This window comes from Branchiostoma belcheri, unplaced genomic scaffold (genome assembly GCF_001625305.1).
Source record: "Branchiostoma belcheri isolate BF01 breed outbred unplaced genomic scaffold, Haploidv18h27 scaffold83, whole genome shotgun sequence".
Taxonomy (NCBI): Eukaryota; Metazoa; Chordata; class Leptocardii; order Amphioxiformes; family Branchiostomatidae; genus Branchiostoma; species Branchiostoma belcheri.
The window spans coordinates 1,301,599-1,370,487 of NW_017804498.1; the positions used below are offsets into that span (position 1 = coordinate 1,301,599).

Below are 68,889 nucleotides of genomic sequence, written 5' to 3' on the forward strand. Positions count from 1 at the left end.
TGTGATTCTACAACACTGCAACAGAACCCACAGGTCTTTCACACACCCCTACAGTAGTGTAACGGTCAGTGGACAAGTCTTCAGACTTGTACAGGAACTGGACACTCCCCCTCCACAGGTCCTACTGGAGACCACCTCATGTGTACGTTCCTCCACACTCCAGTCCTACTCAGGGTTACATGACACAGTCTGTCATAGATGGCTCACATGAGATGATCTCACTCCAACTACACCAGACCACACAGTACAGTTCCACTACAGCTGGGGTGGGGGAGGGGACGTCAGGACCAACTCCACAGATAGGAGGCACAAGTTCCTGACGGACTAGTCCAACCCCCCATCACCGCTAACAATCTGACATGGTTTGTGGTGTCCAGTAAGGATGGGGCCCGACATCCCGACTGGCAGGTCGGGTGCAGGGCAGCCATCAATCTCTCACTGAACCTCACAGAGACATGCCAGACAGATGGGGCAGTGTGAGCAAGCTGAACAGTCTGAAAGAGACAAGTGTCTCCTATCTGTGGAGTTGGTCCTGACGTCCCCTCCCCCACCCCAGCTGCAGTGGAACTGTACTGTGTGGTCTGGTGTAGTTGGAGTGGGATCATCTCGTGTGAGCCATCTATGACAGACTGTGTCATGTAACCCTGAGTAGAACTGGAGTGTGGAGGAACGTACACATGAGATGGTCTGCAGTAGGACCTGTGGAGGGGGAGTGTCCAGTTCCTGTACAAGTCTGAAGACTTGTCCACTGACCGTTACACTACTGTAGGGGTGTGTGGAAGACCCGTAGGATCTGTTGCAGTGTTGGAAAATCACATGGACTGTCTCCAACAACCTATAACAGTGATTGAAATGAAAAATAATTTGTAACACTAACAATCTTGGGCTGTACAAAAAGGTGCAGATAATCAAATACAATTTTTTCTCTCCCCAGCATAAACATCAAAATTGTGCTATATCATACATGTACTAAAAATTACCCCGGTCATTATACATAACCACATGTCAGGATACCAAACTTCATGTCAGGATGCAAAACTTCATCATGTCATTATACAAATCTTTGTGTCAGTATACAAAAAGCAATTGCACAGAGTCTGACATAATTTGGGACTATAAATTAGTACATTGTAAACTCTGTCTCTCCAGCATAATTTGTGCCTAAACAACCTAAATGTGTATTTTGGACTGTACAATAAGGATTGCAGAAAGGTATGTAACATTCTCCAGCATAATTTCTATCTGAACATTATGACAGGTGCTGTACATTCAACAACTGGGAGTTTATATACTATTAGGTATAATGTACAATACAGTTTTACATATGATTATATACACACAGTTTCAGGTGCTGTACATTAAACTACTGAAAGATTGCACAGGAATCATTGAATGTCGATTAAACAACAAAGTTTTACATAATATTTACATATACACACAGTTTCAGGTGCTGTTGTTGAAAGTGATAATATATATTACACACAGTTTTGGGTGCTGTTGTTGAAAATTATAATATATACACAGTTTCAGGTGCTGTTGATGAAAAGGATTGATGATATATGCACACAGATTCAGGTGCTGTTGTTGAAAGTGATAAATATATACACAGTTTCAGGTGCTGTTGTTGAGAATAATATATACTCACAGTTTCAGGTTCTATTGTTGAACATGATGATATATACACACAGCAGTTTCAGGGGCTGTTGTTCAAAATGAAATATATTCACAGTTTCAGGTGCTGTTGTTGAGAATAATATATACTCACAGTTTCAGGTTCTATTGTTGAACATGATGATATATACACACAGCAGTTTCAGGGGCTGTTGTTCAAAATGAAATATATTCACAGTTTCTGGTGCTGTTGTTGAAAATAATTATGCACACAGTATCAGGTGCGGTTGTTGAAAATGATTATATATACACACTGTTTAGATACTGAAAATTCAACAACAGAGATTGACAATGGCAACACAGTTTTACACATAGTTATATAAATACACACATGAATCATTGCCAATAAATATTCTGGGCATGATGGTAAGGCATCCACTGTTCCACCAAACTTACAAGTCAGGTGATGAGGGGTCGGGGCTTTTATGGCGCCGTTTCTGGGACTTTTTGTCCTTCAGCGAGGCGCGGTCGGTCTTCTGGCGCCGCTTGGTGCTGCGGACTTTGGACTTGTCGCTGGGCTGTTTGAAGGTCACAGTTTCTGATGTCGTCTTCCCGACTTGCTTGGTGCCAAACTGCAGCTGGTGTGGATCATGGAGAAAAGAAATGGTTAGAAACAGGACAAGACAGCTGCAGCTGGCATCATGGAGAGAAGAAACGGTTAGAAAGAAGACAGGAGCTGCTACAGTTTCCTCCAGTCAGCCATTCTGTCTCAGGGAAGGACTTTATACTACCTTATCACTCAGTCCTCCTTCAGTCATGGAACAGGAAAAAAATCATCTCTTTCTTCCCAAGGCTCTTACATGGTACACAGTGCTTATGTTGATTGTTATGGGCAGAATGTAAGTACAAGACTCACCGGTGGCAACTGTGTTCCCATGTCCTCATCAGGGATGTTGGGTCTGGCAGCAGTGGAGAGAACACCATCTCCTATGGAGGGAAGGCTCACACCTGGATAAAACAGGACAAATGGAAGATTAACTCATTGGTGTGCAATGTGCAATTTAATATACTAGATCAGACATCTGATACTTGCAGTGACTAAACATACACCACAAAAAAGGTGTTTGAAGTTTGGTTCCTACACTACAAAACTCACCAGGTGTGTGAAGTTTGGTTCCTACACTACAAAACTCACCAGGTGTGTGAAGTTTGGTTCCTACACTACAAAACTCACCAGGTGTGTGAAGTTTGGTTCCTACACTACAAAACTCACCAGGTGTGTGAAGTTTGGTTCCTACACTACAAAACTCACCAGGTGTGTGAAGTTTGGTTCCCTGCAGCATCAATCCTGGATCTGAAGTCAGGCTGGGTAGGACAAGCCTCTCCTTCCTTGCCTTGTGCTTGTTCTTGGTGGTTTTGCCCTGGACCGGTGTCCTCCTGTCCTCGTCTCTGGTAGGGTCTGACTCCATCATCTCCTCAAGCCCAGCTTTCCTGATGAAGTACATCCAGTCCTTTGTCTTGTCCTGGATGGTGGGTGAGTCAGCCTCCCTGCTCAGGTGTCCAGGCTGTGGGGACGTCTTGTAACAGCTCCGTACTCGACCCTCATCCTGCCAGTCAAGGTCACGTGCTTCAAGAGACGTCATGCTCACGTTGTCGAGCCCGACATTTGCCGTGTAGTCGGGTGGTGTCTCCACACGAGTTTTCTGCTTCTTCTTGTTCTTCTTTTTCTTCTTCTTAGCCTCGTGGTTTGTGTCTGGTTCCATCACCTGCTCCACCACAGCTGCTCCGCAGTCTGCCTGCTTGTCCATCGTGGGGGTGGGAGCTCCAGCAGGGTCGGTAGAGTTGAACTCCTCTTTGAGATGATCCATCCAGTCGTTGAGCACTGCTTTTGTTGGGACTCTCTCCTCATAACGTCCGAGTGAGAATACCTGTTGCTCTTCCACAGACTTCAATGTGGGAGCTTTTGCAGCGTGCTTGCGGGCTGTTCTGGCCCTTGTTTTGTCAGCTCCCATGGGCTCGCGTACCTTCTTCTTGGAATCCATCGTTGCCACGTAGCAATCCATTTCTGTCATGTTCTCATCATTCCTAGAGCCCATCATCATGGAGACAAGAGCTGGGGTCTGCGGACGTCTGGAGGGTTTCCTCGGTCGCTTGCCCTCTCCCATGTTGTTCTGCTTTTGTTGGATATCATTCATCCTTTCTGCATACTCTTCAAACACCTTGGCATTTTCGTCCGGGTGTGTTGGAGTCTTGACATACCTGTTCACAGAGAAAAACAATGAACTATATTACTAAATACTTATCTTACTTCTGATGAGCAGGTCCTGTTCAAAGCAAACCCTTACCCCAGGACAGGTGTACATGAAACTTAATGCCTTATCTATTAACCAGGACAGGTGTACACAAAACTTGACACCTTATCTAATTAACCAGGACAGGTGTACATGAAACTTAATAATTACCTGTTAGCTGCCGTGAATCCACCCTGAGGAGCTGGTTGTTTCCTGTTTAGGTTGGTGACCAGTCTTGGCGGGTCGTCCCACTCAGGTATACGCTCCCTGGGGGGTGAAGGCAGTGGTACAGGAGACAGTGGGGGGGCGTCCAGGAGAGAGGACGGTGGAACGGCTTCAGGGGTGGGGACGTGTCGACGGCCCCGGATGATAGCGTTACTGTATTTCTGCTGGCGCAGAGCATAGCTTTCCTTCTTAGACTTAGAGTTGCTCATGTTGATTTTTGTTGATTAACTACTGAAAGACGAAAAGGAAAAAAATTGTCAAGAATGGCTGAAGAAATCTGTAGGGTCTGACTGCTAAAAATTACATGTTACATGCATGAGCATGCATTTCATCCCTACTGTTGACATAATGTATCATGTGACACAGTATCATGGCTCAAACCTTGCATGAAGGCACCAAAACCAATTAATTCAATCTTATCAGAATAATTGAAATGATATTTCATACACATTAGTTTATAAAGATTTTTTTCATTCTATTTTATACCAAGTAACATCATTGGTGTGTGGCATCCATGCGTACATAATGTTACCACGCGTGAAGATACCTTTAAGATCTACCTAGCACATCAATTCAACAGAACACGAGTGAGCTGGCTATCAAACCGCTGAAACACACGTCCTGGTCAAATTGTGGCTCGGAATAGAACCATGAACAATAGCGCCACAGTCAGCCACTGGACCATGTTACGACCAGACAGTTAACATACGGTCCCGAGTCATGAATTGTACCCATCGTTCCTCGATATGTGTGGGGAGGGGGGCTGTAAAACCGCTGAAACACGTCCTGGTCAATCCAGTTGTCACCTCTGGACCAGAACCATGAACAATTTAGCGCTACAGCCAGGCATCCGATCATGGTACGGTCAGACAGTTAACACATGGCCCTAAGTCATGAAATTCTATGTAAAAAAAAACACAACACACAACCCTTCCACTTCCAGAAACTTCATACCATAACAAACTTTACGCACTCTTACCTTGAATGTTCGATTCTTGAACACGTGTAGAGTCGACGTAAACTGGTCACAACGAAGAATATAGTTCATAAAGTCCGTGATTAACAAGAAAAATAATCAGTTCTTCTCTATGACAGAGTCTTTGGCCCCCAAGTGCCCCTGAAGGCACTCAGGACCGGCGGAGTCGTGACTTGAGTCTAACCCATCTTGCTCGGTGCGACTGCAGTGTAGAAATGGAGAAGGTGGAGCTCAGATTTCCCAGGAGACTTTGGGGTGTAACGCGGAACGCCCTCTAGCGGAGATTAGTGGTGCTGCAGGATGTCGTCAGGTGAATTCTCCAGATATTCTCTGATGATGGGCAACTATTCAGCTGCCTCTAACTTTTTAGCCTCGGTGTTTACGGCGCCATTATTTCACCTCAGTGTGCAGGCAAGATTAATGAACACTTTCCCGGAGTGTGTGGCTCTAACGCGAGCGCTGGTCAAAACGGGAAGCAAGTATTTGGCAGAGAAGCGGCGCGCACGTCCGTTCGTCTCGGAGGTTGCAGTGGTCTGGTGGCGTTACCAAGGTGTTCGATTGTGGTCGTCAGGGCTTCTCGCCTTACATTGTTCCAGAACAGACGTGATAAAGCATTGTTAGGGGTGTACTATGAAGGTTTAGGGGTTACTTCATGACTGATATATTTTCAATTTCGGATAACTCTCATCCGAGAAGAAAACACGGCTCATTACAATGACGTTAAGGTTCTGTACGAACAATAACAAAGGATTCTCGAACGAAATGAGAGAAAAACTACTTTGAGCGGTGCTAATAGTTGTTAACACCCCTATCCTAATCACAGTCGTCTGTCCATATATGGCAAACTTTCTTGTACATTGTACCTGTCTTTTACCTGAAACATGACACGACAAAAAATATATATATAAAGTTCTGCAGAGTCCATACCCATAGCTATGCACATATAGGCATGGATTCGAAGGGACGCCAAGACCTACTGTCTCAAATTGAATACATCCATGACAATAACATAAATCAAACTATTAAATATCCTATATAATGACAGTTCTTTACTATAGTATAAGAGGGATGACATGACACTAAAGCCTCGAGCACAAGAGAACGAAAATACGATACAGTATTAGAGAGCTGTTTGTATTGAACGAGACTGATTTTCTCCGTTCGTGTCTGTCTCTTCAATCCTCTGAACCCCTGGCATGGTTCGTATCCCATACTTGGACAAAAACGTTTGAGCCCGGTGCCCAGAATGTCCCATTTTTGCCTTGGCCGAAGAGTGCTTCCACTAAAAACCACAGTTCATATTTCGACGGTTTTATCAATTTCATGTTTCAACTGTAGCTCTTTGACTTCTTGACAGAGAATTACCGTTTCCTTGCATAGCGAGAAATTGTAAAGTTGTAGCATCGGCACCCAAGATACGTACTTTCAGTGGTTACACAGAGTAATACGACAGGACTACTATCAGAAGACAGTTTAGCACAATTTAGCATATTGTAAAAAAAAACGTCAATATGACGGCCTTGGTGTATTTATTCATCACGACCCACCAAATAAAAGTCTCATTAATTATAAAGTGTAGTTTGGTTTGACGAATCTTCATCATAACAAACTCCGTGCGTCAGTGAGGCGTGATATGGTTCAGTAAAACTAGGCGCGGTTGAACATACACACACAGTCACAGTCATACCTGTGCTCTGACGTATGTGGCTTGTATATTGCCTGGAGGTATACACGTAAACAGTAATGAGTCTCACTACTATTAAATAAGGTGGAGTACGCACACAAATGACCAAACCAACCGGTTCCTTCTGACGCAGGCGAGGTCAACAGAAACGGATTACATGTAAGAGCTCTTGGACGAATTTGTACAGTACGAGCCTCGGAGAGCGTCAATATGGCTTTTCTACAACTAATAGCGGTTACCTTACTGGCTGTGGCGTTTTGTGAAGATGTCCCTCAAGGACAAGCATCGGACGGTCCTACGTTTTTGCAGAGGGAAAATTATCGTGAGTATCAACAGTAGATCTAAAACTCGACTACTAGTATCTTGTCGTATTATCGGCAAATTAATTAAGTCAACCCCGTGTTTTCAAGGGGAACGCACCCGAATTTTATGTTGTATCTCACGGGGACGCATTCTTCTACAGTACACTGAATATACTTTTACCCCTCTCCTCTGACAGCGCCCCTTCCCCCACTTGCATCTGTTTACTATTACATGTACACGTACATTCTACTCAGTTCTGAAGTTACTTCTTGGGCACAAGGATCTGAAATGGAATGGAAACGAGGTGAACGGAGTGCGTACAGTCATCGAGGACATCCGAGCTGGGAAGGACCCAAAAGCCGAAGGTACAGTTTCTGATATTACCGAATATTTCAAAACTCCTGAGTTCAAGGGCATTAATTAATTAAGCGATAGCAGAGCCAATGAACTCCATGTTGTGCGGTAAACATAGGAAAATGCACTTATCCGTAAACTGGACTTTGCTATTTATCAGACGTTAAATAATTGACACATAGCTTTGCCACCATCCCTTGTCTTGTTCATAGTCCTTTGTTTTGACTTACGTCAGAGAAGCGATAAGTAAAATGACCTGCACATTTTCCAAATACAGTATTGATATCTATGAGAACATAACTTTATTAATAAAATACTCCATTTTGTTTGGTGTAGACCCAGCTACAAAAATGGAACTGGCGTTGGCATACCGGAATCTTCTGAAAGAAAACCCATTCCGTGAGGAACAAAGTAAGAAATTTGAACATTTGGTTGGGCTATACACACATCACGGTAACTTACTCTTGAGGCGGCACATCCCAGTTTATTTTGGTCTCAATTCGATTCTGCATACCCTCAACTCTAGCGACCGTCTCTTTCAGGAAATAGCTCTTAAGCCAAAATACTGTGTTTGCAAATGAAGGATATCTCTCTAGCTACGAGAACAATAGAATTTCAATTTCTTTCACCTCCCACATTTTAGTAAGTTTTAGGGGGAAAAGAATTTTTTCGATGAAAAATTATGCCAAAAAGTGGCCATTTGCACGTGGAATTAGACCCATCACCCAGAATTTAGCCACCAATATGACTTATATGGCCGGAAAGAGAATTCAGCTGTCTTAAAAGATACATGTCGGGGTTGTAAATTGGTTCTGTCACAGCAGCATGTTTGAAAATCCCACGACATGAAAATTTTTCGACGACCTACGACGAATGTCAACGATCCGTAAGACTTGATGTTTCATGGACATCTGACAGAAAAGTAATGTTTTGCACTTGATGGCTAACAGCAATTAATTGTTTCGCCTATATACCACATGTACGTGTATTATTGATAGTACTACTGCAGGGACGTTTTTGTTTATATAAATTTGTGTTAAATGCTTGGTGTTTTTGTCTTTAGTAAAAGAAGAATTCCGCCAAAACCTCGGATCAGACATTGCTCAACAACTCTTTGATGTGGGCGAACAAATCATGGAGGCTGAATTGGAAGGTAAATAATTTGTTTTACTACCGGAAAATGTTTAGACATACATGTATGCCCCCACACCCATGTTTGTATCTATTGTGCATACGCAAATTCTATCTTCATAATATATATAATTACAGCAAAGGACCAATTTCAACGTGATTTCAACATGAACTACCACGAGAAAAATGCTCTCCAAAAACTTGAGAAGGACGTTGTTGCCGGAAAGGATCCACTCCATGAAAGTAAGAAGTCAATTTTGTTTTCATACTTCGTTCAGAGGTTGACTTACTTTACCCCCTGTGCTGTGTATGGTCCTATGGTGAATTTATCGAACACGTACCCAAATGTTGAACGTAGTGCCCTAAAGTTGATTAGACAGTATGTTTTCTATTACTTCATATTTGCTCTGGCAATGTGCATGAAATTAGCCTTCGGGCATGATTTTGCAAGTTAAAGTTTATCATACCTTACTTCCTAAGTTAAACAACCATATGCATGGTAAGGGTTCCATACCAGTCTGATCAGGTACAAGCAATACTCCCGGGGATTCCAGTCCCGTAGCTGAGATACCGACGAGTCTGCGATAGTCTGTTGCGGCCACCAGACTACACATTCCGTGCAAAGTACAGTAGTACTAGCGCAGATACGCAGTCGAAAAATTGGATGAATGTAAAGGTTATTTCGTGTTAGAAGTCGAAGTTAAGAATTTTCTTCCTACTGACTGATTCTGTCGCTCTATCTCACCAGGCCCTAAGATCATGAGGAGAATCAACAAGGACGGGAGGAAGCTGTTTAATTTAACACCAGAGGACCAGGACACAGGTCGGTACCTGTGCTCAGATCCGCATTCTGTCAATATAACATCTAGTTTTAACAACATTTGCATATTAGCTTCCGAGTATGGAAGAATTGGTTTGCGTGGCTGAGATGTGGGTTTGTGTCTCGGTCTGTCCAGACAGAGTAGGTTGCAGCACGTGGGTAGATGAAGATTGATCACAGACTGAATGAAAGGGGATCAAATGTCTCAGAATCTAACCAGAGCTTTGATATGGTTGGAATTCAGGAGGTGGAAGCTTGCATACTTCCCGGGAGTTTGAAACCTGTCATTTCTTATTCCACATCGAAATAGATGAAAAATTAATTCGAATCATTTCATTTATATTCCTTTCTAGCGTGTGGTCTTCTCACAGTTAGCGATAACGTGCATGTTTTATATGTTTACATGACGATGTGGCTTCTACTTCTTTATAGAGAAAGCACTACTTACAGCGACCTACGGAGAAGAAACTGCACAGCAGATCCTTGACGCCATCAAGGTTATTCGCGAGGAAGTCCAGGCAAAAGGTAGGCTATCCTGAAACTATATATCGTGTATCATTAAAACACATCAATAGAAAACCCGCATTCTTTCAGCTGGTCATGAGGGAGACTATTACTCTCTATTGTACATCTATTAGCCATTTGAATACTTGAGGGTACAGAAGTATTGTTTTGAGTGGCTGAGATATGAGTTTGTGTGTCTGTTAACGTTTGTCCAGATACAGTAGATTTACAACAATAAAAAATGGGATGGAGAAAATTGACAGGCATAGTGACAGGAGTCCAAAAGGTCAGACTCAGGAAACGTGATCATGATATTGCGAGTAGGTTGACAGCACGTGGGTTGACAGAAGGTCAAAATGTCATGCACAGGAAATGGGGTAAACTTGAGGCTCACAAAAGTCAAATATATATTAGCCATAAGAAAATCTCCAATTTCTTGTTTTGAATGAATAGTTTCAAGCTTTTTTGTTGCTCAATGCCCTTAAAACATTTTGGTAATGACATGAGTGTAAGAAATTAAAGATTCTAGCTAACTCTGTATTCCACTCATCTAGCAAGTGCTGACGCAGACGCGGAAGAGGCTATGAAGGCGGAAATCGGGGGCTAGGCAAGGCTGAACATGTCTGTCCACAAACGCTTCTACACCTTCAAGAATTGCTTTGAATTCGAAAAATTCGAATACACAAATCTTTTGTAAGCAAAACCTCGTGGTTACAATGCAATGCTTGTAAAACATATATTGTACTTGTGCCATGAAAATAGTAAATGTATTTTGTAGATATGTAATTTGGTATCGACGCTGCATAACAGTTGTAGACAAATCAATCACCTAACTCCGTGGCGCTTTGTATCACTACGTTCTTGCTTCACATCATTAGACTATTAGTAATAGCATGTATACAACAGATCTGTCTAACTGAACACTGCAGAGCTACATAAAATGGACAGTAAATTCGTCCTACCTTCTACCTATTCCAGCTTGTTTCTCTTATACATATAGAAATGTATTCTGTCTTGCTACACTGCTGCTAGATATAAGAATTATATCCAGACTTATGTGTTTCTTACATTGTATAATCAAGCATTGCCTTCCAGTGTAGATTTCGTTGTTACATTCATTCCCTTGATGTTATTCTATTAAAAGATCTGTGAAATGCAGGCTGAAATTGCATCTTTTCGATTTTCCTCATCCGCATTAGATACATGCATGTACATGTATAACGTACTGAATCTGTGAATTGTAGGCATGTAGGTATGTAACTAGTGTGCAGCAACTATAAGAATACAAAGTAATCGATCTTCCTGCCATGTTTTCACAAGTTTATTCACAGCATATTAATGCTCCGTTGTGTCGTGAATACGTCCTGAAATTCATTTGCGTACTTCCGTGGATGATTCTGTGGACTTCTGTGGAAAACGAGGGGACCCACGGCGTTTTGCTTTCGAGCCGTCTAGATACGTGGGAAATGTGAAAAAAATGAAACTAAGTAAATGTCAAGCTAAATTGGGATTTTTAGATTCAGAATGAGTTTTGGTCTCCAAATTCTACAAGACCCACATTTAACATTTTCCCTTTTGGAGACTGTGAGCAAGATAAACGATGATTAAGATTCCTCTCGTACAGTTGTCCTCGTTTTTGTAAGAGCCACAGCCTGGTGACTGAACTGTCATCGCCTAAGGCTGTGTCACGCTGACAAAATGGCGTCTGGTTGACACCGAGATCAATTTGCATCTTCAATAGTTTCCTGAGTGACGTGTCAAACCGGTTTTTTAATCCATTCAACCGGTAACGTTAACCCACTGGGCCTTCCAAGTTATCTTGCAGTGTCTTCATTTATAAATATGGCGTCAGTTTTGTATCTTTTTCTGTTCCTGGTGGTTTTGGGCGAAATTAAGAGTTTTCCGGCCGACGTGAACGAAGATGATGACTTATCAAAGAAGGAAAAGACACGTAAGTGTGACTTGTCTATCTACCTTTAACGTAGCTAGCATAGCAATACCGCGAGTGAATAATCATGATGGCTTGTCAACAATACTCAATAGTATTGGATAGTTTTCTATTTGAGATAACACTTACAATATCCGATGTAGATTTCTTGAATCAGCACTAGTAAGACAGTGCATTGAAGGGTAACAAGTTAGTGCGCGTGATTAAATAGATAAAGGTGAATACTACTCGCAGGTTCACAGGTCGGTTCGCCCCATGTCACTTTCGCCCCACTTATTTACGACCAGTTCGCCCCAGGTTATGTAGGTGAAATTCTAGGCGGATGAGAAAGTACACGTGCACACTGTAGACTTTCGTACAATTGTTTGGAGACCTATGGACACCCTTATCTTGTAGTGATTAATCCCTGACCTGACGTCATCATACAACTTTAAATGTTTACCTGTTGTTTGTTCAGTCAGTCAGTGTTCAAATGGGGGGCCGGGGGATCTGGCAAATACGACGTTCTCGTTTGTTACCAGAAGTTTGCCATGTAATGTAATTTTCCTTTCTATGATATATAACAAGTTACACCCTTATAACTCTGACTTTCACAGACTCTCAGAACTAGTACCGCTCTAACTAGGGCCAAGTATGCTAATCCAGGGAGGGAGGTATAGTATTATGATTATGTATACAGAATGAAACATTTAGTGTTATCCTTTATTTTTCATCGATATCAAACAGTGCTGAAAGTGCTAGAGAAAAAGTATAAATTCAACAAGGAGGAAGTGGAAGCAACAAAGGAGCTGATTGAAGACGAAAAGAACGGCATTGATCCTGAACAGGACAGTAAGTTCAAGGGCAATCAGTGATGCTTACCAGTACTACTATTTGTTGAGTCCTTCAAACAAAATATCAGCTCTGTCGATATGTTACAAAGTTGCATATTGTGTATATTGATAATTCAGAATCACAGAAACCCTGGAGCCATGTTATTTACAATCACCCCCGTGTGATGAGCGTAATTGACAGAAGTACAGTGACTTTCACAAGGCCTTGTACAGCGATAGATACACAAAGGTAGATACAAAGATTTTAGCAATACAATACGCGTAACAAGGTACATGTGCCATATCACCTTAACGACCGTTCGCATGACAGTGTAATATCTAAAGATTCTGTAATGTGTTTACCTATTTGCATTGACCAGGAATCGTCTGCCAGTAAATTATGTGGAATCAATTCCTTTGAGCAAGCAGGGAGATGGTAGATAACTTTAGATAACACTAGACTAGCACCATGATGCAATTACTTCCGGAAGAATTGCATTTTGGTTTGGGCGACTGAGCTCTGGGTTTGTGTATCTACCTGTTCGGACAGTGTAGGTTGACAGCACGTGGGTAGGGAAGATTGACATGCATGACAAGAGGATGAAAGGTCAGACATGGTACACGGAATACAAGGTCACGAAAACCCACAAATAATTTCTGAAAGTTTGAAACACACGATTTTTGGTGGAAATATGCAGATAGACACAAGATACTTTGACTGTGTAACACTTCTATAACTCTAACGTATTTCATCATGTCGCGCAGAAATTATTTTCCGGCTTCAGGTTGAAGAAATCGTGAGAAAACTAAGAACGATGAACGACGAGGAAATGATACAAAGTAAGTGTTATACTATTGTACGTAACAGTACAAGTCCTAACATATTCAAACTGTATAAATACAATATTGTACAAATTTGCTATCCACAAGTATGTCAAAGGAAAGTCCGTTGCATGTGTACTCTGTACATGGAAATTACAGGCCCTGAAGTTAATTGAAAACAATATTTCAGTATTTCCATAATGTTTAAGCTGATCTGTCAAAATTTTGATTGTGGTAATTCTTGTTATCTTGTTAACATTTATCATCGATGGTGATTTTTTTTCCAGTAAAAAAACTTTTCGGTCGTAAAATGGGGGTCGAAAGAGCAGAGCAGGTTTTCCAGGAGGCGGAAGAATTGTACGAGAGCGAAAAAGCAGGTGAGCCAAGTATCCAGGTAATGTTATGCTCTTCATTAGGTTCCATTTAAAACTAATCAAAGGCACACCAAATTCAATTTCTTGGTTTTCGTACTTTTAAAAAAAAATGAATCATCTGATTGACATGAAATAATCTCAATTCAACTGATTTATAGGGAACAAGTTATATGTTTCTTCCTCTTTTAAACTCATTGAATTCTGTATCCATTCCTAGTTTTTACCTCTGGTTAGAGACGTATTGTTTTGGGTAGCTGAACTGTGGGTTTTCATATGTTTGTTTGGCTGGATAAGAGTAGGTTGACAGTACGTGGGTGGGGGGAAATTGACGAGCAGAATGACAGGAGGTCAATGGTCTTTGAATTTTGCTGGAGAGCAAGCATGAATTAGAAATGGATGTGGGGGATTCAGGAAAGACTGCATAATTTCAGGATGTCTGAAATTTCCGATTCCTTGCTAATATTTGGATTCATGCCTATAAATGCTTTCCTCAGCAAATGAAGAGTTGGAAAAATCGTTCCAACTAAACAAAGGAGAAGAGGAGGCCTTTGAGGAACTTGTTGAAGACGCTGCAGATGGGAGGGATCCAGAAACGGAAGGTTAGTACTTACCATTTCATCTACTCTAAATGTTTGTGTTTCTTTATTCTATACGGAGAATGTATGACTTTGTATGTTTTAAGTCCACTTTGTAAACTTAACCCATTCAGCCTCATTCAGTAAATGCCAGCCCTTTTAGCATAGTCGCTTCCCTGCCAAAGTTGAAGACTAAGTTGACCTGCTCATATTCTATCCCTCTGCTGATGGCGTTACATAATGAGCTAATTCAACCCCATACCGCCGCTCAGGCCTGCCTGTTGAAAAATTCTGACCAAATATGCAGATGCAGACGGATGCATAGTCCACATGGCAGGGAAATAGCGAAGACAGCGCACTGCAGCTACGATACTCGTAAAATAGCCTGTATCCAGGCTACCAGATACAATATGACTGTACCCTCAGCTATCACTAACCTTCAATTGATTCTGACAGATATGGAGTTCAAGCTCGGACTTTCGGAACTGGCAGACAGCTATGCCAAACTGACCCCAGAGCAAGAAGAAAGATGTACGTAGCTTGTATTTACCTTATATGTACATGTACATCGTACATAAGTATATGTACGTAAACTCACTTCGAATTCATGGTTTTGTCTCTGCAGACATTACTATGCAGTACAAACTACTATTATGAAGACCTACTGTTTTAGATATTTTTGATAACAGACGAAACTAAATCAGTAATGGAAGTTCCTACCAAATGCGGTTGTTCAATTCACTTTATGTACATATCAGTGTTGTACACGTATGCAGTTGGGTACAGTTACAAAAAGATGAAAATGTTGTAACACCATATGGCGAAAACACTTATAGTTACATAATCATTGTTTACAGTTAAAGACCTGGTTGAAGAAGAATTTGGATCGGAGGAGGCAGCGAAGATATTCCAAGAAATCCAGGAGATTCACGACGAACTGGAGGCATTAAAAGGTAAGAAAATGCGTTACATTAAGTATGCATTAAGAACAGCAGAATTGGTTCAGATCTTTCCATAGCAGAATAAGACATTTTGGATCATTCTAACAATGTATGACCAGATTTTGTGTACTGCCTGTTTTAGGGAGCGCCAATGAAGATGATGCTATCCGTTTAGCCGCGGGGAAAATCAACACAGTTGCTGACGATCAGGACAACAGGAAGTTTTGGGATGAGCTAGATGTGGAGGTGCCTGACGACGTTACCCCCAGTGATAACATTGATAATGGCATGGGCCAAGCACAAGCGCAGTATGCGGGTGCAAACTCTGACCAAACGCAGAATGCGGGTGCAAATCCTGACCAAACGCAGAATGCAAGTGCAAACCCTGACCAAACGCAGCTGCAGGTGCAAACCCTGACCAAGCACAATATGCAGGTGCAAACCCTGACCAAGCACAGTATGCAGGTGCAAACCCTGACCAAGCACAGTCTGCAGGTGCAAACCCTGACCAAGCACAGTATGCAGGTGCAAACCCTGACCAAGCACAATATGCAGGTGCAAACCCTGACCAAGCACAAGCTGCAGGTGCAAACCCTGACCAAGCACAATATGCAGGTGCAAACCCTGACCAAGTGCAATATGCAGGTGCAAACCCTGACCAAGCACTGTATGCAGGTGCAAACCCTGACCAAGTCCAATATGCAGGTGCAAACCCTGACCAAGCACAGTATGCAGGTGCAAACCCTGACCAAGCACAATATGCAGGTGCAAACCCTGACCAAGCACAGCATGCAGTTGCAAACACTGACCAAGCACAATATGCAGGTGCAAACCCTGACCAAGCACGGTATGCAGTTGCAAACACTGACCAAGCACAGTATGCAGATGCAAACCCTGACCAAGTACAAGCTGCAGGGGCAAACCCTGACCAAGTGCAATATGCGGTGCAAACCCTGACCAAGCACAGTATGCAGGTGCAAACCCTGACCAAGCACAGTATACGAGGTGGAAACCCTGACCAAGCACAGTATACAGGTGCCAACCCTGACCAAGTACAATATGCAGGTGCAAACCCTGACCAAGCACAATATGCAGGTGCAAACCCTGACCAAGCACAATATGCAGGTGCAAACCCTGACCAAGCACAGTATGCAGGTGCAACCCTGACCAAGCACAATATGCAGGTACAAATCCTGACCAAACGCAGTCTGCAGGGTCAAACCCTGACCAAACGCAATATGCAGGTGCAAACACTGATCAAGCGCAGTATGCAGGTACAAACCCTGACCAAATGCAGTCTGCAGGTGCAAACCCTGACCAAATGCAGTCTGAAGGTGCAAACCCTGACCAAACGCAATATGCAGGTGCAAACACTGATCAAGCGCAGTATGCAGGTGCAAACCCTGACCAAGCACAGTATGCAGGTACAAACCCTGACCAAGCACAGTATGCAGGTGCAAACCCTGACCAAGCACAATATGCAGGTGCAAACCCAGAGCACGCACAGCAGCATGCAGGTGCAAACCCTGACCAAGCACAGTATGCAGGTACAAACCCTGACCAAGCACAGTATGCAGGTACAAAACCTGACCAAGCACAGTATGCAGGTGCAAACCCTGACCAAGCACAGTATGCAGGTGCAAACCCTGACCAAGCACAGTATGCAGGTGCAAACCCTAATCAAGCACAGTATGCAGGTGCAAACCCTGACCAAGCGCAGTATGCAGGTGCAAATCCAGAGCACGTAGAGAATGCAGGTGTAAACCCTGTTCAAGTACTGTCTGCAGGTGCAGACTCTGTTCGAGGGCAGGCCTCAGGTGCAAACAATACTCAAGGAGAGACGCCAGGTGTAAATCTTTCCCAAGTACAAGCTGCAGGGGCCAACCCCAGTCAAGTACAGGCTGCAGATACATACCCTTTAGATACATCCACTGCTTCTACAAAATGGACGAAGACAAAAACAACGATAGTGAGCAACGATGACAGAAAAGTCCCTGAAATTGGCAGCGAGGGAAACCAAACTGAAGCAAACGTCACGCCAAGTGATGTGGAAAATATTCCTACAGCTTCAGCTCCAGTTATCGGAACCGTCGCCGCCACCACAGTAAGCAACGATATTAATTCAGTGGCATCTGTCAAAAACGTCGCAAATAACTCTGAGAACATTTTAACTACACAAATTCCTGCAAACAAGGTCAATACTTCTCAGGCATCAAGTGACTCCGATCGTTTAGAAGAATCACCGATCAACGACGCATCCAGTAACGCAACAGGACCCTTCATTACAACAACGACTGAGGCCAAAGAGAGCACTCAAACGACACAAAGAAACGTCAGTATCTCAGAAGAGCCATCAGTTGAGGGATTTGAAAGCAAGTTAAGAAATATTTCGGGTACACCGACCGCAGCTCCGTATGCGAACAACGTTACTACAGCGGGCAGTGGCGATTCAAATGGACTAAACAACATCACAACTCAGAGCGTGATCACAACTGAAGTCAACACGTCTGGACAGAATAACGATGATAATTCGTCAGACGGAGACTTATTAGGTGATGTCCCAGTCACAGCACCGGTACCACCAACTGTAAATGCTAGTTCAGTCCCTTCTACTTCAGTGGAAAACAGCAATGGCAAAGACCAAACAACTTCAGCAGCCACACTAACTAATGGTACAGTGAGTGCACAGGAGACAGAGGACAATAGCACCGAAAAAGGCTATGTCTCAGCAACTAATGTTACAAAAGGTAAGTTAGAGGTTGTCTCGTTATTACGTCTGGGTAAGGAAGTATTGTCCTGGGTGGCTGAGTCGCGTGTTTGTCTGTCTGTGTCTGTCTATGTACCTCCGTTTCATGACAGCACGTGGGTGGACAGGAGGTCAAAATGTCAGGCATAGAAAATGGGGGTAAACTTGAGGCTCACGGAAGCCAAAAATAGCCATAAGACTGAAATCTCCAATTTCTTGTTTTGGATGAATAGTTAAAAGCTTTTTTTTGTTGCTCAATGTCCTTGAAACATTTTGAAAATCACATGAATGTAAGAATGTTCTTGAAACATTTTGAAAATCACATGAATGTAAGAATTTAAAGTTTCTAGCTAACTCTTTATTCCAATCATCTAGCTCGTGCAGACACAGACGCGGAAGAGGCTATGAAGGCGGAAATCGAAGGGTAGCCAAGGCTGAACATGTCTGCCCACAAACGCTTCTACACCTATACGAATAGCTTTGAATTCGTATTTCTCAAATATAAGTAATACACAAATCTTTTGTAAACAAAACCTGCTCGTGGTTACAATGCAATGCTTGTAAACGTCTATTGTACTTGTGTCATGAAAATAGTAAAATGTATTTTGTTGATAATATGTAATTTGGTATCGACGCTGTATAACAGTCGTAGACAGATTACTCACTTAATTACATGACGCTTTGCATCATTACATTCTTGCTTGACATCAATCCAATTGTATAAGCAGAGCTACACGAAAACAGTTTTCTGCACGTCTTGATGTTATTCTATTAAAAGATTTGTGAAATGCAGGCTGAAATTTTATCTTTTCTATTTTCTTTATCCGCATTAGATATATGTATGACGCATCGCATCTGTGAATTGTATGTATATGTGTGAATTGTATACATATGTGTATGTAACTATTGAGCTGCAACTATAAGAATACAAATGATTATTGCAACAGTTGAACAAAGTAATCGATCTTGGCCATGTTTTCTTTTCACAAGTTTATTCACAGCGTATTGATGCTACTCTGTTGTGTCGTGAATACGTCCTGAAATTTGCGTACTTCTGTGGATGACTACCGCTAACCAGGGGTCCACGGCGTTTTGCTTTCGAGCCGTCAAGATACATGGGAAATGTGAAAAAAATGTTGCAACTGTGTCGAGAATTAGTAGTAAATGTCAATCTAAATTGGAATATTTGCTGAACGGTTCAGAATGAGTTTTGGTTTCTAAATTCTACAAGACCCACATTTAACATTTTCCCTTTTGCAGACTGTGAGCAAGATAAAACGATGATAAAGATTCCTCTCGTACAGTTGTCCTCGTTTTTGTAAGAGCCACAGCCTCGTGACTGAACTGTCATCGCCTAAGGCTGTGTCTCGCTGACAAAATGGCGTCTGGTCGACACCGGGATCAATTTGCATCTTAGTTTCCTGAGTAACATGTCAAACCGGTTTTTTATCCATTCAACACGGTAACCCACTGGGCCTTCCAAGATATCTTCCAGTGTCTTCATTCATAAATATGGCGTCAGTTGTATATCTTTTTCTATTCTTGGTGGTTTTGGGCGAAGTTAAGAGTTTTCCGGCCGATGTGAACGAAGTTGGCTTATCAAAGAAGGAAAAGACACGTAAGTGTGACTTGTCTATCTACCTTTAACGTAGCTAGCATAGCAACACCGTGAGAGTGAATAATCATGATGGCTTGTCAACAATACGCATCTCAACTCAATAGCATTAGATAGTTTTCGACTTGAGATTTGGTATAGAATAACACTGACACAAACGGATGTAGATTTGTAGAATCAGCACTAGTAAGACAGTATATCGAAGGGTAACAAGTTTTGCACGCGATTAATCACCTGATTAAATAGATAAAGGTGAATACTACTCGCAGGTGCACAGGTTTCATTTTGAGTCGCCCATACAACGTTATAGCTTTGAGAAACGTTATAGGTTTGAGGCATATAGAAAAAATATAGATGAAATTTTAGGTGGATGAGAAAGTACATGTGCCCAGTATAGACTCTCGGATTGAAGTTGATGAAAAAAATTTGAACAAATGTTTGGAGACCTATGGACACCCCTATTTTGCAGTGATCAACCCCTGACCTGACGTCATCAGACAACTTTACATAGGGCCAAGTATGCAAGCCCGTTCAGTTAAAGAGCGGAAGATATTGTATAATACTAGTAGTACATGTATACAGAATGAGGCATTTAGTGCCATTCACCTATTTTTCATGTACCTCCAACAGTGCTGAAAGTGCTAAACAAAAAATACAAATTCAACGAGGAGGAAGTGGAAGCAACAAAGGAGCTGATTGAAGACGAAAAGAACGACATTGATCCTGAACAGGACAGTAAGTTCAAGGGCAATCAGTGATGCTTATCTGTCATGCGAGTACTACTTTGTTCTAGTCCTTCAAACAAAATATCGGAGCCATGTTATTTACAACTACCCCCGTAAAATGAACGTAACTGACACTACAGAAGTATATACAGTGACTATCCCAAGGCCTTGTACAGCTGTACATTTGTAGATATACTAAGGTAGATACAAAGATTTTAACAACATAATAACAAGGTACATGTGCAATATGACCTTGACTACCGTTCCAATGAAAGTAGCTAAAGTATCTAAAGATTCTGTAATGTATCTACCTATTTGCATACTTTAAGAATTGTCTGCTCGTAAATCATGTGGAATGAAGTGTGGAATCAAATTCCTTTGAGCAAGCAGGGAGATGGTAGATAACTTTGGATAAAACTAGACTAGCATCATGATGCAATTACTTCCGAAAGAATTAGTGTGGGCGACTGAGCTGCGGGTTTGTGTATCTGCCTGTCCGGACAGCGTAGGTTGACAGCACGTGGGTAGGGAAGATTGACATGCATGACAATAGGATGAAAGGTCAGACATGGTACACGGAATACAAGGTCACGAACACCCACAAATACGTACTTTCTGGAAGTTTGAAATACCCGATTTTTTGGTGGAAATATGCAGATAGACACGAGATACTTTGACTGTGTAACACTTCTATAACTCTAACGTATTTTATCATGTCGCGCAGAAATTATTTTCCGGCTTCAGGTTGAAGAAATCGTGAGAAAACTAAGAACGATGAACGACGAGGAAATGATACAAAGTAAGTGACATTCACTGTTATATTGTACGTAATACGGTAATAGTAGTAAGTCCAAACATATTCACACTGTATAAATACAATATTGTACAGACAAATTTGCTATCCCCAAGTATGTCAAAGAAAAGTCTATGTGTATATGTTGTATATGTACATTACAAGCCCTGAAGTTAATTGAAAACAATATTTCAGTATTTCTATATATTATCTTTAAGCCGATCTTTTAAAATTTCGATTGTGGTGATTCTTGTTATCTTGTGAAAATTTATCATCCATTGTAACTTTTTTTTCCAGTAAAAAGCCTTTTCGTTCGTAAAATGGGGGTCGAAAGAGCAGAGCAGGTTTTCCAGGAGGCGGAAGAACTGTATGAGAGCGAAAAAGCAGGTAAGCCAAGAACTTTACCCAGGTAATGTTATGCTTTTCATTAGAGGTACACCTTTAAAGGTACACCTTATTCTCTTCATTAGGTTCCCTTTAAGGTACACCAAATTCATTTTCTTGGTTCTAGGGATTTTTGCAAAAAAAGACTAATGAACCAGTAATGTGATAGATGCTTTCATTCTACTATGCATAAATCTTTTCGCAAAAAAAAATGTTCAATTCGATTTACTTGGAAGCCATGTTCCTTCCTCTCTTAAACGCATTGAAACCTGGGCCCGTTCCAAGTTTTTACCTCTTAACTTCTGGTTACAGAAGTATCATTTTTGGGTAGCTGAGTTGTGGGCTGGTGGCCTGTTTGTCTGGACAAGAGTAGATTGACAGCACGTAGGTGGGCAGAATGACAGGAGATCAATGGTCTTCGAATTTTGCTGAAGAGCAAGCATGAATTAGAAATAAATATAGGGGATTCAGAAAGCCAAGAACAGCATAATTCCAGGATGTCTGAAATCTCCGATTTCTTGTTAACAGTTAGATTGATACATATGAATACTTTCCTCAGCAAATGAAGAGTTGGAAAAATCGTTCCAACTAAACAAAGGAGAAGAGGAGGCTTTCGAGGAGCTTGTTGAAGACACCGCAGATGGGAAGGATCCAGAAACGGAAGGTTAGTATTAACAATTTCTACTCTAAATGTTTGTGTTTCCTAACTCTGTACGGAGAATATTCTGTGTATGTTTTAAGTCCACTTTGTAAACTTAACCCATTCAGTCCCATTGCAAATGCCAGCCCTTTTTTAGCATCGTCACTTCCCAGCCAAACTTGAAGACTAAGTTGACCTGCTCATATTCCAGCCGTCTGCTGATGGCGTTACATAATGAGCTAATTCAACCCCATACCGCCGCTCAGGCCTGCCTGTTGAAATTCTGGCCAAATATGCAGATGCAGCACACGGACAGGGCCTAGTTCACTTGGCAGGGAAATAGCGAAGATAGCGCACTGCAGTAATACAATAACATAGCTTGTATCCAGGCTACCAGATACACTACGGCTGTACCTTCAGCTATCACTGACCTTCAATTGATTCTGACAGATATGGAGTTCAAGCTCGGACTTTCGGAACTGGCAGACAGCTATGCCAAACTGACCCCAGAGCAAGAAGAAAGATGTACGTAGCTTGTATTTACACATATATTTTTATGTATTTCGCACATAAGTATTTTCGCACATAAGTATATGCATGTAATTCATGGTTTTGTCTCTGCAGACATTAAAAGAAATGCATGGACGCCGACTACATCTTACTTACACAAACTACTATCATGAAGACCTACTGTTTTACTTTTGATACGATAACAGACGAAAGTAAATCAGTAATAACATCGAAGTCACTACCAGATGCCGCAGTTCCATTCACTTTATTTACAAATCAGCGTTGTACACTTATTCAGTTGAGTACACATATTATACATACAGATGAAAATGTTGAAAAATATATATGTAACACCATATGGTGAAAACACTAATAGTTACATAATCATTATTTACAGTTAAAGACCTGGTTGAAGAAGAATTTGGATCGGAGGAGGTAGCCAAGATATTCCAAGAAATTCAGAAGATTCACGACGAATTGGAGGCATTAAAAGGTAAGAAAATGCGTTATATTAAGTATGCATTAACAACAGTAGAATTGGTTCAGATCTTTCCATGCAGAACAAGACATTTTGGATCATTCTAACAATGTGTGACCAGATTTTATGTACTGTCTCTTTTAGGGAGCGCCAATGAAGATGATGCTATCCGTTTAGCCGCGGGAAAAATCAACACAGTTGCTGACGATCAGGACAACAGGAAGTTTTGGGATGAGCTAGATGTGGAGGTGGATGACGACGGAAGTGAAATTGGCGTTACCCCCGGTGATAACGTTGACAATGGCATGGGCCAAGCACAATATGCAGGTGCAAACCCTGACCAAGCACAATATGCAGGTGCAAACCCTGACCAAGCACAATATGCAGGTGCAAACCCTGACCAAGCACAATATGCAGGTGCGGACTCTGATCCAGGGCAGGCCTCAGGTGAAAACAATACTCAAGGAGAGACGCTAGGTGTAAATCTTTCCCAAGTGCAAGCTGCAGAGGCAAACTCCAGTCAAGTACAGACTGCAGATACATACCCTTTAGATACATCCACTGCTTCTACAAAATGGACGAAGAAAAACACAACTGTAGTTAGCAGCGATGACAGGAAAGTCCCTGAAATTGGCAGCGAGGGAAACAAAACTGAACCAAACGTCACGCCAAGTAACGTGGAAAATATTCCTACAGCTTCAGCTCCAGTTACCGGAACCGTCGCCACCACCACAGTAAGCAATGATAATAGTTCTGTGACGTCTGTCGAAAACGTCGCAAATAACTCTGAATACATTTTAACTACACAAATTCCTGTAAACAAGGTCAATACTTCTCAGCCATCAAGTGACTCCGATCGTTTTGAAGAATCGCCGATCAACGACGCATCCAGTAACGCAACAGGAACCTTCATTACAACAACGACTGGGACCAAAGAGAGCACTCAAACGACACAAAGTAACGTCAGTATCTCAGAAGAGCCGTCAGTTGAGGGATCTGAAGGCAAGTTAGGAAATATTTCGGGTACACCGACCGCATCTCCGTATGCGGCGAACAACGTTACTACTGCGGGTAGTGGCGATTCAAATGGACTAAACAACATCACAACTCAGAGCGTGATCTCAACTGAAGTCAACACGTCTGGACAGAATAACGATGATAATTCGTCAGACAGAGACTTATTAGGTGATGTCCCAGTCACAGCACCGCCAACTGCAGATGCTGGTTTAGTCCCTTCTACTCCAGTGGAAAACAGCAATGGCAAACATGAAACAACTTCAGCAGCCACGGTTCCAACTTATGATACAGTGAGTGCACGGAAGACAGTGGATAATAGCATCGAGACAGACCATGCCTCAGCAACTAATGATACAACAGGTAAGTTAGAGGTTGTCTCATTATTACGCACGGGTACGGAAGTATTGTCCTGGGTGGCTGAGTCGCGTGTCCGTATTGTCTGTCCATATATCTCTGTTGCATGGTAGTTGGGACGTGATGTATAGGGTAGGGGTCAAGTCTGAAGGTGACCCAGTGCGCCCAAGTGGTGAAGTGGTGTAATATTTGACCGAATGACATCAGACAAACGGGGTATATGGACGGAAAAGCCACGAAAACCCCTAAAATACTGGAGGTTTTAAATCTCCGTTTTCTTCCTGGCATTTATATTAATGACGGATCTATGTTATGTTGTGATTGTTAATCACGTAACAAGCACACTCACCTCACTGTGCCATAGAAGAACCTTACAAAATATCACTCAAAATATACAGCCAACAAGATTTTTGTCTCATGCCATGATTGGAAGTAACATCTAGACTTTCTCCCTACAGTTACTGGGGACTTTACAGATGAAGAACTTGAGAAGCTTGAGCAATATGATGACTGGTTCGATGTTGACTATGAGGATTGGACGACCATACCCTGGACCGTCGGGACTACAGTAGCCAACGATGAAACTTCAGTGAAGTCTTCAAACAACACAGCAAGTGACTCTGAAGTCATATCCAGCACAACGACTCCTGCTAACAATATCCGCACACCTCAGACAATAAGTGTCTACGATCGCTTAGAAGAATCACAAAACAACGACACATCCAGTAACGGAACGTGAACCTTCATGACAACAAAAACTGTGGCCAAAGTGAGAACTTTCACGGCACAAACTAACGTCAGTATCTCCTAACAACTGACTTATATAACATAATGACATAATAACATAATGGTTAGAATGTTATCGTTTGCTTGCATTTTTAAAATGGCGTGGTACTTCTCACACTAGGCTTGAATAGACTACGCTTCTTATGTTTTCACGAATATTCTATCATTATGCTCTGTCACGAGTTATATACGTGAAACAAACAAACAAACAAACAAACAATCAAACATGCAAACAAAACATTTATTACTAGTGCTGATTGTGATGTTACTATCGTACCAGCAGTATCGTGTGAAATAAAGAAGTTCACGATCTCATACCTTCGTCAAATGACGTTAACTGTTCGAACTGACGAATTATCGTCATTTTCATTGATTATGTGAACAATTGCCTCATTATATATATCTGGTATATAATTGCCCCATTATATATCTATCGGTTGATCATATTCCCCACCAGTCTTATCTTAGCAAAGAAGGCAATTTTAGCATTTCCTTGTGAATTATGCTATTGAGGTATTGATTTGAATCAATTATGTTTAATGGTGTTCATCTTTACTGAACTTTTTAATGCGGCAAGTATTGATATCCTCGCAGTTACCACTATAAATATAGCAACATGCAAGGCGATGTTCAGCTTTAACCAACTTAGTTCTATCTTCAACATATAATCAAGAAGAATATAATTCCTATCACCCACAGTCTAACTAAAAATGCATACAAGTACGTTTAGAAAATTGTTTTAAAAAGGAACAGTATACAGTGTACCATGCAATAATTAGTCTTCTCGCATTGCTAATATATGATCCATATTGGAAAAGAGGAAATGTATATGTGTTTGTAGGGGAGCTAGATTTCAATCAAAGACCATATCATTTTATTCAAATAAAAGAACACATTTGTCGCATACGATTTTGTTGGGCAAAAAGTGGAAAATAGCACGGCGGCAAACGACACTTGTTTTACTGTACCAGGAAGGCTTGGTGGAGGCAAAAACTTCCAGCTCTATTTGCTCTATTTGGCAGGCAAATGGAGCTTCTCTGGCCGGCTACCTTCTCTCGCCAATTAATACCCATTTTAGGGCGATTTCTACGATTTATTATTCAGCCTGCAAAAGAAGTCTGGTCGAGACTAGCAAAAACTAAGCCCCGCCCACTGCAATAGCTCACGCCGCCAGACATGGGTCACGTGGCAAGATAAGTTCTACCGCGCATCTTCACACTTCTGACGGAATTCCGACAAGCTTCTTCAGTTCTTGATCACACGCAAGCTGTGCCCACCACAACAGCGGTCCTAAAGAAATGGCGGAAAAGGCGAACGAAGCTCTGCTGGACGCTGCTGACAGGGGCTGCCTTCAAGGCGTGAAAGCAGCTCTGAAAGCTGGTAAGCACATATATTGGTCGCTAGTCTCCACAAAATAGGGCGAGTATGGGAGCCCCAGCATACAAATAGGATTGCACCGAGGCAAGAAATATTATGTACTCCTCTGTAAATTAGACACTGATCTCCAAGCAACGAGGTTGAATCAATTTTATATTTACCTCCTTGTCCCGGATTCCTTCGACTCTGCTTCGAGCAAGGAGGTTCCTTGCATGGAGTCGGGTAGAGATAATTCCCTTTGAACTGTGCATAATCTAGTTTTCTTGGCAACACCCTTGGCAATCTTTTTGCATGATAATGCAGGATACTAGTAGTATCATGCAAAAACGATTACTCGAGTCGTCCACGGCTATGCTACAAGTAGAAAGACCCCCTTTGTTGATGGTGTTGTTGCCCCTCCCCCCTTCCGAACTGATCATAATCTAAAGCAGATGTCCCATACGGTGCATCGCGTAACACCAGCAACAAGGAAGCTCCTTGCTCTGTTTCCATTTTCAGTTCACAGCAGAAATTATGTTGTATTACTATTAAACGTTTTCTCTAAGGATTGAGTTATAAAATGAATAAACTTAATTGCTCACAGTTACACAGGGTACCCAGGTGTATAAAATGGACCCCCACTGGCCAATAGATACTGTGGCCAAATTTGATACTGTCTTTTGCCACCCTAGGATCTGCTTCGATACATCAAGGAGGTTAAATAGAAATTGAATTTAACCTCCTTGGATACATTTGTAGTCTATTCTGCTCTTTTCGGGAAGTGTGGTTGGCCCATTTTTGTAATGTAATCTCTAGCAGATGCTAGGGTCACAAAAATATCAAGTCAGTGAACCACTCACGATTGGCGAGGCAGTACTCCAATTGGTCAGAGAGGGTCCAACCCAAGGTTGGTGGGGGTATTGGCAAAAAAAAGGGCCATATATAAAAAGCTAACGATTATTCCCCCACAACCTCTGCTTGGAGAGTACCGTTTTCGAGGGAGGTGTGGCTCTCCTCAAACATAGGGCCTCAAGCTTTACATCCCATCTGAGAGGACCTCAATGACTCCACCAGACTCCTTTGCAGGTTGAATGAATAATATTATACTAGAAGCCTAAAAAGAATGTAGCTGGCCAGGGGAGTTAGCCAGCAATAGAGGGTCCAGTTTCCTTGCATACAAGTATCATGCTAGTATTATTCAGCCTGCAAATGAGTCTGGTGGAGACTATCCCTGACCCACAGGTACTCATAGAAATCTCTCTAGTGTAATTCAGTTTTACTTTTAAAGTAGACTGTAACCACATGTAGGTGCAGACATTGACTACATCCAGCCGGGTGTTGGACTGACCGGCACTGGAACAGCTCTGTACATCGCTTCCTTCATGGGGCATGTCAACGTAGTGAGACTGCTGATCCGCAAGGGGGCGTCTGTAACGAAGAAATCCATTGGGATATCATGTGCCCCCCTCCATGGAGCAGCGATCCGAGGTAGGTTGTCCATAAAAAAATCAATAGTTCCACCGCCTGATACCATTGCCAAATTATGTTGTATGTGTATATGTTTGTCCAGACAGAATAGGTTGACAGCACATGGGTTCACCGTTGCGGAAGATTGTGTGTGTGTGTGTGTGTGTCAGTGTATGTGAGTGTGTGTGTGTCTGCATACGCATGTTTGGGTGTGTCAGTGTGTGTGTGTGTGTGTGTGTGGCTGGTCTTGGACTGACGAATTGTAAATGTTTGTCATTGATTGTAATGAGAAACAAAATGCAATGTTGCTTGATGTATACAGTTTTGTACATCGCAATTCCAACCCAGGGAGTACAGAAGTGGTGGAGTTGCTGGTACATCATGGTGCAACAGTAGACACACGGGACGCTTTCCAGAGGACGCCCATCATGATGGCCTGTCTATTCAAACACGTGGACACAGTTCGGCGACTGATTGAGTTCGGAGCAAGGGTTGATTTGAGGGACTGTGGTCCCGTATCAGTCCTGGGGTAAGTGTCACGTCACTGCAGAATGAATTACTTGTTTTTAAGTTAAAACCTTAAGTCTTATGATCCAACACAAAGAAGTTCTCTCACCTAGAGCATTCGACCAGTCACTCTGGTCTTCCTCAGTAGACTGACCCAGTGAGGCTTGTCACGTAGCTTCATGTGTGACGTCAACACTGGGTCAAAGAAGCCACGTGGCCCTGCTGGGTCAGTCTATTGAGAAAGACCAGAGTGACTCTTTGGAAGCTCTATGTGAGAGAATTTCTTTGTGTTGGATCAAAAGTTTTAACTTTAAGTTTAACATGTAACTACCAACACAGATGAGCCTTCATGATTATACAGATAGAATGAATTACTGTTACTCTAAAATATTGTTGAGCTGTGGTTTTGTGTATATGTATGTCCGGACGGAGTAGCAGCATGTGGGTTTGGGGAAGATTGACAGGTCTAAAGGCCAGACACAGGAAATGGGGTACCAATAAACTTGAGAGTAGGTTGACAGCATGTTGCCTCTACCAGGCTTCAGGAGGCAGCTGAAAAGAGTAGACATTGGCCAAAAAGAGAGATAACATGACGAGGGAGTTGGCCCACTGGAGAGTACATTTTGCCGCACCCCTGGCATGTCATCTCTCTATTTGGTCAATTTCTACTCTTTCTAGCCACCTTCCGAAGCATGGTAGAGGCTAGACAGCACATGGGTGGGGTGAAGATGGTCAGACACGGGAAATGGGGGTGTAGGTCACCAACACCTATTCTCTAAACCATCCACATCTTCCTGTAGGTACTGCGAGGTGGACGCGGGTGCATAAGTCTGTGTGTGCGCTCATGACAGGACAATGAAGCTGATACAAGAGGCAATGGAGACCAAGCTGTTGAGATGCTGCAATCCTACGTGTGGTAAACTGGGCTACAGGTAGGTACTTGGTGTTGTTTTGTGTATTGTTTTTGGTGTATGTCTCCCTCTGCCAGTGTGTGTGTGTGTGTGTGTGTGTGTGTGTGTGTATGTTTGTGTGTGTGTCTGTGTGTTTGGTTGTGTGTCTGCAGTTGAAAACCATTTCTGAATTCTACCCTAGTCCTAAACAGCTTCAGTGTAATTGTTATCTCCTCTCTCCAGGTCCACCCTGAAGCTGTGTGGCCAGTGCAAGCTGACCCGGTACTGCAGCCGAGACTGTCAGAAACAACACTGGTCTGTTGGACACAAGAAGAGCTGTGGACATGACACTTACACTGGCGACGAACCAACCGTTTTCGAAAGAGCGGTCATGACAGCAAAATGGGGAAATCTAGTCAAGCCTCTTCCAACAAATTGTACATGTTGATTGCATGACAGGGCGTATCCAGATCGGGAAACTTAGAACTAGTTCATCTATAACAAGTTTGTTTGCCATGCCAGTTCTTGCCCAAAGGCTACATGTAAGTGCAACATGAAACAATAATATATAGAAAGTATATACAAACAGTGCATGCTTAAAAACAATGGTGACAAGTGGAACAAGAGACTATTCTAAGACTATTCACGGAATACAATCTAGCTCTGTTTTTTTGCTTTCGACTCTGGAGACTGTGCTTCTTGCCTCTTTTTTCAAAAGTGTCAAACTGGGAGTTGGGTTTAACAAAGCAGTGATCACATTTCTTTTCCTATCTATTGTTAGGTCAGTGAGGAGTAGATTGCCATGTAATACTTTCATGGTTGTGTTTTATATTCTCGCTTTATCTGTTTTCATTTGCTAATTAAAACTTTCTACTGACCTGACTCTCGAGTGTTGAATAGAGCAACTACGGTCTATACTACAATGTTTCCTCTAATGTGTGTGTAACAGTTAAAAGTGTACAGTGTCCGTTGTGGGTACAGTTGCTTGAGCACATTCTAGAAATGCCATAGAACAGTTGTTCTACAACAGGCACTGTTTTACATAATGCATGTGGGCATAGATGAGACCAGTCTGATATATTAGCCCTCATGATAAGTATGCCAACTCTAATGCAATAGTGTACCAACTTATCATTGTGCTACAGTGCAACAATCTACATGGTAGATTCAACTATGCAACATTTCGCCCGAAACCGACTACGTGGAAATCTACCAAGGCTTCGCCGAAACGCCAGTTTCACCTGTTGACGTCACTCCATATGTGAGTCAGGGTAATGCCTGCGCCCGGAGGATCCGATTGGTCCACTAAAAGCACGTGACCTGGTGACAAGTAAACGACAAAGTCCGCTTCCCTGCTGTACATGTCAGGGCGACAGGTGGATATCTGTAGAAAACTTGAACTTCACCTGTGCACTTAAAGAGAATGCTGACAACGTCCGCGGCCAACAAATTCACGTGAAGAAAGGAGCAAGCCTACAAGACAGCCTAGCGGTGTGAATTTCAGGTCAGTATACACTACTATATAGCGCGACAGCTACGCAGTTTGCATTATACCCAGTAAGCCACATTACGGGTCACAAAAAGCCAGATGTACGAGTGATTGCCCGACATAAAAGAGCAAGAAGCTTTCTTAGCTACACCTCATGTTGTCATTTATACAAGTGTCTTCAATAGTGCTCTAAACTGGTCATGAGATTTCTGGATGCGAATTTAAGATACCCCAAAAAACAGTCAAGAAATGCGTACTAGTCGCCGTGCGGACAGTTTCGCTTCCTGGTCGATGTTGATCGGTCATAAGACGTCACCTGATCAGACGGCGTTTGAGTCAGGGGAACCCCCGACTCAGGAGGCATTTCTATTGGACATTTTTCCATCACGTGATACAGTGCCTGAACGGTAGGGACACGAAAACACTTTCACTCCTGAGGGTCGACTGGCAGTTCGGTTCTGGTCCACTCTGGTTCTTGTCTTACAGAGAGCGCGAGAGGCGGGGACAAGAACAGTTTCATTTCACGAACACATGAAAAGCATGCGCAGTCTGTAGATTTATCGCCCAGAACGTGCGAAACTAGTGTATATAAACTAAAGGTAAGTGAAACTTTCAGTACGACGCAATAGGCACATAGTTCCTCTTTTCTGTTTTCATGTAGGCTGAGTGGTATACAGTCATGTACATGAGAAGGTTCTTAAAACTAATGGAAGCAAACCATATAGGGAATCAAAAGATATATCTAAGGTCAGTATACACAGCTATACAGCACGGAGCACGGCAGCTACGCAATCGAAATGTGAGTAAGGGTAATGTCTGCAAACGATATAGGGAATCAGGGATTTCAGTCTTCCTTGAAGTATTTTGTGTGTTGGTGACCTACACAATACTACATTAATCCCGTCACGATTTAATCCCCCAAGAGCTATTATAAGAACAGCCCTTGAACCGTTCCCACCTTATGTACATGAGTCTCTGTGTACGTTACACTAAGTCTAAGATCATGTGATGTACATATTGCACATGTCCTGCCGCATGATGAGTGGCACACCTACGGTGGGGGAAGGGGGTGGTAAAGGGAAAAGACCAACAAACTACTATATTAGCAGTCCTATCTATTTTGTCGGAGGAAAGGAGGAAATAAACATCTTTCAACCACCAAGTGCCATTAACAGGAATGTGTTGTTGACTGCGAAGTTTTCCCCTTTGTGACTAAATCTCTTTTTACAACATATAGCTTTTCTCTGCAAAGATGTTTACTTACGGTGGATTACTTACACCATATCACACTTCACAGGTCATAATGTACATAATGTCGTCTATACACTCAGTCTAATTATCATACCTTTACCTTTACTGTTTGCACTGTATCTGTTAGAATTGTCTGATGAGCACGCTGTAACACAATGAGCGAATGAAAATAGGAAATGTACCATAGATATATCTTACGTTCTGTAGTGACTAAGTCAGGCCTGGACTAAGTATTGAAAATTATGTCTATGTCAAAGTCGCCTTTTTTCTGGTTTTCCCAGTAATCATTTCCCATTATTAATTTGTGCATACGTACGGACGGGGTGGGGGTATGCATGAACCTTGAACATTTAAAAGGCAAAACCATAAGTGAAGCAGGCTTGAACACCGTGACCTTTTTGTACCTATTGGCTAATCAGAAACATTGATGTGACAGGGCATTGTTTCGCGGTGCTTGTGACAACATGGACGACGTCACGGGGGAGGTCACTGACCGCCCAATGGACGACAGGGGCAACAGAAACCCGGCCAGGAGGTAGGGACTGTTACATACTATGAATATCTTTTATATTTGACAGAACATTGCTAATATAAGATATTGTTGGGGTTGCCTGTTCAACAGTCTACCAGGAATGTGTTGAATGTTGATACAATTGTCAGCAATACCTATACCATTTCATTAGATCATTATGGGTTCACCACACCACGAAGTGGTGTGGTGAAACCATATTGCTTTTTCTGATGTTTCTTCTCCTTCTCCTTCTCCTCCTCCTCCTCCTCCTGCCATATCTTTAAATGGATTCAGCTTCTTCATTTTAGGGCCTAAGGTCCTGAAATTTGGTATGGAGGTACAGTGGGCAAATACCCCTAGGCGTTTTTTAAATTATTGTGATACAGGCTTTTAGAATGGTTTTATTTGAGTTTTTTGGCTGTGTTATAGCAAATGTATTACTGTGTTAGTCTGCCTTGTTTACCACGTTTGGGCATGAGTCATCAGAATGGAATGCAGGGCATCAACCAATAGGCATGCAGCTTTCCTCTATACTTCTTGCTGATTGGCTGTTGGGATTTAACTTGATTAACACCTGCACAGAAGCATTTCCATACTGACAGTATGTCTGTATTCAAGTGTTTTGGTAGGTATTTCAAGCTTTCCTGCTCCAGCATTGGAATGCCGGGCATGGACGTTTTTTTTTATTTTGAAAATCAACAGTTTGCATTATGCAATTAAAAATCCTAACCAATAAAGTAGGGAATAGCTATCCAACTGTTGTTTTAGTTGTATTTTACTTCATATTATAGTTATATCAATGTAAATCATTGTTTTCCCTTGTGTTTCCCATTCTTTCCCTGCCATGTCGTAAAATGTGGTGAACCCATCGCTGTATTTGCTCCAAAGCAAATATTGGCCTTTCTAGTTCACCGTGCATTCTCAAGGTGCCATGTTGTGATGATTGAAAATAAGATAGGGAAGGAAATGTAAACAAAGGTGTGCTCGCTGACCCGCACGCAGGGTCTATACAGGGGTAGTGAGGGGTGGTGATACTGACATCGTTTTACACCGCACACAAGTGGAAATCTGCAAAATGTCTGCTGCTTTTGTGTAGTCATTGATAATCTATTAGAAAACAACACCCACCTTCAGTGCTCTTAACTTCTTTCTCATTTGATTGTGTTAACTAAGAGTGCCACCCTAAACCACTACTAAAACAGTTTACCCTCAGTTCTCACTCTAAAAACAGTCTTCACAATGTTCACATTTTAGTGGAGACGCCCCTGGTGCTGAAGGGCCTTTCGTGCATACTGACAGACGGTCAATCCTAGTCTCCCACATCCCAGAGGGAATCAACCGGGACAAACTGGAGATCCACTTCATGCGGAAGACTAACGGTGGAGGCGACATCGAGAACGTCACCCTGATGGAGTCTTCCACGGCCAAAATCACATATTCGGAGGAGTCTTGTTAGTTTATATTTCACCCGAACCGAAAAGCATACGGAGCACGTTTGCGTATTTGTGTTATAATGTTGTTCTATAATTCCAACAAAACGTTTTGATAGTTAAATTATCTTCATCTGTAAATATCACCACGCATGAATAGGTAGACAGTTTAATTTAAGGTTTACGCATAAATGCGAAGACACATGATCATATTACTCTCGGGTACGGGAGTATTGTTTTGGGTGGCTGAGCTGTGGGTATGTGTGTCTGTTTCTCCGGACAGAGTAGACTGACAACACGTGAGTAGAAGCAGATTGACAGAAGGACAGGAAATGGTCAAACACGGGAAATGGAAGTGAACTTGAAGGTTACAAAAATCCAGAATACTTCCCGGAAGTCTGAAATGTACGATTGCTAGTTTGCAGTTGAGTTATCGTTACACAATACGTAGTTCAACTAGAAAGGCCGACATTTGCTTTGGAGCAAATACAGCAATGGCTTCACCACATTTTACGACATGGCAGGGAAAGAATGAGAAACACAAGGGAAAACAATGCTTTACATTGATATAACTATAGTATGAAGTAACATACAACTAAGACTACAACAGTTGGATAGCTATTCCCTACATTATTGGTTAGGATTTTTAATTGCATAATGCAAACTGTTGATTTTCAAGAAAAAAAGAAGTGTTCATGCCCCGCATTCCAATGCTGGAGCAGGAAAGCTTGAAATACCTACCAAAACACTTGAATACAGACATACTGTCAGTATGGAATGGATCTGAGCAGGTATTAATTAAGTTAAGCCTGTTAAATTCCAACAGCCAATCAGCAAGGAGAATAGAGGAAAGCTGCATGCCTATTGGTTGATGCCCTGCATTCCATTGTGATGAGTCATGCCCAAATGTGGTAACACTGCACACTAACTCAGTAATACATTTGCTATAACACAGCCAAAATACTCAAATAAAACCATTCTAAAAGCCTGTATCACAAAAATTTAAAAAACGCCTAGGGGTATTTGCCCACTGTACCTCCATACCAAATTTCAGGACCTTAGGCCCTAAAATGAAGAAGCTGAATCCATTTAAAAAATGGCAGGAGAAGAAGAAGGAGAAGGAGAAGAAACACCAGAAAAAGCAATATGGTTTCACCTCACCACTTCGTGGTGTGGTGAACCCATAATTAATGAACTGGGAGCAGTAAAACAGTAATTGCAGTATTATAAAGTACCTGCAAATGATATTGAAGTATGTTACGTTAATTGTATTATAGTTTTATATCATATAATAAAGGCTTTAATATTATCTTTCTTTCTTTCTAAACAGTCGTCCAGGGTGTGCTTGAGAGAGAGCAATACGTTTTGGGCAAAAAGGTTGAAGTGCAGAAGTGGCGGCCCAAGCCTGATGATACCGTCAAACGCTCAGGTGACCCAGAACAACAGAAGGACTCCCATGAACTCGTGCAGGTAAGCGCCCGGACGGAGTCAAGATCATCTACTACCATGGGGGTGGGTGGGGTTTTGTGGGGTTGTGTAGCAGACTTACGAGTTGTTTCTGTTTTTGAGGGGGCGCTTCTTTTCTCATTGTATGTCTGTTTGTACACGGTTTCTTGGTAGCCGACAGTAATTTATCGAACTAGTAAGCTTGCTAAGTAGAAGGCTGTGCTGCTCATTTCCTCGAATGGAATTTTTCAAAGTTGCACTATGTTGACATGTACATCAGCGTATTTATATGGATGTACCTATGTGTACAACTTTGCAGGTTTTCGGCAGCGTCCGTGCATTTGTTAGGCCGGAGAAATCTCGCTACATCACCAAGTCGTGGAAAAATACAGTAAAAAGGGGAATAGACGGCATAGTATTTAAGAAAGGCGAAGAGGGAAGAAACGAAGTAGTGGAGGTAGTCGGCAACTGGAGCGAGGTAACAAGAGTCCGCAGCCTATTGCAGATAGAGGTTTGGAGTGCTCAAGGCATAATCCCTGGAACCGATGCCCATGGTGGGTCTGGCTCGAAAGATGTGGACACCTCAAGCGCAGGGACAGGACAAGGTAGGGGGCGCGGTACCCCCGACACACCGGTACCAGCGATCACCGCAACCCAACAACCAGGAAGCGGGCTGGCAACTGCAGTACGTCCGAAAAAGCGCCCCCACGTTACGCATCAACACGGGAGGGAGCAACCAGGCCCGCCAGACGAAGCCGATGGTCCGGACACACACCATCCAGGAACAACCCAGCCTCAAAGACACTCAGACAGGAAACGTAGAACACCGGGCCAGCCTACACAAATTCATGACGGCCCGGATGGTGGTCTAGGCGCATCCACAACAAGCCACGGTTACAAGACAGTGAATCGCAAAACACAGACAAGCCATGACGACATCGATCCATCCAAGATCGTCATAGTTCCGGATATCAAGTCTTACCTGTGCCAAGTTAACGGCTCGGAAGTGTTAAAGATCATGCTGAAGAACAAAGCAGTGATCGTCATGAACGATGTCGACGGACAAACAGAAGTGGAGTTCTTTGGAAGCCATGCAGCCGACAGCGATCCAGAGAATGCTAAAGAAGAGTTCACCACCCTCTACCAGAAAATTCACCACAGTATTGTGTGCAAGCCGTTTGAGCTACAGTCCAGGCACATCCCACCAGATCAAGTCTCCACGGCAGTCGCGAAGATCAAGGAAGACTTCCCCCGAGTGATGCTGAAGCCTTGTCCGGAGAAAGACGTGATGTTTTACGGGACAGAGAAGGAGGTCCAGGAGGCGAAGACGGCGATGTGTGAACATCTCGGCATATCAACCGCACGAGGTCGAAGGAGGAGGGGTGCGACTGGGACAACAGGACAGCCCGACAAGTTTGGCCAGACTGGGACTGGGAGCTCGTCAACTACAGAATGGTTTAACCACACCACAAGGGAGGGGATACAGATTGTAGTCGCCCAAGGAGACATCACAAAACAGCGGGTAGATGTCATCGCGAACGCCGCAAACGAGTCCCTCAGTCACGGGAGCGGTGTAGCCGGAGCGATCTCCAAGGCAGGCGGCCCGTCTATCCAGAAGGAGAGCAATGCCTATGTCAAAAAACACGGGCCTCTATGGGTGACAGGGACGGCAGTGACTGGGGGAGGACAGCTACCCTGTAAACACATCATTCATGCCGTGGGGCCGAGATGGACCCCGGGCTACGAGGGAGCAAATGAACGTGAACTACGGCAGACATGCTGCAACGTCCTCACCAAAGCTTCGGTAACGCTTCAGGCAGAATCGGTGGCTATTCCGGCCATAAGTTCAGGTGAGCAAATAAATTTCACACTCATAACATTCATGGCAGCCAACTGAAGTGAATGATGACAATATTGCTATATTACTTGAATATGTGCGTGTGAGCGTGCAACACTGAATCTTGTTCACTTAACAGCATAAAGCATTACTCATGATGGGTACTAATTGTATAACACTTAAATCCATCATTTCAACATTCCTTCCTGTAGGAATCTTTGGCATGCCAAAGGACAGGTGTGCAGAATCCCTACTCTCCGGCCTACAACAGTTCCTCCAGAGGGCGTCTCATTCCTGCACGCTAAGAAAAATCCTCTTCATCGACATGGACCAGGCAACAGTTAAGGTACTTGCTGACACCTTTGGCAAGGAGCTCTCACCAACCACGACAGACGCAGCAGCGCCGCCTGGAGATGTCATCCAACCCCCGTCCGACCAATATTCATCGGCTCGGACAACGTCACGTAAGTCCCTCACAGCTCCGGGAGACACAGGGAAAGGTATGACATCAGATGGAGCTGATTGTTCCATATGCATGTCAGGCATTACTGATCCCAAGTCTCTCCCATGTAAACACACGTTCTGTAGAGAGTGCATAGATACAGCTCTGTCCTACAAGTCCCAGTGCCCCATCTGCAACGCCATTGTCGGCGAGCTGATAGGAAACCAGCCTCCAGGACGCATGGAGTGGTGCACAAGCCATGGAACACGGCTTCCTGGGTACGAGAACTTCAGCGCCATCGTGATCAGCTACGACTTCCCGGATGGAATACAAGGGGTAAGTTACCCCGCACGTTCTCTTCATCTTTTTTTGGAAGGACTAATGTTCCAGGAATGAATACACATTGGACAGAAAATTGCAATAATTTATGTCCACAGAAAACGGGTCTAGTCTACTCTGTGTATTCTATCACTATCGCTATTTGCCAAAGACTCGGATTTTCATCTCACACGTGTGCTTCATGTCGTTTCATGCAGCCTGAGCACACAAGCCCCGGTCGTCCCTTCAGCGGTACCTCCAGACGTGCCTATCTACCCAACAACGACGAGGGAAGGGAGCTGGTCCAGCTCCTGAAGAAGGCCTTTGACAAACGCCTGGTCTTCACCATTGGAACCTCCGTCACAACCGGCGCTACAGACACGGTGGTCTGGAACGACATTCACCACAAAACCAACCCCTACGCAGGAGCCTCTGAGTATGTTTCTTTCTCCTTTCCTATTTTCATGTATACATCTGTCTCTTATTCATACAGTTACATTGATTTACATGTACTTCTTATATCACCTATTGTTTCAGCTGATAGCCCCCTGGCTAATGAACTTGGGAAGGAAGAAATGGGTTCTCGGAGTAGCCAGAGCATTAGTAAAGTTGGTAAATTGGTATGCAATTGACCTATGTCTGTGTACTTTTCCAGTTACGGCTATCCGGACCCAGGCTACCTGAACAGACTGAGGCAGGAACTCGCAGCTAAAGGCATCAAGTAAGACCAGAGACACGGTAGACGCGCTAGACCCCAGCTGAGGAGTGTTGCTCAGTAGTATAAGATCAAAGAACAAGATAAAGAACACGAGCGCTCGACAAATTACTGTAAGGATAGTTTCTTTCATCATAGACCCCATATCCAACCAGAAATGTACAACAAAATATAAGCATATGTTATTTGTTTCTACTATTCTAGCCTAATAAATAAATGACTAATGAATGTTAATTTCTGCATAATAAGTACATTCTAAGTTGGTAATTATTTCCAATACAGTGTGCAGTAATCTTCTGTTGTTGTATTGATGAACTCGTACAGAATATAGATTCTTAACAATCCAAGTTTAAAAACTATATCGTTAGCATTTTGAGTATTTGATTTACGAACAGGCACAACGAATTTCAAATAACAATTGTGAAACTTGAAAATTAACTTTGAAGTATGAAAAATAGAATTGTAATTATAGCATTGCAGATGAATAAACGGAAGCCAAGAATCATGCCTGGGTATTGCGCATTACTTCCGGAAGTATTGTTTTGGGTGACTGAGCTAGGGGGTTGGAGGAGGACAGAGGAGGTTGACAGCACATGGTAGGTGGGAGGAAAAGATCAGACCCTGACAACAGGAAGAACTTGATGAAAGTCGCAATCGAAAATACTTTTCTGAAGTCTGAAATCTCCGAATTCGTGTTTTACAGTGTTAAGTTTACATAATGCCATGGATATCATTATCTTCCGACGTAATGACTAGATAGGATGGCGATACAAGTTAGTTCAGATTACATATAACGTTACATTTATCAATTACACACAGACAGGATTTTTCATCGCACTTTGAACGAAATAAGGTACTCTGGATACGCCTCCGCTCCGTTGCACGCTACATAAAGGCCCGGGTTGACTTTGTCGATGGATTCGTGACATTGTGGATTCCCCTCGTCCAAATGAAAAGATTCTCGCTTCGCGGTTCTACTTGTACCAACTCGCTCTTCCATACGAACTTTGGCCAGAATGATACTTTTACGACCACAGTAGTCAGGGGTGCAGATGTTCTTTGTGACGTATGCTGCATTACGGGAAAAGATAGTCCCTCCGTCTGCAACGAGATGAGAAAAGTGTATTTCTTGTTTATATGGAGTAAAACATCCGCACCACGTGGTAGTAGCCAGAATATGCGTCTGCACAGTTAGTAATCATGTGGCCCCAGCCTAGGCGACAATACAAATAAACATTTGGCGAAGGTATAAGGTAGTGGAGATATAGTACTAGTTTGTAGTGTCATTGATACTAGTATTTAAAAACCAACTTACCGTAGTGCTGAGTGACGTGACCGTTGAACCCATGAAGGGCAATCATCTGACAGGCTTCAGCTGAGGTACCGTGCCACAGATCTGTCTCCTCCATCCTGTAACAGCAAGTCCGATTTTAAAGTACAAGTTCAAGTCAACGTTACACAAAATTCAGTGCAAAATGATTAAATCTATACAAGGATTTTGTCTGATGTAGCTAGGTTTTCTTTACAAAAAACGAGGCATTTGGGAACTATTAATACGTATCAGTAAAGTCTCGTGTGAATACGGTCACGTGTTTGTAACCGTAACTCTCACGAGATCACGTTGTGAAGTGATTGGTCATTAATTATCCTGGTGGATGAAGGCGACAGTTTGATCTCTGTATAATGTGTGTGTTGGAATAAAGTTCAACGTTTTACTGTGATAACTACCAACACAAGATTAACTTTCATGATAATTCAGGAAGTTGCACAATGTCATGTACCTGTTGCCGTTTGTCGTGTCCTTCTGCACGCAGTACTCCCTCCACAGCAGCCGGTTCTGTACCCGTTCTACCCGCAGGACGATCGCTCTCGTGTCGCCCAGGCTGGAGAAGAACCGCTCTTGGACGGTGAAGAATTCTGTTGAGAGCGGATCCAGCTTCACGATATGGCAGAGCTTAGGCTTACCCGTCCTAGGGTCCTTCGGTTGAGGGTCCCATCTGCCAGGCAAGTTGGTGCCTAACCGAAGACATTAAAAGTATACCCGTTCGGCGCTGTACGTTAACGTTAGGAGCGCTATGCTTACTTGCCTACAGCTACATGGAATTATTTGATACATCAACTATAACCTGCTAAGATACATCATGACGGGATAATGTTTCGACTGAGATGTCCAAGTATTATTGAAATATGAAACACATGGTTTTAAAAATACAAAAGAAAAAAAGACAAAAGTAAAAAGCCGTATCAACATTACGCCAGGAGGCGTTATTTGCTATGTTAAGTTTTCACAAGTGACAAAAAGGTGATGATTATTCATACCTGAATAGATAGCCAAGTCTTCTCTGCGGACCTTGCCAACAGCTGTAGATGTTTGCACGGTCAGCGTCATGGCAGAGAAGTCAACAACAAACGGCCTACTGTCCTCCACACAGAAACACTTTGCGGCTTTTGCCTGAAAGGCTGTTTCTACCCGACCGTTGGACGTTGTTTCAAAAGGACGACAGGGTTCATCTGGTAGCTCATAGTACCTGTACATAAAATAATAGCAGGAAAGAATAGACATTAAGCCTGTATACATGTACCACCAACCACGGTACACCAATAAAGTTGTCTAAGTAAATCGCTATTCCAACAACGTGCTGTCTTTTGTACGGGTGCTAGTTGGGCCGAAAAATTTACTATAATGAATGCAACGCGAAACACAAAAGAAAATTAACATTTTACGGAGCTAGGTATGACATCCCCAATGTCTTGTTAGACCTCGTGTAGAATACATAAGGCATGGTACTTACCACTGGTAGTTCTCTGATGACATCATTCTTGCAAACCGACCGCGTTTCTCCACGATGGTCTTCAGGATCAGGCGAACTTTAGCAGCAATAGCCGTCACGTTCCGACTTCCCTCGATACGGATACAGTTTTCCTGTTCTGAATACATCGAAATTGTTGTTATAGATAATAACGCATGGATACTGTTGTGATTTTCCTATAAAAAACTCTCACCGGCGTCAAATAGGTAAGAGCGCCGTAAGATCTTGACGCCGCAAGCAGTATTTTCAAGCAGGTTGTGACAGAACCGACGGCCGACAAGGATCTATTAATAAAGACAGCCTTTTCGAATACAAGAAAGTTGAATTTCGTAAGACCACATGCAAGACTATCTCAAAAATGAAAGAATGGTACAAGAATGAATGACGATTGCACGACGAATGTGACCGCGCCCTCAAATGATGCTGCTATAATGTTCAGAAATATTATCTTTCTCTCCCTATCTTTCTTTTTATTGATCAATGCCAATAACAGATCATTCGTCCCCAACGTAAACAAGTGCCCATAATTCCCTGAAGACGACCAAGTACTCCTCGCAGAAATGATGGGGGATAAACACAAGTTTTAATATAAAAACTCACCGACTGAGATGGACACGTTTTCTTCACGTCCCAGAAACCGAAGCCATTTGATCTCCTCCTTGACGAGTTGAGAAATTCCCGTCTCCCTGTCGTCGTTGATCACCACAACAGTTGTATACTGCTGCAGAAATCCCTCCACGGTTTCTCGGGCGTTCTGTAACTTTGTCTCATCGAGGCAGAAGATGTGAAGCAGGACTTCGTCTGGCTGCAGAGCGTCTTCAAACTTGCCAGGCGAGTCTGGCCTCGGGAGACGCAATGATGTGGAGGAGAGTGTTTCCTCCTTTGGACGCCTTCGCATACGCTTCATCTTGTCTGCGGCAATGTCTGTTTGTCAGGAAATATTAATATTGGAATTTTGTAATCACATCAGAAAATGTAGGTTACATGAACGATTTACGTGGACTAGTATGAACGCAACTCAACCGGTTTTTAGGGGTTTAAATCCGAACCATTAATCGTCAAAGATGATGCTACTCAACCTGTTTTTGACCCCCTTACTAGGAGGTGACTCAGACATGCATATGTACAGTAGAACAGCGTCTATTCACTATTGATTCTCCAAAACTCAGAACGAACAGAGCAGAAGTACGCGCGGGAGTACAATAACGATAGATCTAAAAGGCTCGTAAGTAACCGAGCAGAATGCCTTCATGTGATATAAGTGACGACATAACCTAATATAAAATGTTCATAACGCATTGAATCTCATAAATCGCAGCACACTATGTAACAGATACTTACTTTTTAGCCTGTTGAGACGGTTTGCGTGTTTCGACGGGGTGACTTTCCCCCTGTCCTCCGATGCCTTCCCGTGGACGGCCGTGTGGAAGGTTTGTAACATGCGCTCCTGGAAGATGACAATCCTGATGATTGACAGGGTGGTGGGGCTCCAGTCCTCCACAAACTCCGCGATACCGTCCATCATGCACCGCGCCGACCGCTCGGGCTTGATGTGGAAGCCTCCTGTATAGGAGGCCGACGAAGGCAATAGGGTTTTAGATTTTCAACTCATATAGTGCATCTCAAACATGAACGATCTCTCAAGACAATGTTCTTAGAAAACAGACGGCCCCGTTCAGTGAGATCATGGGTCTTCCAGGATAGTCAATTCCAAGGGCAGACAGCGTTTTAAATCGTCATTATTTAAGTGTATCTGACTGTTGAACCAAAATAGTATCTCTAAACCTTGAACAGACCAACTTATACCACTAAAGACTTTGAAGCCGTGTTCTGTTGTTTGTCGTTTTATGGAAAAAAATGGGAGTCAGCTGTTCTTACCTGTTCCCACCGCAGGAAAGGTGATTGAGCGAAGGTTCATCTGGTGAGCAACTAGCAGGCAGTTCTTAATGTCCGACCGCAGATACTTGGCCGAGGGCTGCACCAGATGGATAACCTTTCCACACGGCAGGTCGCCAGCACCTGTGGAATCATCAACACCGATCCTGTCACAATTAGCAGTTCAACCAATGATAGCACGGCAATTGACGGTTCGTCCAATGGCAGAGTAGCTGGACGCCCGTCATAAATTTGCTTTTTTCCATTACGAACCTGTTGCGACAACATCGCCTGCCTTGGGAGACCAGTTGTCCCTGATGTACTGTCTACACTCCCTCTGGACACCGGGGCCGGCTGCCATCGATATGGCCCTGCTTACACCCTTGTCCATGTCTGTTACGGTACAAAATAGTACATGTAGGTTTAGTTTTACGACAAAGTTTTTTTTACAGTGTGATGTAAAGGCATTGATTTCCATTTTCACAGGTTCCTTATAAATACAAACAATGGCCTAGTGCCAAACAACATATCCATTCCAACTTGGAATAAGTTGTCCCTATCATAAACAGGAAATTGGAGATTTCAGACTTCCAAGTATGCAATCCTCGGCTTCATGAAGTCCCTCCATGTCGACCTCCTATTCCCGTTGGCTATCGGACAGATTCAGTCTAGCCACCCGAAACAATACGTCCTAGTCTGAAATTAATCACGGAAAAAATTACAATCCCTTGGCTGATTTGATAGGACCTACCTAGATTATTTTGTGAAGGGTTGACGATGGCACCAACTTGCTCCATGGTGATGTCTCCCATCTGAACTTGTACTATGACGTCACGAATGTGAAGTTCAGTCTGACCGGGCTGAGATGTACAAGAGTACATCACAGGAACCGTGTGACCTGAGGCCTGATACAAGATATAATTAGCATGTGTTATACAATCTCTATCTGTCAGGGGCCTATATGGTGTCCTTCTTGATAGAACAAAATCCAATCCCAGAACTACCAATAGGAGCTCAGAGTTCTTTATCAGCATGAAAATCAGTCCAATAGAAGCTCAGGATTTTGTCACTATGAAAACCAGTCACCACAGCCTCCAGCATTATGATCAGTCTGGCAATAACTTGTCCATGTTAGCACATATGCATAAATCAACAGGATTAAAATGTTCTCAATTCTTCTGATTTAGACTAGAGATGTTGGCTGTCGGGCTTCTAGTAGCCTGACCAATGGATGGGCTGCTTCAAAGTTGTTTTTAAAGATATATAGCTGGTTCACTAAGACAAATCTGGAAAAGATCATACCCCCAGCTACACCGTACCTCTACATCCGAAGCCGCTGATTCGCCTACACTTCCATCCGATGACTCGTTCCCAGACACACTCTCCACAAGGATGACACACCGGAAGTCCTGTTCTACAGACTGTAACACATCACGGCCTTCCCCCTCCGCCAGGTATTCGTATATCCCTGGATGTTTTGTTGGAGAAAAAAGAGCTCTCTCGATATGTACTAAAGTTACGATCAGCACTGGCCTGCTGTAATTTTAATTCTAATTGTTTCTATGATGATAGTACCACAATTGATACCTATTCTATATAGATACACAAAGAGATGCATAAATGCTGTTGAAAGCCATCCATACAGGCTAATATGGCGGTAGCCGCTTGTGCTGTGTACCTGTCCTTGGTGCTGAAATCATAATCACAATAACACGCTATCAGACAACGAGTCACACTACGCACTCTTAAACGTAGCCCACAGGTTACCCGTTCTGTCCGCATACATCGTGCACGGTATAATTAACGGTACTGAAATTCTACTGGTCAAATTGTTCAGCCTGGAGGTATTTTTGAACTAAAAGTGGCCCAATATCTATGATTTCTATTTGCTCTTTAAACCATTATCAGCGATGACAGTGACAGCTCCTAAAGGGCAAGAACGTTAACGTTGCAAGAAACTTCATTTTCAAACCAGGAAATAAAAAAAAAATATTTTGCGATGGTTTTAAAATGGCTATATTCTCGATTTTTTCAAACTTACCTCCAGATCAGAAATGTTTGCTACTTGATACAATGTAGACAAATGATGTTAATAGCTGGAGGTATAATTGTAAAACAAAATATAGAGCAGGTATTTAGTAAATCTATCAATTACTAACCTGGCTTGAAACTCTGCAGCACATCAGTCTTTACGGACGCTGCTACATTCTCCAAGAAGACCTTCGCTTCACTCACACCTTCGCTGGTTCCGCTGACAGAGAACCCTGCGCTGTCTGGCTTGACTCTCACGGAGAAGGACTGTTCAACTTCCCGCATGACATCACCATGGTACTGTAGCAGTAACTTGGCACACCCTTCAACAATGTCTACTCTCATAACGGTCGTCTCGGTGGGTGGAAGGCTGCTTTCCCGCTGTTGTGTTGCTGGTTTCGCCGCCTTTGGACGGCTAACAGCCCCCACCAAACCCGATGACCGCGGTAACCGGTCGTCGCCATGACGTGAGCGGGTCGACGCGACTCGTATGACTACGCTGTTGGTGGCGACCGCTTGCTTTAAGTCTCCATATTGGTCTGCGTCTGCCTGTCCACCGGGTACGAGGTTCTCCGAAACGTCATCTAAACAAAAAATTAAAAAGATAAGATATTGCCATGGCTGTTTTTTTTAGAACATCCAATTCGATATCCCCTGAGGAAATGGCAAATATGCATTGTAGACATACTCTCAGACAGACGGTAAAATCAGGTGAAATATCTAGTCTGCCGACACGATCTATGGACATAAATGAATACGTCTAGAATAGGATTCTAACAAAGTTTCGTTGTATTCAGTACTGTATGCCACACGAGAAGACATATCCTTACTGACCTGTTTGTACTAAACCCCCTTCGTCCTCCTCAATTTCATCGTCAGAGAGGTGACGTGACCACGGCCCAACTTGTAATCTGGAGCCGTGGAACAGGTGCTGAGGGTGGGCCAACACGTTCTGGGCCACTGTGGTCGTAAAAGTGTAAAAATGACTATTGGGATTCTGAGACAATACTACATACACAAAGCATGAGCTGATATTAAATTTTGAGGCCAGCGATTTCCTTTTTGCCACCGTATACAGAGCCAGAGGTTTTGTTTTGGTGTATACATGTTTGTTCGTGTTTGAAAGTTTTTGTATGTCTGTAGTTATATGAATGCAGTAGGGTCACATGAAGTTTAACTGAAAAGGTCAAATTAGAAGTCAAAATGTCACCCCACAGGCTGGGAGGAAGTGAGGTCAAATTGGAGGAGGAAGTGAATGGTATGGTGGTGGAACTCAGGAACTCGAAGAATACATATGCGCAACAGTGGGAGATGCACACAATAATGAATAAAGCAAGAACTTAAAAAACTGTAGGTAGTTCACGGAGGTATGAAATCCCCAATTGCGTGTTGAGCTTTGTCTTCGACTTCCTCTTTTACATCATACTGTATAACGCAACCAAGAAAAGGAAGTGACATTTATCCGACATACAAACAAAGGAAACGAGACTTATTATACAAGCTATCTATGATATATGTACAAGCGTTGGTAAGCTTATGAATATTCGTCTCTTTTAGTCTTAGAAAAATTATTGGTTTCACGTAAACATTACTGGCGCCCCATATATGCTTTGGGGAGGCAAAAACGTAAGATAATTTACGTCGAAGGTACTGTGTTGTTCGATGGTGGAGGCTAGCATTCGGCATAAGCAAACAGCCGGGCGACGTGGTCGACTCATACGGAAGTCTTACCTGACTCATTCACAAAGGTCACCACAGCCTGTCCGGGCCCCAGTAGACTCACATGACTGACAGGTCCGCCACACGACTCGTTTTGGAAATACTGGACGATAAAGTCCTGTAGAGACGGCAGCTCAGGGAGCCCGCGTACGAAAACCTCACGGGCAGACATGTTCCTGTGTGCCGGTAGCGTTCATAGAGCCTCAGGGAGCAAAGTACCTCTTAAACAAACAGACAAAGGTCAGTCCAAATATAGGTAAACGGACTTCCTCAAAGCCGGGTTCATCAAACACATATTTTTGCAGCCAAGGGGCCGGTCACCTCGTCGAGCGATTGTCGCACGATCGCAAACTAAATGCCATTCTTGGGATGCTCATGCATGTGTCGCACAAAATTAAACTGTCTTCGTACGAAAAAGGCTGTTTCAGTGGTTGTTTCTGTCACAGCCGGCTTGAAAATCCCACGATATTAAAACACGAATGTGACCACGCCGTAAACTACTAAATACAAATGATTGGCCACGAAAGAAATTTCTGTGAAGCAAAATGAAACAAGATTTGAAATGGTTGAAAAATCAGCAATAGAGTGAGGTTGTGGCTAAACTGTAAAATTACACAACTTGAGTAGCTTCCCGTTTCCATCAATGCATGGTCATGGTTCGGGGATTGGCCTCTTAGATACCCCAGTAAGAAAGAGGAACTAAATGACGGCATGAGTCCCGGAGAATGTGGGAAGCAGAACAAGAAGTAGAAAAAGGGAAGTGCAACTATGACGATACGGAATGTTGTTTTATAAAGGGAATGCGAAAGAAAGCGAGAAAGCATCGACTCGCCATGATGTATTGAAACGATGTTTATTTGTCTCCCAGCATTAAAATTCCAGTTTTCTTGGCAGGACACGGATATGGAAATTACGAGACATAGTCTATTTCAGCATGTACCACAAGGTTCCTCTTTTGTTCCAGGTAACATACAATGTGTCGTGGATTCTACCACAGTCAAATCATAATGCCGGGGATCTACGACCAAGGTTTGCAAAACTGCACAGGAAAGTCTATTTATTGACTACAAAATAATGCCCGGGCATCTTTTACTCTCTGTCCCAAACTTCAATAAATGAATGAATGAATGAATGAATATTTTCGTGTCATATGGGCTTATAAGACACCGGAACATAAACATACGTACAGAAATCATAGAAACATAAATCCAAGTCCAAATCAAAGGTCAAACTAAAGACATGAGATAAAGGACTCATTACAACGTTGTACATAACATAATTGGTACATAAAAGTCAAAAGTACATAAAGTCAACATAAAAGTACATAAAGTCAACTGAACTTTAACATATGAACGAGACAATTTCAATTTTCAACTTTATTCATTCATTCAATCAACTTTGCCGAATGTCCATGATGGTAACCTTCTGAATTGCACTGATTTTACAAATCTTCAAGTAGACAATATATAATACACAGCAATGACACAAGTAGATAGACGGAACATGAACATGGGCACACAAGGCCACTTATGAATCAGTCTGGATTTTGCTATTGTACAATACAGGCAGAATTGTTTCGTCTACGAGTTCATGCCTTTGGACCAGTAAATTAAATGCTTCCTGGGTTTGAATTGACCTTAACGTCGCATCTGAACCGATCAAGAGCTGAACCAATCCGTTTTACTTCGTAAACGTTATGAGATACTGCGGGTAAGCCTGTGCGTCATGAAAGACGACAAATGTTGTCGGCTTGTTCGTGGCATCCACGGTGGAGTCGTAAAGCAGTCCGCTGGAGTCCTGCCTGCGCGGCGGAACTGGCATGTTCCGGGTGCCCCTGGTGCATTCTCCCGTCAGTACTTTCGCCAGGTACATTTTTTTCCGTCCCTGTGAGTCCGGGCTGGAGTACCTGTCGTGCGCGGAGTAGGACGCGTTCACCGCGAAGTACGTCCCCTTCCCGTACGCTGTCCCTGGATGGAACAAAGAAGCATGCAGGAGTGTCACGGAAACCGCAAGGACAGAATTGTGAAACATTGAAGTACTAGTACTGTTATGTAAATGTTTATAGTGCTGAAATCGGTAAAATAAATCTAGTGTGCACCATGCAGCATCAACGGTAGTGTTTTATCACCTATAGCTACGTACATGTACATGCACTGAAGTCTCAGGGTATTGAAATCTCTCAGAGATTTCAGTGTATGTACCCATGATAGTGCCTGCATGAATACACTATGCAGTAACGTTATAGCTAATATAAGATGACATTCCTAAAACAAAGTTTCGTCAGTTCTTTCATTCAAACGATGATTTCTTAGTCATCTTGAAGTGTTGAGATGTTCCCATACCGTGCTGCCCGCTGTAGCGTCTGTTGAAGCCGTTGAGGTTGATTTCCCGGCATGCCTCTGCGTTGGTGCCGTGCCAGAGCTCCTTCTCGATGGGTCTGGAAAATGATGTCGTCATTTAATTTCTTCATACACATCGTTTAAACTTGAAATACCACACTCTCATTACGATGTAAAACATGGTAACTTCAATCATATACAGCCCTATTTACCTCTGTTTACGGAGGTTTTGGGTTTTTTTTTTGTCTATGCGTGTATTTCCTTGTGTGTAGATGTTTGAATGCGGTAATATGGCAGGAAAAGGGAGGGGAAATTTTGTAAACGCAGATTGACCTTAAGGTCAAGTTGGCAGTCTAAATGATCTCCCCTCGGGCCAGAAAGACGTGAGTCTGCCCATGCAGCTACAATCTCCTTGGTTCATAAAAAAACTCCGAAATATGATCATCAAATATGCTCTCCGGGAAATACGGTGTATCCAAATTCCTCTCCCTTTGGACCTATCATCCACATGTAAATACATCCCCTAATATGGAAATAGGGTTAGAAGCCAGGAAGGACCATACAGATATATAAGATACAAGATAGAATTTGATACATACGTGGTTGAGTTCCGAGATAACATGTTCCTCTTCTTCACCGAGAACTGTTCCCACAGTGCCGGGGCCTGCACTCTCTCGATAGAGAGGATCCTAACAGAACCACAGCTGGACCGGAACTTGCTCCGAACCTGGCTGTACTCTGGAGAGCCAGGGTTCAGCTTCACCATGTGACACACTTTAGGCCTGTTGGTGTTCCGGTCGTGAGGCTGAGGGTCCCATGTTTCTGGTACTGATCCAACTGAATAGGCAAGAAAAGAGTGCTGTGGTTTATTGTGGTTTACCTCTCATTATAGCTGCCTACCCATGAGTGAACGCTATCCGTCCAGGAGAGGGTACCAGTGTATAATATTGACTTAGGAATACATCAACGTACAATTACATAAGATTACATTACATGCAATAACGAGACTTACGTGTAAATCGTAAGTGCTTAAGTTTTTCATGTCCCTCATGTACTTTAGTAGTCCTTGCTAGCAATTCTGTGTGATTACATTGTTTGTAACTCGTGTGGTACTCAGTGTTCCATACAGTGTTCTGTATGTGAACGTTGTTCTGATACTGTTTGTTTTTGACTGTTGAAGTGATGCAAATTGCTAAGACAGGAGCAAAAGGATCTACCTACAAAATGTGTCACAAAAGTGGCGAATAATAGTACATAAGGTAGCCGATACAGTGAAACTCACACAGTCATCTAAATAGCCAAGCTAGTAGGTAGCGTTATAAGAGTTATGCTTCTCTACCAAGACACCGCACCTCCATCGGAAGTCAAATCCTCCCTGACGATGTCGTAGGTTGTTCCCGATGACAGCACAGTCAGTGTCAGGCCGTGGATGTCCACCACACACAGCTCCCCACCGGTGATGCAGTACGCCGTTTGCTGATCCGCCTGGTAGATCTCCTCTGTACGGTCGTTATTGTCTGTGTCAAAGGGTCGACATTCACCGCTGGGTAGAACGTAGTACCTTGGGTAGAGAATATCAGAAACAAAATTGAGTAGAGTGTATATGTAAAGCAATACCCACCAGATGAACTGATTTTGTGACCTTCCAGTTCACATACCTCCGGGAAGTGTTTGGGGTTTTCGTGAATGTAAACTGTAGAGGGAATTGCATGGTATAACTTATTCGGGGATTATACTACTTCCTGAATTCCTCCACATACCGCCCACTTGCTCCCACTTATAGCTACCGTGTGCTGGGTCATCGTCAGGCGTGACCTCCATAAAAATCAACAGTCAAGATTACCTCCTACCCACGATGCAACCGAGGGAAACAAAACCAAAACTCGGCCACCCAAAAACAATACAATACCCAGAAGCAATCATCATGAATGTGATTTCTCATAACCTTTTTGTGTAGTTAATTATGTAATACTCTTCTCACCACTGATAGCGGCGCAGTCCCAGGATGTCTCTCCGTGCTGTCCTGTTCTCACTTCTGTCGGCGAGAAACATCCGCACGACAGAGGCCTCCGCGGATACATCACAGGACCCTTCGATATGATAACAGCCATCGTTGTCTTCATCTGTCGTCATAAAGAGAAACAAGAAGAAATCGGAGATTTCAAATCTCTGGATTTCGAAGAAATGACGGATGTTGTATGTCCCACCCACGTGCTGTCAACCTACTCTGCCCTGACAAACATACATATTAAGTTTTACAAACCCAAAGAAAAAAATAAACTATTGTAATTGAAAAAGAATACAACATACCCGAATGTCTCTTAATCTGTATTACTTCAAGAACACAAAAGAGTCAAAGAACACAAAAAGAAATCTGTAAATTACCTATCGTGATCGTGACTTTCTGTCTACGACTGTAGACTTGAAGCATCCTCCTCTCTGCGGCCGACAGTTGCAGTACTGCAGGATCAACGATGATCTCATGAGTGGAGTAGTTATCCACCATCTCCTGAACCCTCCTTTTGGCCTCTTCTACACTGGTCTCGTCAGGGCCGAAGAAGTGTAGTAGCAGTTCGTCTGCCGGGTGCCCGTCTATCAGCCGATCCAGAGTTGCGTCATATGCTGGGGGAGGATGTAAAGTCATACATTCAAAACCTTCCCCCGACCACCAAGAAACCAAGGTTGGCTGAAGTTCGGGAGCAGTCTGGCCAGATTTAGGCCATGCCTACCTTTCTGTATAGGAATTGAATCCAATTTGAGTTAAATTTGAGTCAATTAAATTTCAGTCCCGAACACGCCCCGAACACTGCTTACCCACTCCCGAACACTAGCCAACCACGAGCCAACAATGGCCGAACCTTCCGAAGGTCTCACTTACAGTGGAGACGAAACAAGATAATAATACATCCTAGTAGACAGACATCTAGGAAATGTTAGGGTTTTTCAGGAAAGTATCGGAACAGTGGAGATTGCTCAAAAACTCACGTTGCTTAAAGTATAGGTATCACCCATCTTACCATTGCTTCTCTTGAACATCTCCGTCCTGAAGGCCTCCAGGATCTTGCCCTGCTGTACAACAATTTTCACAAGTGTCAGCTTGTTTCCTCCGACGTGCTGGGCGAACTCCACAATCCCCCTGATCATACGTCTGGCGCACTTCTCTGGTGCTATTCCAAATCCTCCTGGACAGTGGACAGAGTCTTTGTAACGTTATCATTATCCCAAACGTCATGGCATAATTTTGTTACTTCCTTATTACGGAAATTATTGGGTAGCTGCGAGGTGGGTTTGCGTGTCTGCTTGTCCAGACAGCGTAGGTTAACAGCACATGGATGGGGAAGATTGACAGACAGATAACAGCAGGTCAAAATGTCAGACACAGAAATGGCTCTGCATTACGAACCCAGGATTGCATGAGGAACCCTCAAATACCAACTGGAAGTCTAAAATCTCTTATTTCTTGGTATTAAATGAAGGAACATTTATGTAAATGCATCATGACATGTTTGTGGAGAACGTGGCGTAGGTAACATTCTATATGAAAATAGAGGGCCATAAACCAACAGGAAGATTCTTTTATTCTATACAAGAATAGACGTGTTAAGTGTAACAAGATGACCAAAAGGAAGCTATAGATTGTTGACGTACCTGTGCCAATGGCCGGTAATGCGACAGAACTGCCTCCATGGTTACTGGCGAGACAGAGACAATTCTTGACATCACTCCTGAGGTGTTTCGCATCCGGAGATGTCAGGTACAAAATCACGCCACATGGCAACCGTCCACCTTCTGTATAGATAAGTAAATGGAGAAAATACATGAAAGGCGATAACTCAAATATGTGAGATGATTTTTACCGACAGAACAAGAAATTGGAGATTCAGACATCCGGAAAGTGTTTCGGATTTCCGTGAATGCGCGGGAACTGCAGAAGAATGTACGTGGCGTAATTTGATTTAGATATTACATAGTCAACACTCCCTGAATTTCTCCATGTACCGCCAAATTACTCCCATTCTTTTGGGACGTCACATTTGGGCTTAACTTAATTCCCCGTCAAACAAATACACTTAGCCACCGACTCTTAGTGCAACCGTGTCTGCCGAACAAGTATACAGTTATGATACACAGAGATATACTCGTACACCCAAACCAATAACCATGTACCCGGAGGTAATACAAGATTTCGAGTTGTCTAGGAGTCGTATTTACGCCTATTTCTTTTATGATATTTTATACCAATACAATACTCGTGATGTCCATCAACTTCTCCAACAAGTGGTCACAGGTGTAAGGACTTTGACTTACCTACAGCCACAATGTCGCCCCCTCGCGGCAGCCCTTCCGTCCTGACGTACTCACGGCACTGCTCCAACACGCTGGGTCCTGCCGCTTCGGAAACGGTTCTTGCTATTCCTCGGCTGTGATCTGGATGTGCGGTATCGTTGATTTTTACATCAAATAAAATATAACTTACGTACATCATACCTAACCCGTTCAAGGAGACATTCCCATTCACGGAGAACAGTACTGGGACGTAAACCAGGACGGGGGGCGGTAACGACTTTCGATGAACTTTGACCCAGTGCTGACGTCACACGTCTACAGTACTTGGGTCAGATAGCTGATGACGACCGAGAGACTCGGTCGAAATTCCGGTGAGTCAAATTTCTTTCAGTTGGAGAACAGCATATTTTTTGGCAAAATACTGGGACTTGTTATTCAGTCATACGAAAGAAATGTTATCGAGCATTCATCACAGTATGCTGTCTATCAAATATCATCTATCGTAACGTGGTATTACCAACACACGTGCCAACAGAGTATGAGATTTCTTTCAACTCCCGTTTGCATCGTATCGAAGGCAGTGGCCTATTGTCAGAGTAACTGATAGGGTGTACATTTGTACATGAAGCTGATTTGCAAGTTTTTTACTACTCCTTACCCAGAATATTGCTGATAGGTACGACGATGACTGCGGCAGTTTCTGTCGTGAGATCACCCCGCACGGCCTGCATAATGAGCCCGCCAACGCGCAGCTCACAGCTGTTCTCGTCACACGACGAGGGGGGCGTCGGAAGGGCTGCGATATCCTCATTCTAGCCGGGAAACCGTGGTACAACAATATTGGTCATTCAAAACAAGAATGAATCGCTATCTGCATACAGCGACAATAGGCTTTGGGAAATTTAATTCCAAATAGTTGATCAAAAACCACGAAACAACGGAATAAAAAGTTCGAAGTGAAACATTTCAGGTTTTACGGAGGTTATTAGAGAATATTCCCCCTTAAGCTTTGGCAACACTGTTGTGTGACTGTGGTGAGTAGGATGTACATAAACTCTCTTACCTCCATCGCACTGAGCGAACACATGTCATCAGCAACGATCACGCACTGTTGGTCACGTTCTATGTCACGCAATTGGCCTGCTGTCTTCTCTTTGGCGATAAATCGATGAAAGCCTTGTAGAGATACAAAAGAACAAGAAATTTGAGAGCTTTAATATAAACATAGGAAAATATTTTTGATCAGCACCTTCGACATAAATAAAGTGTAAAGAAATAGCATCCAAATTTGGTGAAATTACTTCTGCCATGTAGCGATACGAACTGTATCGAACTAACAATGTAGAAAAACGACCTGTAAAATTATGAAAGAGGATTTATTGAGAAAAGACATTACAACAGCATCCTCACCTCGTAGCTGATCAGCATTCTCCACCGTAAGCACTGCAGTCCTGACCGTGGCCGCCATTTCTTCCAGGCCTTCCCTCGCTTGGCTAATGCCTTTCGCAGTTCCACGAATAGAGAAACCGGTTTTGGTGTTCCTGATTCTCACTTCCTCCATCGACAATTTTCTCCCCACTCGCACGATGTCGTCTGCTCGGTAGGTTTGCAGGTAGTTCGCCATCCCCTCACCGACGTCAACCTCGCCTGACGTCATCTCTCCCATTCTCGCCTCGTGTGCTGCAAAAATATATTTGTCAATCGGAGATTCCAGACTACATGAAAGTATTTTGGATTCCTGAACCTGGCCTTTTGGCCTTCAATGATTTTGCCTTTGAATCTTCCACCACCCATGTGCTGTCAACCTACTTTTGAGTTAATTCCATTTCCTGTGTCTGACCATTTGATCTCCTTTCACTCTGCCTACCCAATCCCTCCACCCACGTGCTGTCAACCTATTTTGTCCAGACAGCCACATAACCCCACAACCCAGCCACCCAAAACAATGCTTGGAACCGATCAAAGGAGCCGGACATAGTCGCTGTACGTCTCTGTAGTGAATAGTTTTGAACTGATGAAGATAAACAATATACGAGGATACAGTATAGAGTTTTACTTAGTTAACACAATTCTTATGGAATCATTTTGACTGTCATGCTCTGTAATATAAGCAGAAGCTAGTGGCACAGACATGATACATTCACACCCAGAGTCAACGACGTGGTCAGGTTCAATCAGACTCAGACTGTGAAAGAAACTACCACTGACAGGGATCTAAAATAGGCCGTCCTAAAACAAGTCAGCTGAATTTTGTACGACACATGGACAGCTATCTCGAGAATGCTTCGAGTTTGTGATCGTACGATGATCGTATGATCGTGCGACGAATATGACCGGTTCCTTACCTGTTGTATTTTCTGTCACTCCTTGTTGATGTTCACCATTGTTTGTGACCAGATCACGTGGACAGGGCTCGATTTTTACTCTCGCGCCAAAGAAGAGGATCTCCGGCTCAGATGTCACAGCTGGTGCCACTGTGGAAAGGCAAAATATTTCGTCATCAAGCGTGAATAGAACCTTGACGCATTTTGCTAGTCAACTGTTGGCATACAATGGGAATAACAGCTCACCAGGTTTCACTTCTCGTTCTGCTTTCGCAGGTTAAAGGGGAACTGTTTTCAGGGGACACAAACACAGGACAATCAACCTTAATTCTTTCCTTCATGAAAACAATAATGTCTGTCACCTGAATCTAGTGTAATTTCTTTGTCAGTTACCTTCTAGCCATGAATATTGTAAACCATGTACACACTAGTATTTTCTATGCATGCCTTATTTGAATTGAAACGCTATATAACCTGGATGGTTATTACAACCTTGTTCTATATGACATATTATAATATGACTTGTTTTTATTTGCAATATGTAAACAAGACAGCGCACAGTGGCGCCGCACGTAAGCGAAAGGATAATGGTTTATATATAAAAAAATATAGAAGACATGTAACAGACATATGCAACAGGAACAGGAACATCTGATGTACAGAAATCACCGACGCAAAAGGGCAAGACTAAAGGCAGCCTTTTCCGTAACAAGACAGATTTATGTTGTACGGCACGACTATCGCAGGAATGTCCTCAGTTTGCAATCGCACGTCGATCGTACGACAAACGTGACCGGGACCTTTTCAAGTCTGTCGAGGAAGCGTATCACCCGACTTACCGCTCTCCTCTGCGAACGTAACGATGGCCCGTCCTGGTCCCAGCAGTCGCACTCCCAGGACCGGTCCGCGCCTGTCGAAGTACGCCGTCAGTTCGTCCTGCAGGGCCGGCAGATCGGGAAGACCCCGGAGAAGAACCGCCGTCCCGGCCATGGTCTACCGCAGAGCTTTGATCTCTCACGCGATACTACACCGACAAGACAACAACGTCTATCGGAAGTCGCAGGACGGAGACCCAGGGACGCCTGAGGTTAGAAATCGGCCGGGCGTACTTCTGAGGAATGACTGTTCCATAGCCCAGCTTATATTTAGGGCCTTGGGGGACAGTTTCGATGTAAGTTTTACTCACCAACATGTGATTGCTATACGTTCTACTTGACTGAATCATTCTTCCCACAAAACCCCCACATTTTTGTTTTGAACAATGTCACTATTATGAAAGCAGTAAAAAAAATTCCCCGTCTATTTCCCTATTATAAATCTGTGTGCAAATGTTTACATTGGTTACATTGGTACGGATCATGCATGAACCTTTGTGAGGGAGTGATGATTTACTGAAGGAATGTAAACAATGTATAGCTTTACTAGCCTCCTCGCTCAAGAGCGTTGATGATCCGTCCCTTAAGGTCAATGACCTCATATCAAATCTAGAATTTCCCCATGTGCTGAGACTGTTAATATTTAAATTAGACCGGTATTTCCATGTTCATAATTATTAGACTGGTATTTCCCAGCGCAATGATAAGACATTGACAGATATCTGTTATCTATATTGATATGAATTAAGACCTAATTTGCATACCTTACTTGCATAATTAATACGAAAATGCTATATAATTTCATAATGGTGAGGAATTTCATACTAACCGAATTTGGAAGTCAAATGAAGGTGAACATCATTGAACATAACCTATTGAAATCAGAGCCTCCTTTGCATAATTTATGAAGAAAGGCTAAAATTGCTTACTTTGTTAAGACTTTCCTTGGGTGGAGAATATAATCATTCATACAGTGAAAAACATTGCAGTTATTCAGTCATAAATGTTACGATCATCTTACGAAGGTATGAGATCGTGGTACTCTTGTTTTAAAATATGTAGGTTGAACATATGGAATTTAATTCTGTCGCAAACCTAAGAGCTTCTAGCATGAGTGTCAGCCTTGTTAGCTTTCGTCCGCTCTCCAAGATCCGCTCCCCGCCAACAAGACTTGTCGGCGGGGAGTGGATCTTGGGATCTGACGAAAGCTAACAAGGCTGACACTCAGGCTAAAGAGCTTCATCGTCCAAACGTATCACAATAAACACATGACCAGTTTCACAGAGTAACATGAACGGCCTGTCGGGGAATTTTGAAGGGGAACAGAGCAGCTAACTTTACAAACAGGCGCCTTTGTTATGCTTGTCACTTTTTTTTTAATCAAGGCAAATGAGAAGTGTAGGTGTTCCCCAATCACAACAGGTGGCACCATTAGTAAGGCACACATGCCGAGTCAGTCATACATACACAGTAGTTAACGTTTTAATACAATCATGGACAAAGACCTTTCATAGAAAATTCCACTAATTAGTAATAATAGGTCATGAATAAATCAAAAATGTATAATCATCATTCCTTACATGGGTCAATCTGATTGAAATGATACAACGTTTGTACAGTACATGTATGGAATGTTTTACAAATAAAACATGTATGGTGTGTGAATACATAAGGCAGTAACTTCCATGTGTCTGACTATCTATAGCTATCCTTCTCTGAACCTAAACATATATTAAACAATATACATATCAGAAAACTATTCGGATTAGTCAAGAGGAATGTCACCAGAACCAGACAAACAAGGGTGTGATTGAGAAATAGGTCCCAGAGCGTCCACTGCAGCTTGTACATTTCTCCACCAGTTAGCTACCATGTCAGTTTTTATGGGTAGGTTCATTTGTTGTTCTGCAGTGGCTTCTTCCGCGCCTTCTTCGTAATCTATTAGTGTCTGTAAAGCATCATTAAAGCATTGCATAGAGTTGTGTAAATCGGATGCATAATAGAGATACGCCACGCCCATCAGAGAAAGCAAGCAAGCTAACACAAAGTCACCTCCAAAAATGTGAGCCATTGGACGGCAAGCCCGTAAAGAACTAGAAACATGAACAAACAGCGGTGCGTTCAACGTCAGGAACATTAAAAAGATCGATAAAGTTTGCCGGCAGTGTTTTCAAAGACTCTAACAGTTCAAGGGTTGCAAAAATCCACTCGATACCCTTACTTGCGTTGCCATCAAGGGTGTGCAATAGACCGATGAATGGTAACATGTAGATATCACAATCGTGTCCATAGCGGAGACGATATACGTCGAGAAGTCTCTCATATTCCAGAACCAGTTTGCTTGTTTCTGTTCTTCTGTTTGGCTTGTCAGTACGGCTTTCTGACTTGTGTTCAGCTGAAGATGACAAACGAGTTAGGCTTCCGGGGGATAGCAATGCGGGAAATACATTTTGAAGGATGTTCTCAGTGATCATTGTAGCGTACGCCAAGCCATGATAAGAGACAAAATGTACACAGTCGCGTAAGATGTCAGTGTGAGGCTCTTGGCGGTCAAGCTCTAACACATACCAAAGCAGCTTCTTATAATACCATGCTGCCTCAGGCATCCTTTTCTCTTCTATACATTTAACTGCCGAAACATAACAGGCGTTAATATGAAGATGAGCGGCAAATTTCAACGCCATTCCCGCATCAGCAGCTTGTTGCACCATACCAAAGTGCCTGCTTGAGTTCTCGCTTCCGTCCATCGCCGAGATTGCTATTGCCCCTAAGCTGTAGTAACCATACGCGCCGCGACTCAGTGACGCACGGCTGCATGTTCTTGCGTTTTCCATCATGGCTTTGGCCATTTCATGATTTGACAACTCCTTGTGAGACCGCGAAAGCAACAGAAAACAGTATGACATCAACGGATGCGCACTGTGGCTGCCATATAATGTCTGTAAGTATTTCAAACCGAGTTCCAGGTGAAAGACGCATTTCTCATAGTTTTTCAAGTTGAAGTAGATCCCGCCAACAACCAGGTCAATTGTGTGAGCCATTCTGGAGTACACACTTGAAGGTTCCTCATCACTTCCCCATTTCTCTTTGATCTTCATGACTTGCTCAAGGGAAGACTCGGCCTCGGCAAAGTCTCCTGCTATAGCCGGTAAGAAGGCTTTGAGGACACACATGATGGCTGAATCTTCTTCACCCTCGGTCGAGCTGTGAACGGGCGAATGTTCCGTAGAACCGTCACTAGCGGTGTCTTCATTGGCACGTTCCCTCAAACGAAAAGGGTTCTGTCCAAAAGCGCTAGCGAGAAGACCGGGGAAGTCAATGCTGTTATCATTGATAACATCCGAAATGGCCGAAAGACTGTCACTGCTATTCATCAGTACATCTTTCATGTTGCTGTAGCGATGTGTAAGTGCGTAGATTTGTAGTAAGTTCCACAAAGCTACACGGTTCCCTGGATTATCCTTCAGCACATCTAAGAAGCATTCCTCGGCCTTGTCATACTCGAAGAAATCAAAATACATCAGTCCTCTTATCAAAGGACTGTTGTCGTAGATCCCTGAATCTGGGAAGGAGCTACTAATCATTCCTTCAAGTGTTGAATAGCCACTCTCGTTGGCATTTCGAATGACAGTTTTCATGGTTTCATGATACGGATACGATGTAAAGTAAAATCGGTGAAGCATGTCAGGGTTCTGCTGAAGGTAGAAGAGTTGCCCTGTTTTAGGAAAGTTGGTGTTCTTCTGTTCAAACTTAGGAAGTGTCGAGATCAGTTCCTTCTGTCCCCTGTTTGCCACGTACGTCTTTAACCGCAACTCATCGGCAATTGCAGCAGCTATCCGAATGTTATGCCTTACAAGGCTAGTGATAAGACCTCGTTGTTCCAAATATAGCAAAATATCTTCAAGTCTATCACACTTGGTACTCGATAATAAGCCTATGCTTTGCATAGTGCAGCTGATCAACCGGAAGATCATTTTTTTCACGTCGTAGGCACAACCAAATAGGAGACCAAAACCAGATCTAGAGGGATCGTGCAACGCTGTGGGGTCAAAAAGGTTCACATCTTCTGAAAGTGTTTGAAGCGCCATCTTCTGACCCACAGTGGTGTTGTCAACGTCACTCACTGGAGAGTCTAGTATGTCGAATACTGCTTGTCTGTACTCGTCAACCAGCGATTGATCGCCTTTGATCAATGTTGCAGTACGGAGAACATCCGCAAGGTGATATCCTTCCCTCAAGGACCGGTTCATTGTCTGTACATCTGCCATTTCCCGTGGAGTCATGATGAGTTCAAGGCCCGGTTTTGTATCCGTCTCATCGCGCCCAAGGGGAGTCTTGCTCGCCCAAGGCATGCAGCCGTCAAACGAGAAACCATGGGGTGTTACAGAATCGTAAAACTGTTCTTTGCTCATATCGTTGTAGTCGCTAAGCTCTTCAATACACATGGATGGGAGGATAGTCTCACCGAGGTTCAGAACTTTGAGGTGTAGCAAATACGTCATTGAGCGGAAGTAAGCCTTCTCGTTGTCCAGGCGTTCCCGTTCTTCTAACAGTACGGCAAACTCCAGGTCTGAGTATGGAGTCATCTCTTCTCTTGCCAAGGACCCTAGTCCAATCGCGGCGTAATTACATGGAGGGGGACCCAAGACAAGAAAACATTCTTGAATAAGGTCGGAAACGAATGCTTTCATTTCCCGTGAAATCTGTTGATAAAGTGCTCGGATCTTCTCGGCTCTTTTCTCCTCTTCTTCCCTCGTTTTTGCACAATGTAATGGATTTCCCGAATAGTTGCATAACTCGTGTATATCTTGCAGCTGTTTCTGACACCTGAGGCGGATTTTTTGAAGCGTAATTTTATGAGCGACATCATCCTTGCGACTTGAAATTTCGGCATGATCCAAACCAGCTACGTGCTGAAGTAGCAGACTTTCTGTTGATTTGATTCGTTCGATCAGATTCTGCCTTTTGGCCCAGTTTCGACAGCGTACTAAAGCTGCGTTGTATAGTGCCGATGCTTTGGTAAAGTCTCTACCATTCTTGCTCGACACTCCCTTCCTAACATAAGCCTCTCCTAGCAGGACGAAATCTTCTACTTTCTTGTCCCCGTCTCTGTCCCTGAGACCGGGAAAGGGAGGCAGGATGCTCATTGAATTTCCCATTTTGCCTTTGTCTCAAAATTATGCCAATTAAAGGTATAGAAGTTGAGACAATGAGAGTCAAGCCTGGTCGATGTGGGAACTATGGCCAAATTTTGTTTTTCCTGATATCTTCCTCCAGTCACATGGTCTCTATACCTTTGCAAAATTGGAAAACAGTAGCATCAGTTGTACATGTGTGTAAAGCGAACAGCCTAAGAACACAACCAATATATATATAGGGCAGGAAATAGTACAGTACAGGGGTAATCATATGTACGTAATCATATGTTGTTGCATTCATTGTCTAGGTAGCTAAGCTAATTACACATATGAGCAAAATGACTGAAAGTTAACGTTGTCACAACTGCTTGTATCACGTGCATGCAACAAACAACGTATGCAACATATGACGTACACTTCAGCACCAAGGACGTGAACGTGACTGGCATGCAGGGTTGACAAGGATTGCTAGGTGTCGCTTTTGAACTGTAACTATACCGTTAAGGCTGGGTGCTCGACCATGTGAACAATGCCACAAGGAATTCGGGAACTTTACATCGGTTTATACAGCAAAATTCCCAAAACTTACAATATCCCTATCTTCGGGTGTACATCATGTACAACCCCATACATTAAGCATTCTAAAGCAAGAGACCCCTTGTCTAAACTGAGAAGGCATGCAATACGTGGTCAAACGTGTGAACCGGAAATTAAAGTTGGAGGTCTAACGTTTGACTTCGTGGCAACGTTCTTTACAGATTGTGTACTTACTTAGAACACATTAAGTCGTCTTCAAAGCACAGAAATCTCCAACAGATCTTGATGACGGCAAGAGGAATGTCAAGAACCCTAACTAACTGCTGTTAGCACGATACTCTGTCATGGAAACACCTGGTGACGTGTAACGTTGCCTAGAAGTTTGGGGAATCCCCACCAGCATCGCGTGACCATCATGTTTGTCGCTTGCTTCTATGGCGTGATCGCCGCGTGATCGTTGCGTGATATACAGAAACGTTGAAGATTACATTGACGCAAGATTATTGCTTTCGTGTGTAATCCCAGTTCGGTACTCCGTGGGTACATAGTATAATACATAAACAATACCTACCTTCTAGTTTAAGTTTAACGTTACAAGGTTAACGTGTTAGATATATGGCAATTAGATATGTGACTGTAATGTTACATATGAAGAATATACATTAAATGTTTCAATAAACTCAAATGTTTGGTACTCTGAAAAGACTTATAATGTGGTGGTTGTCTGGATGAAATTATATAAATATAAAGTGATAAAAACAAGTTCCAGTTTCGGTGCAGTTATCAGCTTGGAACACGCCCAAGTCATGACTCATTCTTTCAGGCATCAGTAGACAAGAACATATTGTATTACATAGTACTCATTATGTTCTGGTCTACTGATGCCTGAAAGGATGATCTCATGACTTGGGCGTGTTCCAAGCTGATGCAATATTGTTACTGCTTTCAGTTTCGGAGAGTTAACGTAACATGTTCTCCACACAGCTACAGTGTTATTACACCTATTAGATTTTCCACAGTCTTCCCACATCTGCATGTGTATGGCGATCTTCTAAAAAAAAAAGGAATATGCTTTATAATATGGGATTTAGAGCCCTGGAAGACTATCCCTGCTGGGCTAAAAGGTTTCGATGATTTTATCTTTCCCTTTCAAAGTACTATTCAGTAAACATGTTAATGTTACATGTAAATATTAGAGTGTTACATATAAATAACAAGAAATAATTTTCCAATTTATACTCGACAACTTTAACTGAGATTCCAACATTTCAAGGTTTAATGATTTGGGCAAAACTTCCTGATAGCACAAAGCATTGAGCATTGCTGTAATGTGCTTAGCACTAGCAACTGTAACTTACATAATATATATTATCTCCTTGGGTACATAGTATTATAGTAAATGATAATTCCCATAAACAGTTTGTTGGAGGAACAGCGTGCCATCATTAGCCATAACTCTATCATCGCATTTTCCATTGCATTTTCCTGTTACAACCTTGTACATATTGGATAATGTCTGTAAATCATGGATAATATCTTGTATATCTTGGGTAATGTCTCGATATCAAATGCAAGAATCCTTTAAAAAGATTTTGACAGCATAGGATTCTTAACAGAATGAAAAGGACTGAACAGTTATTGCCATTTACTTATCAGAAAGAAATATACTCTGTTTTGTCAAGAAGGAAAATAGTTACAGATGGAAGTATATTCATAAATGTTGGAAAACAAGGCTTTGTGGCCGGTTTGAGGCCAACTCCAACATACAAATATATCAAATGAACAATATCTGTATGCAATTCATAAATTCATGACACCTCACATACACTGACCACATGTGTGAGTTGAACATGGGACAAAAAGTAGCATATTTTATTGGCGCTGTAACATCTGTGTCCATAATATCACCAGGGTCCATAATATCGCCACCTTGAGAAATAGTGTGCTTAAAGATATTTTTACTGCAACATACTTTTGGTATGCACTCCTTCACACATCAAATGTACATATCTAGGGTATGTTGCAGTAAACATATCTTTAAGCACACTGTTTCTCAAGGTGGCAATATTATGGACCCTGGTGATATTATGGACACAGATGTTATACCTTAAAGAAATGTGGTGATTTTTTACCTTTTTCATAAACTGTCTTCAATGAAAAGTTGAGAGTTACATAAATGTTATCAAATATTCTGGGTATGCCTGAGCATCGTGATACACACAGAAAATAGCTGGATTATTAACGTTATTCACAGTGGAATCATAGGTGTCCAGAGGATTCCCTCCTGGTCTAGTAGGAGGAACAATCATGCTGGGGTCTCCCCTGACATACTCTCCCGTAAGAACCTTGGCCAGAAAGAGCCGTTTCACTCCATTAGCATCAGGGGTGGCATATCCTCCTGCTGAGTAGGCAGGATCCCTGGCAAAGTAGGTGCCCTTACCATAGGCGGTGGCTGAAAGTGGCACACAGAATATGCAGTCATACAAGACAAAGTCATTACAAGAAGGACAAGCAGTTCCTGCCCTACTATGTGTAATAAGCTGTGTATTGACAATACTTTAGTCTATATACTTAACTCATCATGCTAAAGCTCTACCACAGTTGGTGACAAAAATTGGTGTTAAAAACGTTCAATGTACATTCTGTAGTATCTAGGCGGCAAACCAAAAGATATTCTGAATGAGTAAATCTGTCCAATACTGGTATCTATGGCCATTTTTTGCACATTTGATACATGTACAACTGAACCGTTTAAAATAGCCCCAAAATAAGCTATGTGATCCCTTTTGTTTATTTTTGGGGGTACCCACTCATAAATAGCTAGAACCAGCCTACGATACAAAACAAGCAACCATTTTCCATCAGCGACATCACATTTTTACCTAACAGACATCAGTATGCTATGGTATAGAATTGATTCAACTTACTACAGCAAAAGAATGCCCAGAAAAATCCAGTTTTGCTGCCCAGGTAATTACATTGTACAACTGATAAAGAGACAGTGAACTATCAAATTCCACCTACCATTCATTCCAGCATAACTTCTGTTGAAGCCATGGTGACATATCTTCACACAGGACTGTGCTGGTGAACCATGCCACAGTTCCTGTTCATTTTGCCTGTAAATGTGGAATTAGGTATGATTGTGTTTGTAGGTTGATTATTGAAGACTGTGATTAATACTAGTATAAATTTCTATATTATTTCTACTAAATTGTATACTAAAAAAATACTATATTCCTATACTAAATGGGAAAATAACATAAATCCAAAAGAATGCTTCTTTTGCTACCATACAAAAGAAAATCTACAGTCCTATCATCAACATAAAGACATACATTACCTGGTGGGGTTTTTCTGACTGAACTTCTCCTTCTGCACACAGTACTGCTTCCAAAGGGTGGGGTTTTGTACCCGCTCAATATTCACCATGTTCAGTCTGTTACCAGTAGGTCCAAGTTTAACATAGACTGTGTTGTACTCGGGTGAGTTTGGGGCCAGTTTTACCAGGTGGCACAGTTGGGGGGTTCCTGTCCTTGGGTCAGTCGGCTGGGGGTCCCAACCTGCAGGCAACCCTGCACCTGATATGAATAAGGTGTCTTAGAAACAAGCAGCTTGGAAAGGTGTTAGTCAAACTGAAAAGGATCAGTTGAGAGCACACATGCTGCATTAGGAGCTTAAAATAACAAGTAAATTTAGCCTCAAAGGTTTTAGCTGTTAACTATAGACCCCGTGGTCAATATCTTGTGTCCAGGTACAGTCTTTGTTGACAAGTACATGTATGTTTAAAAAATAGGGGGTGTTTCATCAAGAACAAACTTTCTTTCCATGTTACATACAATGTATTGTTAGCCTCATGTATATTACCCAGATATCACATATGTATTTTGTTGCACTGGGGCATTACAAACCTACACCAAAGGAATATAAAGACACATTGGAGAAGACTTCAATGTCATGTACATGTGTACTCTCCCTTTCTCTTCTATTGCTTAACTAGTACACAGTTAACTATTTGAATTAAAAAATATTAGCTTTGGGAAGTTAAATGTCGAGGTAGGATCATAATCATAAATAGTCCTGAATATTTATGTACCTGTATCAGCTCTCAAGTCATCTCTGCGGACCTTGGTCACGGCACCAGTCGACAGATTACTCTCCTGTTTGGATTGGAAGTCTAGCTCGTATTTCTCTCCTTCATCTTCATATTGCACCTTTGGTCTCTTAGCCTGGAAGGCCTCCTCAATTTCTGCATTGACCAAGGGGTCAAACTCCCGATAGGAGCCATCTGGCTTTTCGTAACACCTGTTTAAAGGATAGATAATTAGCATATTGAAACATGCACAATATGTAGGCAAGTTGTAAGGTGTTGCTCTAGGAGCCAGGAACATTACAATTTATAATCCAACAAGAAATCAGACATTTTAAACTTCTGGAAAATTTATACTTTACAGTTTTTGTAAATTTATTGTCACAATTTTCATCAGTCAGGCACAACCATGAGATGGACTGACATACATTGTACTTCAATACCATGTACATTGCAGAATCCTTGCAGGCTGAGAGTTTGTAAATAGGTAACTGTGAGGGTGGGCTCACTTCCTCCCAGACTGCTGGGAGACTGTCTGTGGTAGCCAAATCCCCCCACCTCTTACTCCATGTAAATACTTGTGGGCACAAGCAAACACACACATACATACACACCCTAAACAATACCTCTGTACCCTGAGGTAAAAATGATTGTAAACACAATTTCAAGAAATATCTGTGAAAGTGACGTTGCAAATTGAATGGTACTCTCAAAAGTGTCAATGAGTTTATGACTTACCACTGTACATCCTTTTGCAAGGACAGAGCTGATTCAAACTTCCTACTCTCCTCAATCTTGATGCTTAAAACTTCCCAGACTTTGGAGATGACTGATGATGTCATGTCACTGGTGCCCTGGATGCAGATGCGATGGCGTGCACCTTGTTCTGAAATATGAAGGTGAATTAAGATAATCACTACCACGTTACGACACATACATGATTTTTGTATATCATATTTTGGTCATTTTATCATTCCCTGTTTATATTATTACATTCAACATCTAATATGTAGGTCAAACTATGTATACAACTCTTGGCAAAGCAAGACAATTCCTTCCAATTAACTTGAAGATGAACAGATGTGGAAAGGCAACTAATGATTTTCATTTCAGACATATTTGTAAGAGATGTCATTTTAAGTTTTAACACTCAGACAAGTGCCTTGTTTATAGCAATTTATGTGCTTGTAACAGTATTTGGGAGGCTTACCGACAGTGAGGTGTACGTTTCTTTGACGTCCATACGCCACCAGCAGTCTGATTTCCTCTGGTGTGAGCTGAGCTATCGCTGCATTCTCAATCACTTCATTTTTCGACTTCTCTGTCACAAGACCTTCAACCTTCCTTTTGGCAGAGTCAATGCTTCTTTGGTCGGCACCAAAAAAGTTCATCTGTAGGATCTCTGAACGTCCAGACGACTCAGTTGAAGGAGATGTCGGATCAGTTGTCCCATCCCAGGAAGTGAAACCCAGTGTAGATGCCACTTTCTTGGTGCTCGGTCTCAACTTGTTCGAGACATTCCTTGCAACTTCTGCAAAAACATTTTGATCATCACTAGAGGGAAAAATCACTATCGTTTCAAATTTCTTCAAGTACTTGGTATCAGGACATTTCTCAAGAAATTTTGCTTTCACATGTTTGTAGCTAAATTTCGGTACTGTTAGTGTTAGAATTAAGATTAGAATTGAGGTTTAATAATGATTAGAGTTAGAACCAGGTGTCCTGTCTGCAAAAGGTTTGGACAGCATTAAGCATCTTAGCGTAAAATGTCTGGGAAGCATTCAAT

At 42.7% G+C, this 68,889-nt stretch overlaps 10 protein-coding genes across 16 annotated transcripts in view; 4 read left to right on the forward strand and 6 right to left on the reverse strand.

Annotated features, from left to right (window-relative positions):
* Positions 1-2,012: 2,012 nt before the first annotated feature.
* On the reverse strand, positions 2,013-5,632 carry LOC109486807. 2 transcript variants are annotated; one of them, XM_019790706.1, is made up of 5 exons: positions 5,107-5,632; positions 4,074-4,355; positions 2,924-3,870; positions 2,528-2,619; positions 2,013-2,249 (listed from the first exon to the last, which is right to left on the reverse strand). In XM_019790706.1, the coding sequence occupies exons 2-5, from the start codon at positions 4,334-4,336 to the stop codon at positions 2,064-2,066; spliced, it is 1,488 nt and encodes a 495-aa protein (XP_019646265.1). In that variant the 5' UTR covers positions 4,337-4,355; positions 5,107-5,632; the 3' UTR covers positions 2,013-2,063. The 2 variants fall into 2 exon arrangements, with proteins under 2 accessions (XP_019646265.1, XP_019646264.1); XM_019790705.1 differs by having other exon boundaries at positions 4,074-4,358.
* Positions 5,633-6,858: 1,226 nt separating this feature from the next.
* LOC109486809 lies at positions 6,859-11,053 on the forward strand. 2 transcript variants are annotated; one of them, XM_019790707.1, is made up of 8 exons: positions 6,859-7,109; positions 7,345-7,455; positions 7,781-7,855; positions 8,508-8,597; positions 8,714-8,818; positions 9,324-9,398; positions 9,828-9,920; positions 10,454-11,053. In XM_019790707.1, exons 1-8 carry the CDS (start codon positions 6,998-7,000, stop codon positions 10,504-10,506), a joined length of 714 nt encoding a protein of 237 aa, XP_019646266.1. In that variant the 5' UTR covers positions 6,859-6,997; the 3' UTR covers positions 10,507-11,053. The 2 variants fall into 2 exon arrangements, with proteins under 2 accessions (XP_019646266.1, XP_019646267.1); XM_019790708.1 differs by lacking the exon at positions 7,781-7,855 and having other exon boundaries at positions 6,883-7,109.
* Positions 11,054-11,681: 628 nt separating this feature from the next.
* On the forward strand, positions 11,682-25,463 carry LOC109486805. The gene is given in 11 exon segments (XM_019790700.1): positions 11,682-11,850; positions 12,574-12,678; positions 13,425-13,499; positions 13,769-13,858; positions 14,350-14,454; positions 14,887-14,961; positions 15,288-15,383; positions 15,514-15,768; positions 15,771-16,526; positions 23,590-24,639; positions 25,092-25,463. Coding segments are annotated over 11 exon segments (2,997 nt in total). The 5' UTR covers positions 11,682-11,741; the 3' UTR covers positions 25,373-25,463.
* Positions 25,464-26,630: 1,167 nt separating this feature from the next.
* LOC109486810 (serine/threonine-protein phosphatase 6 regulatory ankyrin repeat subunit B-like) lies at positions 26,631-30,327 on the forward strand. The gene is made up of 5 exons (XM_019790709.1): positions 26,631-26,799; positions 28,084-28,263; positions 28,591-28,771; positions 29,550-29,681; positions 29,883-30,327. The coding sequence occupies exons 1-4, from the start codon at positions 26,718-26,720 to the stop codon at positions 29,575-29,577; spliced, it is 471 nt and encodes a 156-aa protein (XP_019646268.1). The 5' UTR covers positions 26,631-26,717; the 3' UTR covers positions 29,578-29,681; positions 29,883-30,327.
* Positions 30,328-30,960: 633 nt separating this feature from the next.
* On the forward strand, positions 30,961-39,583 carry LOC109486806. 4 transcript variants are annotated; one of them, XM_019790701.1, is made up of 8 exons: positions 30,961-31,727; positions 32,816-32,914; positions 34,145-34,341; positions 35,651-35,790; positions 36,086-37,616; positions 37,816-38,381; positions 38,582-38,799; positions 39,019-39,583. In XM_019790701.1, the coding sequence occupies exons 2-8, from the start codon at positions 32,844-32,846 to the stop codon at positions 39,086-39,088; spliced, it is 2,793 nt and encodes a 930-aa protein (XP_019646260.1). In that variant the 5' UTR covers positions 30,961-31,727; positions 32,816-32,843; the 3' UTR covers positions 39,089-39,583. The 4 variants fall into 4 exon arrangements, with proteins under 4 accessions (XP_019646260.1, XP_019646262.1, XP_019646261.1 ...); XM_019790703.1 differs by having other exon boundaries at positions 30,961-31,143; XM_019790702.1 differs by having other exon boundaries at positions 30,961-31,143; positions 32,826-32,914.
* A 2,283-nt stretch (positions 39,584-41,866) lies between these two features.
* On the reverse strand, positions 41,867-47,720 carry LOC109486811 (poly [ADP-ribose] polymerase 14-like). Its single transcript, XM_019790710.1, has 10 exons — positions 47,526-47,720; positions 46,629-46,754; positions 45,923-46,378; positions 45,442-45,446; positions 44,515-44,614; positions 44,037-44,156; positions 43,767-43,907; positions 43,230-43,451; positions 42,489-42,812; positions 41,867-42,006 (listed from the first exon to the last, which is right to left on the reverse strand). The coding sequence occupies exons 1-10, from the start codon at positions 47,683-47,685 to the stop codon at positions 41,867-41,869; spliced, it is 1,794 nt and encodes a 597-aa protein (XP_019646269.1). The 5' UTR covers positions 47,686-47,720.
* Positions 47,721-49,193: 1,473 nt separating this feature from the next.
* On the reverse strand, positions 49,194-51,654 carry LOC109486754 (poly [ADP-ribose] polymerase 15-like). The gene is made up of 5 exons (XM_019790639.1): positions 51,620-51,654; positions 51,205-51,413; positions 50,452-50,689; positions 49,856-49,950; positions 49,194-49,480 (listed from the first exon to the last, which is right to left on the reverse strand). Exons 1-5 carry the CDS (start codon positions 51,652-51,654, stop codon positions 49,194-49,196), a joined length of 864 nt encoding a protein of 287 aa, XP_019646198.1.
* Positions 51,655-51,829: 175 nt separating this feature from the next.
* Positions 51,830-57,718, reverse strand: LOC109486836 (poly [ADP-ribose] polymerase 14-like). Its single transcript, XM_019790740.1, has 10 exons — positions 57,303-57,718; positions 56,485-56,613; positions 55,550-55,819; positions 55,203-55,315; positions 54,798-54,951; positions 54,161-54,280; positions 53,501-53,641; positions 52,870-53,034; positions 52,238-52,474; positions 51,830-51,975 (listed from the first exon to the last, which is right to left on the reverse strand). The coding sequence occupies exons 1-10, from the start codon at positions 57,451-57,453 to the stop codon at positions 51,830-51,832; spliced, it is 1,626 nt and encodes a 541-aa protein (XP_019646299.1). The 5' UTR covers positions 57,454-57,718.
* A 1,192-nt stretch (positions 57,719-58,910) lies between these two features.
* Positions 58,911-63,371, reverse strand: LOC109486835. Its single transcript, XM_019790739.1, has 2 exons — positions 63,248-63,371; positions 58,911-62,632 (listed from the first exon to the last, which is right to left on the reverse strand). Exon 2 carries the CDS (start codon positions 62,495-62,497, stop codon positions 59,432-59,434), a length of 3,066 nt encoding a protein of 1,021 aa, XP_019646298.1. The 5' UTR covers positions 62,498-62,632; positions 63,248-63,371; the 3' UTR covers positions 58,911-59,431.
* A 1,746-nt stretch (positions 63,372-65,117) lies between these two features.
* LOC109486834 (poly [ADP-ribose] polymerase 14-like) overlaps positions 65,118-68,889 on the reverse strand; it is a 15,511-nt gene continuing 11,739 nt past the window's right edge. The window contains exons 21-26 of one of the 2 annotated variants that reach the window (XM_019790738.1): positions 68,314-68,634; positions 67,842-67,989; positions 67,110-67,318; positions 66,357-66,594; positions 66,038-66,132; positions 65,118-65,465 (exon numbers count right to left, since the gene is read on the reverse strand). In XM_019790738.1, coding sequence (XP_019646297.1) covers positions 65,182-65,465; positions 66,038-66,132; positions 66,357-66,594; positions 67,110-67,318; positions 67,842-67,989; positions 68,314-68,634 — 1,295 coding nt within the window. In that variant the 3' untranslated portion in view covers positions 65,118-65,181. The remainder of the gene's footprint in view (positions 65,466-66,037; positions 66,133-66,356; positions 66,595-67,109; positions 67,319-67,841; positions 67,990-68,313; positions 68,635-68,889) is intronic. The other variant, XR_002141220.1, reaches the window with a different exon arrangement.

Coding starts and splice junctions, on each gene's coding strand:
- LOC109486807 (XM_019790706.1), bottom strand. CDS start 4,336: ATGAGCAACTCTAAGTCTAAGAAGGAAAGCTATGCTCTGCGCCAGCAG. Junction 2,620..2,923: donor AACCAAACTTCACACACCTG/GTGAGTTTTGTA, acceptor TGTTTTATCCAG/GTGTGAGCCTTCCCTCCATA. Junction 2,250..2,527: donor TGGGAACACAGTTGCCACCG/GTGAGTCTTGTA, acceptor GATCCACACCAG/CTGCAGTTTGGCACCAAGCA.
- LOC109486809 (XM_019790707.1), top strand. CDS start 6,998: ATGGCTTTTCTACAACTAATAGCGGTTACCTTACTGGCTGTGGCGTTT. Junction 7,456..7,780: donor GAAGGACCCAAAAGCCGAAG/GTACAGTTTCTG, acceptor TGTTTGGTGTAG/ACCCAGCTACAAAAATGGAA. Junction 9,399..9,827: donor ACCAGAGGACCAGGACACAG/GTCGGTACCTGT, acceptor ACTTCTTTATAG/AGAAAGCACTACTTACAGCG.
- LOC109486810 (XM_019790709.1), top strand. CDS start 26,718: ATGGCGGAAAAGGCGAACGAAGCTCTGCTGGACGCTGCTGACAGGGGC. Junction 26,800..28,083: donor GAAAGCAGCTCTGAAAGCTG/GTAAGCACATAT, acceptor AACCACATGTAG/GTGCAGACATTGACTACATC. Junction 28,264..28,590: donor CCATGGAGCAGCGATCCGAG/GTAGGTTGTCCA, acceptor ATTCCAACCCAG/GGAGTACAGAAGTGGTGGAG.
- LOC109486806 (XM_019790701.1), top strand. CDS start 32,844: ATGGACGACGTCACGGGGGAGGTCACTGACCGCCCAATGGACGACAGG. Junction 34,342..35,650: donor CACATATTCGGAGGAGTCTT/GTTAGTTTATAT, acceptor CTTTCTAAACAG/TCGTCCAGGGTGTGCTTGAG. Junction 38,800..39,018: donor CCCTACGCAGGAGCCTCTGA/GTATGTTTCTTT, acceptor GTACTTTTCCAG/TTACGGCTATCCGGACCCAG.
- LOC109486811 (XM_019790710.1), bottom strand. CDS start 47,685: ATGTCTGCCCGTGAGGTTTTCGTACGCGGGCTCCCTGAGCTGCCGTCT. Junction 46,755..47,525: donor GACCTTTGTGAATGAGTCAG/GTAAGACTTCCG, acceptor TTACGACCACAG/TGGCCCAGAACGTGTTGGCC. Junction 42,007..42,488: donor AAACGTGTCCATCTCAGTCG/GTGAGTTTTTAT, acceptor CGATGTATTCAG/AACAGGAAAACTGTATCCGT.
- LOC109486754 (XM_019790639.1), bottom strand. CDS start 51,654: ATGACCCAGCACACGGTAGCTATAAGTGGGAGCAA. Junction 51,414..51,619: donor GTAGCTATAAGTGGGAGCAA/GTGGGCGGTATG, acceptor TCTCTACCCAAG/GTACTACGTTCTACCCAGCG. Junction 49,951..50,451: donor TTATCTCGGAACTCAACCAC/GTATGTATCAAA, acceptor ATCATTTTCCAG/ACCCATCGAGAAGGAGCTCT.
- LOC109486836 (XM_019790740.1), bottom strand. CDS start 57,453: ATGGCCGGGACGGCGGTTCTTCTCCGGGGTCTTCCCGATCTGCCGGCC. Junction 54,281..54,797: donor ACCTATCAGCAATATTCTGG/GTAAGGAGTAGT, acceptor CCGCACATCCAG/ATCACAGCCGAGGAATAGCA. Junction 53,642..54,160: donor GGGCGACATTGTGGCTGTAG/GTAAGTCAAAGT, acceptor TTATCTATACAG/AAGGTGGACGGTTGCCATGT.
- LOC109486835 (XM_019790739.1), bottom strand. CDS start 62,497: ATGGGAAATTCAATGAGCATCCTGCCTCCCTTTCCCGGTCTCAGGGAC.